This window comes from Setaria viridis, chromosome 4, assembly GCF_005286985.2.
Source record: "Setaria viridis chromosome 4, Setaria_viridis_v4.0, whole genome shotgun sequence".
NCBI lineage: Eukaryota > Viridiplantae > Streptophyta > Magnoliopsida > Poales > Poaceae > Setaria > Setaria viridis.
Window position 1 is genome coordinate 20,067,191 of NC_048266.2, and position 72,089 is coordinate 20,139,279.

At 47.6% G+C, this 72,089-nt stretch overlaps 1 pseudogene; it reads right to left on the reverse strand.

The window, feature by feature from the left end:
* Positions 1 to 8,904: 8,904 nt before the first annotated feature.
* Positions 8,905 to 33,701, reverse strand: LOC140222604 (zinc finger BED domain-containing protein RICESLEEPER 2-like; annotated as a pseudogene).
* Between the last annotated feature and the right edge of the window lie 38,388 nt (positions 33,702 to 72,089).

Consider the following 72,089-nt stretch of genomic DNA (forward strand, 5'->3'; position numbering starts at 1 on the left):
TTGGGTCTTGGAGAGCGATAGAGACATAACGAATGTCGATTCTGTTGTTTTCACAATACTCCCAGAATTCATGGTTGTTGAAATTGGAGCCTAAATCCATGATGATCCGATTTGGGAATCCATAGCGGTGGACGATTTCGTCGAGGAAGTCGAGTACTCCATATGCTTTGGGGCAGGTGACAGGCTTCACTTCAATCCACTTGGTGAATTTGTTGATAGCTACGAGTACTCGGTTGAATCCTCCGGGTGCAGTTGGGAGTGGTACAATCATGTCGAGCCCCAAGCATGCGAAGGGTCATGTTGGAGGTACTTGTAGGTAGGGACATATTATCGCTTTGCAAAGAATTGACAATCTTGGCATTGACGGACTAGTGCCTCTGCAACGGCTAGTGCAGTAGGCCACTAAAATGCTGCTTTGAAGGCCTTGCCAACTATTGTGTGCGAAGATGCGTGGTTGCCACAGATCCCTTTGTGTATTTCCTCCTGTTGGCGCTAAAAATCAGCCGATGACCTTCAGCGTCGGACGCACGACCCGGGAGAATCTGCTTAACTCCTGTTCGGGTGATCGCCCTGGTACGGTTTGCGCGGTGTACCAGTCAATGATTGACAAGGAAAGAGATGTATTAAATTCCAGGGATCTCGATCGGCTAAAATTCCGATCTGTCTCAAAAAGCGTATCATCGAATCGACCAATTTGCTATGAAGACGACCGGCTATAGAACAGTCGACAATCACATAGCGATTGTAGGGAATCTACCGGAGCAGACTAGACAACGCTACAAAGCAACACTTGAAATAGATCTAATCGGCTGTATAATGATAAACAAGAATAGCGATGATAAAGCCGACAGTTCAAATCTCAAGCTGGATAACTGGTGATAAAACTAGAACAATAGATAAAACTTATAATTCTAGTTAATATCAATAACTTGTGAATAAATCTAAACAAAACAACAGCGATGCGCTCGAAGTTAAAGCTTAGATATTACTCGATAAACAGAACTTACAGAATTGGTCGGAGATCGTGTCGATGCAACCCTGCCAACCTGTACGAACTCGTGAAAGAAAAAGATGTATTGGTGAAGTCGTCGACTTGAAAGTAAAGTACGATAAAAAAGTAGATTGTTTGTCTTGATTGATGTGTTGTTTTACAAATATCTAAAGATGGCTATTTATAGCCTGTTACAACTGATTTCCTAACTGACTAGGATCTATCTCTAATTTTAAATGAAAATGAATATTTACAAACACAACTCGTATCGGAGTTGGTTATTATACTCCCACGGGCCAAATTCTCTCTATCTTCTTTCTCTAGCTCACTTTAAGCCCATATTGGCCCAATCGCTCCAGCCTTCCAATCGGCCGACCTCCACCAACTCCATTTGCCAATCGCTCGAAACACTGTAGCGCCAATCGGCCGATTCCCAACTGTAGCACCAATCAGCCGATTCCAAATCGTAGCCTTTAGATCCGCCGCATCGGCCAATTCTTCCTTCTCTTGATGCCGATCTAAACATGTCAAAATCTGGCGTCAACACGTGCCCCCCAGTTTCGGAGTAAAACATGCTTTTACTTCAAAATTCTTTTTTTTAACCTCTCCTCCAAAACAAACGCAGCAAAAATCTCCTTCTGTTTCGCGGTGTTCTACCTGATGATTGCAATCTTTTTGAACTGGGCACCTGAGACAACCGCTTCCCCAAAATTCGTGTAGACGACGCGGTAAAAATTCCTTCTTTACCCCTTCTCTCAGACCATCTTTAAATACTGGTGTGCCCTGCCGCTTCTTCTCCACAAGCTCAGTAACCTCCTTCTTAGCGAATCACCTTCCATCTTATCCCAGCACCCTTTTAGCTTCCAATCGCATTCTTCGACGATCCTTCTTTCATCTGCATTCCGCTTCATCCCCTCAATGGCGGCGCCATCGGCAAATCCACCAGCAACTGAGGCTCCACCAGTAGCTCCATCAGTGGCGGCAGTTCCATCAGCAGCCCCAACGGCAACGATGAGCTTCATTCCAGAGGTAAACATCCGAAACTTCTCCTTTTACTTTTTACCGCCCATGCATCTTTTAGATCTATTCTTAGTTCTTCCCTTTTTACCTTTTTTAGGCGGTCAGACACCAAATCACCATCCGCCTTTCCGAAGCTCCTGGCCTCATCTACTTAGGCCCTATGGGGAACCCAGACCCAACCGATCTAATTAATTTAGAAACCCATAGAATCCCGTTTAAGCAATCACCTATGGATTTGGACCAGTGGTCGGGCACTTTTTGATCTTAGCCGAATGAAACTCCTGGTTGGAAAGAGTGGTACCAAAGAATGGCCAACTCCAAGAGAGTTCTATGGGATGAATTAAAAATCGACCAGTGCATCAACCTATCCTTATCCCAGATGGAGAAGAACGAACCCTTGGTAATAGCAGCTTCTTACTTCTGGTCTGACACGCTCAATGCGTTTCTCTTTGGGTACGGACCCATGACCCCAACTTTGGCCGATGTTCTGATGCTGACCGACCTCGATATTTCCTCCCCCGATACACCCTTTAATTATCTGGTCAAGCTGACCCATCAACTGGAAACAAAAGGAATCGGTGGGTGGAAGGGGTATATCAATAAAAACATGAGGACCGGGACAATCTTAGAGAGAGAATACACAACCTTCTTGATGATGTGGCTAGAGAAACACCTTTTCGGTGGTAGAGCAGTCGGTCCTTCTTCCAACACACAAGCTCTGGCTGAAGCCCTGTCAAGAGGATCCAGCGTCCCTCTAGGGAAACACCTGTTAGGATCGGCCTATCACATGATGCACCAGATTGGCGTCAAACTGTTAAAGGGAGAGCTGATTGGTAACCCCGGTGGCCCCTGGTGGTTCATCACCCTCTAGCTCAACTTGTACATGAGCAAGGTCTCCCAGTAGCAGATAGAGACCAAGACATTCCCCAACATTGAGTCAGAGGAAAATCCCACCGTACGACGTCGGTGCACCTCTTTCGGCGAAGCGGCATCAGCTTTCCCTGGTTGCCAGTTCACCACCACCCAGACAGCTGAGTATTTCAGATGTTTTTACAACGGCTTTAGCAAAGAAACTACCTGTTGGTACCCGTACCAGAGAACAGAGCCACTTTTTGAGCTTCCCTTCTGTTATGACTCGATGTCCAACACCTTTGACAACGATCTTACGGATGCCTTGATCAAGCCAGGGATCTTACCAGTGAACTTCTTCTCTGGGAAGGATTCCCCAACTTATGAGTTTTACAAACCATCAGTTGCAGCATGGAAGTTCGACCTCGGCCAGCTGCTGATTCAAGTTTACTTTGCCGGCCGTGCAAAATTCCGGGACGAGCTCACCAAGGGTCTCGATTACAATCGGCTGTGTAATGTAGTGCCAGACTCCAGTACCATTGATCTAAATAATTGGATAGTGGCTCCTTTTGCTATCCAACAATTCAAACTATGGTGGAAACAATGGAAGCAACACCTCTTTTGTGCATCTCCTGCAACATATTGCAATGATCTGGACCCTGACAACATCGACCCAAATGCAGCGGTACATGCTCCCTTCTCAGCCGATTTCAATATCATTTCCTTTTATGTTACAAATTTTCCGCTAATTCTTATTTTTATTTTGCAGTCTAAAAGTCGACTTCCTCCAACGCGCAGCTGGAGTGGCAGGCCGATAGAGAATCGCCACCCATACACATCATTCCCACTCATCGGCTATCTTGCCCCAACCATCAAAGACATCACCACCGGTCGATCGAAACAAACGCCGAAGAAAGTCTCTTCAAAGAAGACGAGTCGCCGAGTGCACGCTCGTATAGAACCGGCCGATCAATCGGCGGCAGCATCGGCTGAATCTTTAGCTGCGCCGATTCTGCCGACTATTGAGGAAGTCGATCCCCAAGCTGCTACAGAAGCTGGAGCGGCTGCTGCATCACTGCTGGTAGAAGCCGTTCAGGTAACTTTGTATACCTCATATCCCTCTAATTATTCTATCGATATTAACTTCTTATTTCTGTCAGGCTGCGCAAATCGCCCCAGTGCAATCTCCGCAGCAATCGGCTACATTCCAGGCGGAAACCGGAACACAAGCAATTCCTCCCATCAAGGTAGAGAGTCTTTTAACTCAATTTTTGATACGTAACCAAAAGCTAATGCAGGCCACTCTGGGCACATCGATTGTACCTTTCCAACAACCATCGGCCGGGCGACTCACGGAGGTATGGCAGTCATTATATATCATTAGACTTAATCATTTGCATTATACTTATAAAGATTCGCTTCCCGTACCTTTCCAGGAGGCTGGCCCAAGCAGGGTGCCGATAATCATCGAATCTTCTTCCTCTGATGAACCAATCACGCCAGTTCCCGAGATGAGGGTAGCACTCCCGCCGGCGCAAGCAGAAGAAATCCGCTTCAAAGAGGTAAGAAACCTGTTACCCAAATCGGCCGATTTCCCATTATCGTCGGCTAATCTGTAATTTTTTTATTGTTTTTTTATTCTTTCGCAGGAACAGGATACTCCCAACAACAGTCTTTTTTCTGTCGCAGTTGCACTTTCTAACGATGAAGAGGTTGCCTCATGCCAAATCACACTGAGCTCGATCCCTGATGACGTCCGTGCCAAGCTTGAGAGCATACGGACCCTCCTCCAAGATGACATCGGCCGACTGGTGGAAGACACCTCGCCGATTTGGCAACTTCTCAGTGAAATCAGAGGCCGAGTTCCAGAAGAGGCGGAAGAGGCTCTGGCACCTGCTGCATACATCGAATCAATGCGGATTCCAGTGTTGAGGGCCTTGCGCCACATGGCCGATCATGCCAAACTAGCAAAAGCCCGCGAGGAGGAAGACTCCTACAAGCATCGAACTTAAGAGGTGCATCAACAAATCAGCTTCCTTGAAAGCTCCCGCCCAGATATCGTTGGTGCCATAGACCGCCTCAAACGTCGAAGGGCAGAGCTTGCCAAGGAGATGGAGCAGGTGACTAAAGCCATAGCCGTTGAAGAGAAAAGACTCCAAGACCTCCCCTCTGTCATCACCGAGTTGAAGCAAGAGAGGCAGAGTCTGGCCCGTGAAGCAATCAAGCTCCATCGCCATATGCCAGAAGTCCCTGGATCGGCCGATGACGACCAGCGAACTCTAGACTCGGCCGATCGGGTTAGGTAGCGAGCGATTGCGGCTATTAATGCCCTTCTCGGGTAAATTGTAAAAGCACTGAATGCTCTGTAAAAACATTAATGTCCTTTGGCCGTTGACGTGTGGATTCAAACCTGAACCGTCCTTTGTGCAGCCTTTCATTTATTAACCCTTTTACTCCAATGGGACGCGTCTTACCAACCTCTCACCCTATTTCTTTTATAAGTATGAGGCCCCGTATCATTTCCAAAGATATTCACATTGCTCGTCCTCTTTTACTCTAGTAGTTTGATCTCCATACATACCCTCAGACTACTCGCCGAGATGTCTTCTTCCTCTTCTTCCTTTTCCGTCAATCAGGTATGAGATCTTTTTTGTTCTTCCGTCTGATATTTCAATCGATCTGACGCCAGGCAGCTACCTGCTACCCTTTTTCAGCCGAGGCGCCTTAGTCCTGAATTGGAACGAGCGATCGAGGTCATGCATTCTGATGAACCGCTATCACAGGAGGATAGAGATCTGATTAGGGCTCATCACAAAGAACTCAAAGATCATATCCCCACTGACGTTCAGAAGATCCTGAACCATATGGACGCCAACTGCTCCAGGTGGCCGCCAACTGAAAGGAGTCATTTGCTCCCTCACCCGGTCGCTCTCGAGGATGCCGCGACGGGAACATCCCAACCACCTCTTGACAGGAGCCATCCCCTTCCTCATCAAGTTGAGGTTGAAGCCGCCATGGAGGACGTGGAGGAAAAGAGCATCCGCCTCTTGATAGAATTAGGTCGGATTGAGAGGGAGATTAAGAAAAAGCATGGTCAATAAATGTGTTGGTACTTTTTGTTCTAAGGTCGACTTGTACCGTGTCGGCCATGTACCCTGTCGTTTGTACCGAAAAATAAATCGGCAGATTAGTCGAATGTTTCGTCCTTAAGGCGATGTTATATTTACATCGGCTACACCAACAAGAGCCAATAGGAGTTTGCCATGTCATCTTGATGCACCCTATGATCAGTTATGCATCCACCCATATACTAGGATAGTATCTCTTCAGATATCTTCCGTTCAAGGCCCTTGTGAATTCCTCTCCTTCGATCGTTTCTAGTATATATGCATTTCCCAGAGTGCATCGGCCGATTTTATACGGCCCTTCCCAAGTGGGCGACCATTTACCGAATTTGGGATCCTTAGACCCTATCGGCAGCACCAACTTCCATACCAAATCTCCTTGGGAGAATTGTTTGACCTTGACCTTCTTATCGTACCACCTGGCCACCCTTTTCTTGTTTTCTTCAATGCTGATCAGGGCCCTTAATCGCTGACCTGCCAAATCATCGAGCTCTCCCTTCATGAGGAGGGAATAGTCATCAACCATCAACTGATTCTGAAGCGATGTGCGTCTTGACCCCGTCCTTAATTCCCAAGGCAATACTGCCTCATGACCATATACGAATTGATAAGGAGATATTTTAGTGGCCCCGTGGTAGGCCATCCTGTAAGCCCATAAAGACTCAGTCAAACATAGGTGCCACTTCTTAGGTTTTTCTTCTATGTTCCTCTTGATCAACTTGATTATCCCCTTATTGGATGATTCGGCTTGACCGTTAGCTTGAGCATAATACGGAGAAGCATTCAACAACTTAATTCCCATATCGGCGGTGAACTCCTCGAACTCTCCTGAAGTGAACATCATCCCTTGATCAATTGTGATGGTTTGAGGGATACCGAACCGATAAACAATGTGGTCCCTTACGAAATCGACCATAGCGGCCGATGTCACGGCCTTCAATGGGACTGCCTCCACCCATTTAGTAAAATAGTCGGTGGCTACTAATATAAACTTATGTCCTTTGCTTGATGGAGGATAAATCTGTCCGATAAGATCTATTTCCCAACCTTTGAACGGCCATGGCTTGATTATTGGGTTCATAGTCGAGGCTGGTGCACGCTGCACGTTGCCAAACTTCTGACAGTCTTGACACCCTTTATAATATTTAAAGCAATCTTCGAGTATCGTCGGCCAATAATACCCATTATTTCTAATCATCCATTTCATTTTGTGAGCCGATTGGTGAGGTCCGCATACGCCCTCATGAATTTCTCCCATCAGGACCTTTGCTTCTTCCGTTCCCAGCCATTTGAGCAGAACTCCATCAATCGTTCGGTAAAACAAATCATCTTTGAGAAGCACATATTTCGTGGCTTGAAAACGCACTCGCCGATTGACTTTCTTGGAGGGATACTTCAAGTAATCGGCGATCTCCTTTCGCCAATAGTCGGCCACAAGTTCGAGAGTCATGGCTCCTTGAATCGGCCAATACCCGGACGCGTGTTGGGCAAGCCTATTGGCCTCCTCATTGTAGTTTTTGGGAATATGCTCAATAACCGTGGACTTGAATTCTTTTAAAAGTTGGAGGCAATCTTCGTAGTAAATTCTCAAAACGTCATCTTTGCATTCAGATCTCCCCGTCAATTGATCTACGATGAGCATGGAATCCCCAAAAAATTCCATAGCATCGGCTTTGATCTCTCTCAACAATTGGATGCCCTTTAGGACAGCTCGGTATTCCGCTTGATTATTGGTCGCGGATGCTTCTATCGGCAGAGAGAAATCATAACTTGCCCCCTGAGGTGATATAAGGACGATGCCGATTCCTGACCCAGCCCCACACGAAGAACCAGCAAAGTATAGAGTCCATGGAACTGGTTCAATGACAGTGATTTCCGGTCCTCAATGCTGGGCCACGAAATCGGCCATGACTGGTCACTTGACAGCTTTGGCCGATTCGTACCTTAGGTCAAACTCTGACAGAGCTAGGATCCATTTCCCAATCCTTTCTTTCAAAATTGGTAGCGATAGCATGTATTTTACTACATCATCCTTGCACATGACTATGCACTCTGCCGATAACAGATAGTGCCTGAGTTTGGTACATGAGAAATACAGACACAGGCACAGCCGCTGTACCGGGGAATATCTTGTTTCGGCGTCCAGGAGTCTTCTGCTGACATAATATATTACTCGTTCTTTTCTTTCGAACTCCTGTACCAGCGCCGATCCGATAGCCCGTTCATCGGCCAACAAGTATAGTCTGAAAGGCTTGTCAGCATGTGGTGGGACTAATATAGGTGGTGAAACCAGATATTGCTTAATGTCTTCCAACGCTTTTCGCTGTTCTTCCCCCCCACACGAATTCTTGATTGGGTTTCAATTTCAACAAAGGAGTGAAAGCCTAAATACGCCCAGACAAGTTGGATATGAATCTTCTGATAAAGTTGACCTTGCCGATTAGGGACTGCAGCTCAGTTTTATTCTGTGTAGCCCTGGGCGTTCGGTTAATACGGTTAATTCGGTTCAGTTAATTCGGTGAACAATAATTTCAGTTATTGAACTTTGGTCACCGAACTTGCTCCCAGAAAACAAATAACCGGCCTTATTTGTTTTCAATGAAATTGGTTCAGTTAATCGGTTAACAGAAATACAGCGCCATAAAGTATTCCTGACCGGCTGACCCTTTGCCTATCACCAGAAATTCAAACAGGCAAACAACATTACAACACATAATAGGAGTACTTCAACTGTTGAACAGTACAACACATAGTCTGATAGTCTAAAGTCTAAACCAAGTAACCAACATAGTGTCAAATAGCATTACAACACATAATAAGAGTCCTTGAATAGTGAACACCATAACACATAAGCAGACAGTAGCGTCCTTGATTCCTTGTTCGATGCAGGAGAGGGCTTGGTTGACTTGGCGTCAGTAGTAGACTTGGGTGAAATCGTCAGGCTCAAGCCACCAATGTCCTCTTCAACATGAGTAAGGGCTTCAAATAGTCAAAAAAGGTAGTGTGAATACATGAATAAATAATGAGGAACATGAAACAAATAGCTAGAATTTAAATTGATTACCTTCTTCTATTTTAGCCAATTCTTCGGGATCTTCTTCAACACTAAGAGTAGTGGATCGACGAAGCCAATCTTTTGTACAAATCAAGCGCTCGACCATAATTGGTGTGAGAGAGCTTCTAAAGTCATCAAGAACACGTCCACCTGTGCTGAAAGCCGACTCGGATGCCACTGTTGAAATAGGAATGGCCAACAAATCACGAGCCATGTGAGACAATATTGGGAACCTATGAGCATTGTCCTTCCACCATTCAAGAATTTCAAAGTCTTTCTTATCCTCCTCATTCTCTTCAGCAAAGTATTTCTCAAGTTCAGACTTTGCGGTGCCATTTCCACCACCATCAAGCCTCATCTTCTGAGCAATGACAGACCTCATCAATCTCTTGCTCTTTTCTTGACCTTGTTCAGAATCAGTAGTATGCTGTGACTTGTCACTTGGAGCATACAAGTTTTTGTACTCTTCAAACAAAGCATGGAAAGATTTGTTTACTACAGCCTACAATTCTTGTCCTATTTCATGACCAAACATTTCCAAGGTAGCCATTTTTGTGTAATCAGATAGTTTGTACCTTGGATCAATAGCAACACAGAAAAAAATGACCAAGTTTAGCATGTCCTCCTTCTTGTCTCCCCAGTACTTGTAGTACTTTGTTAGCATTCTTTTACCCATGTCCTTGCGTATGCTATCACAACTTTCACACCACTCACGCAACAAAATCAAAACATCAGCAATCTCATGAAAATAAGTGTGAGAAGTAACATGTTGAGTGGCTGAGACACGGAGGGTGAGCTCATAGAAGTGTTCAAGAAACTCAGCCATCTTCTTAGCCTTTTCCCAATCTGATTTTATAGGAACACCTGGCATATTCTGTCCTTCTAGATCAAGTTGGTAGTAGGCATCATCATCCTTATATCTTTCAAATGCTTTCTCATATGGTATTGCATTAGCTAACATAAGGTAAGTGGAGTTCCATCTTGTGCAAACATCTAAAGATAAAAAAGCTTTGCTGTCCACCTTTGCTAATTCAGCACACTTCTTAAATTTAGCTAGCCTAGAGGGAGAACTCTTGACAAACTTAACAGCAGCACGAACACGAGAAATTGAAACATCAATCTCTTTTAGCCCTTTAGTTACTATCAAGTTGATAATGTGTGCAACACATCTCATATGAAGATACTCTCCATTAGCAATGCTGCAGTTTGACTCATTCAAGACCCTCCTCATATACTTGATAGCACCATTATTTGAGCTAGCATTATCAACAGTTATGGTAAAAACTTTATCTATGCCCCATTCAGCCAAGCAACCCTCTAAGGATTTCCCAATGTCATCCCCTCTATGGCCCTTTACCAAGAAAAATCCAATAATCTTCTTGTGTAGGTTCCAATCACTATCAATAAAATGGGCTGTGACACACATGTAGTTTTGCTGAGTGTTTGCAGTCCATGTGTTAGTTGTGAGGCAAACTCTTTCACAGGATTGCTTAAAAAATTCTTTCAGCTTATCTTTCTACACATCATAGATACTAACACAATCTCTAGTGGCTGTTCTTCTAGATGGCACAGTAAAACGGGGGCATGCTTTGGTCATAAACTTCCTAAAGCCAGATCGTTCAGCAAAAACAAAAGGCAACTCATCTTCAATCAGCATTTCAGCAAAGTTGTTTCGAATTTCATTAGGATCAAACTTCCAGGTAGAAACAGTGCCTACACTACTACACCCATGTGATGGTTGCAATTGCAAAGTGCCTTGGTCATCAGGATTTTTATTAGGATTTCTCTTGCATATTCGTAGATGATATTTTAGAGAAGTTGTACCATTTCTTTTGGAGTGACAGTTGACCTCACGGCTGCAATACTTGCACTTTGCCTTCTTCAGTACGCCTCCAACAAGGATCTTGTGGTAGCTGTCCCACACATCTGATCTTGGTGCCATAGCCTTCCTCTTCTTGACTTCCTTCTTCTGGTCGTTCTCCTGCTCCTCATTCTTGTTCTACTCCTCATTCTTCTTTTCACCTTCAGCTTCAGATCTCACAACTTCAACATCCGAATCCTCCATCTACAAATCGAGCAAAGCAAATGGATTCAACAACAACAAATCATATGGGCTCAAATAATCACCGAAACGGACAACAAATCGAGGGGGGAAGGGATCTCGAACTTACATTGGAGGAGTGCTCGGTTGGTGGCACCGTTGTACTACTAGTCCGAGCGCTAATTACTTGCCCCTTCTGGTTCCTCGCGAAGCCTGGTGCCCTGGTTGCTAGAGCCTAGAGGCAGGAGGCGGATGGGGACGCGGCAACGTGCGGACGACGGTCGGCAGTGGCTTTGGTGACTAGCGGACGATGGGCGCCAGGCGGATCTGCCGTCCACGGATGGGGACGCTAGACGCGGGCAGGCGGTGGACGGGAGTCACGAGGCGGCAGCCGGCGGCGGCTCTAGAGTGACGGGTGAAGCACTGAAGTGGACGGGAGTCGGGGAGTCGGACGCTAGGGTCGGGGTCGCTAACTCACTATATTGTTGTGGACTCATGGGCCGACAGTTTATGGGCCGGATGGAGTGGCCTGGGCGCCTAGCCGCGTACCGCCAGTCCATCGGTTAAAGCTCTAGTTCGGTTAACGGAAACCCAAAACCGACCCAATCACTGACACCGAATAGCGCCAGTTTTTTAACTGAACCGAACACCGAAAACCGATTTAACCGACTATTTCGGTTAAATCGGTTCGGTTCGTTTCGGTTAATTTTTGCCCAGGCTGAATTCTGTGGGCTACAACCTTGTTTATGGCAGCTATGATCTTCTGGTTGACTTCTATTCCGCGCTCATGGACCATGAATCCTAGGAATTGTCCGGCCGACACGCCGAATGCACACTTGTTCGGGTTCATTTTCAAACCATGCTTCCTCGTGCACTCCAACACTTCTCGCAAATCAGCTAGATGTTCCTGATGTCCTTTGGACTTGACTACGACATCATCGATGTAGATCTCCACCAATGCACCAATAAGCTTGTGAAAAATATAATTCATAGCTCGTTGATATGTAGTGCCGACGTTGTTTAATGCAAAGGTCATTACTACCCACTCGAATAAACCGAGGTGGCCTGGACACCGGAAAGCCGTTTTTGAAATATTTTCTTCGGCCATCAATGTTTGATTATACCCAGCATTACCGTCCATGAAACTGATGACTTTATGTCCTGTCGCAGCATCTATCAAAACATCAGCTGTCAGCATTGGATACCCGTCCATCGGCGTAGCCTGATTAAGGTTCTTGAAGTTAATGCACACGCGCAACTTTCCGTTTTTCTTGTATACGGGTACGATATTAGAAATCCACTCGGCATAATGGCACTGCCGAATAAATCTTGCTTCAATCAATCTTGTAATTTTGGCCTTTATATCAGGTTGAATTTTAGGGTTGCATCGTCATGCGGGCTGCTGATACGGCCGATATCCTGGTTTTATAGGCAACCAGTGTTCGACAATGGACCGGTCTAGACCAGGCATCTCATTATATTCCCAAGCAAAACAATCTTTAAATTCTTTCAGTAAATTCGTCAATTTACATTTGTACTCGGGATCCAAGTTAGCAGTAATATATGTCGGCCTTGGCTTGCTACCATCCCCTAAATCCACCATCTCCAATGAATCAGCCGATGTAAACCCATGCCCAAGCTTCCCGTCTTCTCGAACAAACTGATCCATCTAATCTGAATCTTCAGAGCCGACTGCTCGGATCGGCTGTAGGCCAAAATCGGACACTTTCAGGAAATCAGTGTCCCAGGTTCTACCGAATATGCACTTGACGTGTTCGCAGCTCCACTAGTACACGTCGGCCGCAACGACACTGTAGGCGGAATCGGCGGTGACTATCTCGATGTTGTCGCCAACCCACTGTACGAGGTATTGGTGCATTGTAGACGGGACACAACAATTCGCGTGTATCCAATTGCGACCGAGCAACATATTGTAGGACCCTTTGCCATTAATAATAAAGAAAGTAGTGGGAAGGGTCTTACTGCCAATGGTAAGGTTGACGCAGAGCGCTCCGTGAGCGGGAGATACATTGCCCTCGAAGTCTTTGAGCATCATGTCCGTCTTGGTCAGATCTTCGTCGCTTTTGCCTAGTTTCCAGAACATGGCATACGGCATGATGTTGACTACAGCGCCTCCATCTACCAGTAGCCTAGTGACAGGTCTTCCATTGATGTGTCCTTTGAGGAATAGAGCCTTGAGATGTTGTCATTTTTCGTCTTCTGGTTTTTCAAAAGTGGTTGTCATTGGCTCCAAAGCAAATTGTGCCATCAGCTCCTCCATCTTTATCATGTCGTCCCGATCGGCGGGAGCCATGAACTCCATTGGTAAGATGAACACCATGCTGATGTCAGCTGCTGATTCCTGATTATCACCTTCCTCATTGTTGTTTCTTTTGGGACGCCAGACTCGAGACCTGTCATCTTTTTTATCCACCATCAGCCTCTGCTCTTCTTCTTGTTGTTCCCACTGGCGCAGACGTTGGATCCTTCATTTTTGGGATTTGGTCAACCTATCAGGGCACCACCTGGGGTTCACCAATTTGGCTGGTGGTTTGGCATGCTCCCAGTCTGGTTCTCGCCCTAGGGGATTTTCATCTGACACCTTAGCGTCGGCCATCTCTTCTAGCCGATCGTGTGCGCTGGCTCTGCCCCCCAGTCGCTTGTGTTGGTCAATCCTGCCCCTTGGCCAATCATACTGTTCAAGTCTACCCCTTGTCCGATCATACCAGTCAACTCTGCCCCCCAGCCGATCATGCACTGAAAGGCGCCCATCCTCTTGCTCACGCCAGTTTTTGCTGATCAGCTCTGATCCTCTGTCTCTGGAGCATGACCTCTTGAACGGGCGATTGTCATGATATGGACCGCTGCACTCAGGGCAATTATCGGCCGATGGTAACCTAAGGTTATTTTCCCAGTAGTGGATGAAGAACGGGCATCGCTAATGATCTTTATGTCGGCGCATCATCTCTTCGTGGTGTCTCGAACTTTCTTGCTGCCGCTGATATTTGTTGAGCAAGAATTGGGAGGTGATAGGTCTACGCGGTCTCTCCGATCCTTCACCCTCATCTTCGACTTGTCTTTTCCCTTTGACATCTTCAACCGTGGCCTGATTTCTAGGGTCCACGGCGCCGCTTCTCTTAGCTGATTCCGAAGTTAGCACCTTGGTTTGAAGCGTGTTTCTTCCCATATCAACCATGTTAGTAGGGAAAGGATGCTGATCAATCTTCATCGGCTTTACTGGCTTTGCCGGGACTTCAAATTTGAGTCTACCTTGCTCAATGGCTGACTGTATCTGCTGACAGATGATTTTGCATTCATTTGTGTCATGAGATCTGGCATTGTGCCACTTGCAGTATTTCATCTTTTTGAGCTGCTCGGCCGATGGAATGGTGTGGTAAGGTGAGTGCTTGATCTGCCCCTCTTGGAGAAGTAAGTTGAAAATTTTGTCAGCCTTTAACGTGTCAAAACCGAATGCTTCTGGCTCTTTCTTCCCGAAAGGACATGATATCGGCTTCTTCCCTTTGACCCATTCTACTAGGCCGATTTCTGCTTCCTCCTCGGATTCAGATCCCTCCAAGTATGCCACCTTTTTCTGAAAATTTCTCCGCTGATCAAAAGGGCGTACTTCTTGATAGGCCAATCGGTGAACGATCTAACTCAAGCTTTCAAACTCCTGGGAAGTGTACTTCTCTTTGATGTGTGGCAGGAGACCTTGGAAGGCGATATCAGCCAGCTGCGCGTCGATCAGGACTAGGGTGTAGCATTTGTTTCTGACCTCTCTGAACATTTGCACATAATTGGTCACTGGCTCGTCGCTCCTCTGCCTGAGGCTGGTCAAATCTGAGAGCTTCATCTCGTGGACTCCCGCATAGAAGTACTTGTGGAATTGTTTCTCCAGATCGGCCCAAGTAACAATGGAATTGGGCGGTAGCGTAGTGAACCACTGGAAAGCCAACCCGGACAGAGATGACGAGAACAGTCGTACCCGCAGAGCATCTTGTGTGGCGGCCTCCCCGCACTAGATGATGAATCTATTTACATGCTCCACAGTTGAGGTGCCATCCAGCCCCAAAAACTTGGTGAAGTCGGGAACCTTATATCGATGGGAAATGACAATAAGTCGTAGGCAGGTGGGTACGGCGTTTTGTACGTATATGTCTGTACCTTTGGCTTCAACCTGAATTAATCTTGAATCACCTCTGCGATCCTTGCTGTCCAATCCACTTGCTGCTGATGAACGACTGGTTGAGGGATCCGCACATGTTGATGGATCGACGGTGGGATGGCTAGGTGATGGATCAAAGCGTGCGATGGATTTTGCGGCCACGTGGCCGGCTGAGCGGTTGATAGTTGGTGGCGCAGCGAATCTGCCATCCCATCGTACAGCATCATCGGCGCCGCACTTCTGAGTGCTTCTACAGCATCTTCCCCCCTACCGATTTCTGACGTGGCTGGCTGATACTGTGGGGTTGTCGGCCGGATAGCCGATTGGAATGGTGCTTGGATCGGAGAGCCTCCATAACCGGCTGATTGGTCCAGAACAGCTGCCGCTGCTGGTGCTTCCCAAGGCACTGAGTTCGAGGGTAGAGATTGCACAGAGGAAAGCTGAGCAGACTGAGATGGCACTTCCGTTTGAAAGCATGGCGCATCGTTGTATCCTCGTGGCATTGAGGTGTTGTATCCTCCATGTTGTGTCGGTATCGACTGAGGAGCCGAGTGAGATATGCCTGGTAAGCTTCTAACTGAAGTTACAATAGGCAGGGCGTACGTTGGCCCCTGATATCCTTGAGCTACTCCGCTGAACAGGGAACAGATGACGGCATTGTATACCGTGTTGGTCATCATTGAGGATTGGTCGATGAAGGCCTGGTAAATGGACTGTTGAATCATATCGGACATCTTGCGGAAGTCCTCAGCGACGGTAATCTGGCGGGGAGTTGGAAGAGGAGCTTTCTTGACGGTCTCCCCGCTTTCTGGTACGACTGAAAGATTGCAAGCATGTCTTCTTGTATTCTTCCATGTGTCTTGCCAATTCTTCTTTCCGGTCATCCTTGAGATCTGCTTCTGTAATCTCGATGACGTTGTCTTCGGAGATTTCGGCGGCTTTTGACATGTTGATCGTTGAAATAGTCCCACCGGGCGTGCCAAAGTGTGTTGGCGCTAAAAATTGGCCGATGACCTTCAGCGTCAGACACATGACCCAGGAGAATCTGCTTAACTCCTGTTCAGGTGATCGCCCTAGTACGGTTCGCGTGGCGTGCCAGTCAATCTGACCTGTTGATTGACAAGGAAAGAAACGTATTAAATTCCAGGGATCTCGATCGGCTAAAATTTTGATCTATCTCGAAAAGCATATCAGCGAATCGGCCGATTTGCTATGAAGACGACCGGCTATAGAACAGACGACAATCACGCAGTGATTGTAGGGAATCTACCGGAGCAGACTAGACAATGCTACGAAGCAACACTTGAAATAGATCTAATCGGCTGTATAATGATAAACAGGAATAGCGATGATAAAGCTGACAGTTCAAATCTCAAGCTGGATAACTGGTGATAAAACTAGAACAATAGATAAAACTTATAATCCTAGTTAATATCGATAACTTGTGAATAAATCTAAACGAAACAACAGCGATGCGCCCGAAGTTAAAGCTTAGATATTACTCGATAAACGGAACTCACAGAATTGGCTGGAGATCGTGTTGATGCAACCCTGCCAACCCGTATGAACTCGTGAAAGAAAAAGATGTATTGGCGAAGTTGTCGACTTGAAAGTAAAGTACGATGAAAAAGTAGATTGTTTGTATTGATTGATGTGTTGTTTTACAAATCTCTAAAGATGGCTATTTATAGCCTGTTACAACTGATTTCCTAACCGACTAGGATCTATCTCTAATTTTAAACGAAAACGAATATTTACAAACACAACTCGTATCGGAGTTGGTTATTATACTCCCACGGGCCAAATTCTCTCTATCTTCTTTCCCTGGCTCACTTAAGCCCATATTGGCCCAATCGCTCCCGCCTTCAAATCGGCCGACCTCCACCAACTCCGTCTGCCAATCGGCCGATTCCCAACTGTAGCGCCAATCAGCCGATTCCAAACTGTAACACCAATCGGCCGATTCCCAATTGTAGCCTTTAGATCCACCGCATCGGCCAATTCTTCCTTCTCTTGACGCCGATCTAAACGTGTCAAAATCTAGCGTCAACACCTCCAATATGTCCTTGCCATCCTCTTTTGTGATGCATTTCATGAGTACTCCTGAAGATGCACCTCTTTTGTATAGCTTGTCTCCAACGAGTATGTAGCTTTTGCTTCACCGTAAGACCTATTCTGCTTGCGTTTTGTCCGAGGGTATTTTGTGCTCTTTGATATAGTCGATAAATGGTGTTCTCCAATCCACATCAATCATCGTAACCTCCCGGTCTAGTTCTTTGGGACCGCAATCGGTGGTTCATATCCACCTTCTCTCATTGAAATAACGGGAATCAACCCCACGGGTTCACATCAGCTACCTCTACAACAAAAGGAATATCATCTATTTGGGCGAACGTATTGGCCTCTACTCCAGACTAAGCGTACTATGACTATGAGGATGAAAAAGGTCATGTTTTAAGAGCCCTCTTGTCTTTTCACCCTGCCAAAGATCAATTTTGAGCCCTCCATACGTGGGGCACCTGGCCAACATAGATTATCTTCCCTTCGATTCTTTAATTGCCCCTCCGCGCCCACCTTCATCGCCTCACAATCCGTGCGGTGCCCTTTGTTTCCTGACATCTTGCCATTGGGTATCCTTAGCCCAAGGATCGATCGTCTTCCTAACCGAACGGACCCAATCAGAAACCGTCCACTGAATTAGTGCATCGTGTTCCCTTACATATTTATGTGAACATTGTTGACAGCTGTTAGCATGCCAATTTGTGAACCACAAGCGTACGTATTAGTTGTAGCTCTTCCCTTAGAGTATTTTCCCTAGATTATCAATCCATAGAACTTATAGCACAAGATCTATTTCAACTAGCATTGTTGGTATGAACTTGGTGTTTATGAGAGATTTAGATCCAATCTATAAGCATGTACAGACAGATAATAGATAGAGTAAAGGTAACCAATCTAGAGCAACCTAGACTATGCATATGTTGTAATTCTGAGCATGGATAGCAAAATAACACATATATGATCTTAGTAAAAAGCATCTTTAAATTTACACCTATGGTTCGGATCCCGAAACCCCCACCTCACACAAGAAAGATCCTATCACAATCACCTCTATCAGCACAAGCAGGTTTAGGGCATGATCATAAGAACATGTCATACTCATCAGGGGATCAGGCATGCAAAACTAGTCACCACGACCACAAGAACACCCTAGGCAATCTATCATCGATTCATAGATTGAAAAGCAAGCAAACTCGATGAAGTATAAAACCATCAAAGGAGATACTTAGATCGCTAAGAACATGAACACATTTATTACTTCATCATGAATGATTGCACATCACAAGATCACCATTGGGATCCTACCTTGACTTGATGACTTCTAGCTCCAAAACTGCAGCATGATCTTCCTCGCAGGATGATCACGCTGGAAGAGGTTCACTTATGCTAGCCCTTGACAATTGCACAGCCCTCGGCTCTATGGAGAGGTGTCCCTCAAGATCCTTCTGCTTCTCTGCTGCTTCACATCGAGTACGTCATCTTGGATATGAGGCTCGGTGGATTTTTTGGGGTATTTATAGTCCAAAGAGCGCGTGGCAAAAATTGGAAGGTGAGGGGGCGAAGCAAACCCCTAGGCCGATCGACATGGGAGGATTCAGGCCAATCGGCCTAGGCCTTCCTTTTAGCCCCTCACGTCCTGTTTCATCTCCAAGTCTCCCCTAGTGCTTTGAAGTCCTATTTTCACTTGCATCTGGGCCTGGCACGTCGGTTGCTTTGGGATGAGATTGATCTTCAATGACTTTCCAAATCTCCGCTTGATCTTGTTTGATTCCTCTTTGATCCCAAAGTGATCCCTGCCATATCTTCACAAACTTAGCCCTTAAGTCATCTTGGAGGATTGCTTTCCATAGATGGGTGTCGGAAGGCTCCAGAAGACCCTAGGCCGATCGGCCTTGGCTCTTCCTGGGCCCATTGGCCTCCGTCTTCATCCGCTTTGATGCTCGTTCAGTACTTTATCCAAAAAAATACTTTTAGATCCAATTCCCTACAAATAGAACATTCTCCAAAATATGTTGCATATGTGAAAATGATCGGTTTATTAGGTGTAATTAATAGTTTAGGTATTAAATTCATGTCATTATTGAAGATAAACACTAATAAGCATCAACAATCCCCCCATGCTTAAACCTTGCTCGTCCTCGAGTAAATATTCAATAGAAATCAGCGTTGCCTTTTGGTGTTCAATCTTGCACTTGATCACACACAAGAAAACATAATGCTCATATAGAATTTTTCAATTAATATTAAAGTTGCAACCAACCTTCTCTAATATGGAGGATAGATATCATTTAAGCACATCCCACAATAAATTAATTCTTTTGCTCTAAATTTGAAACAAACCTCAGAAGATTTTCAATAAAAACTTTTTTGAAAAAGAAACTAAACCAAGATCAACAATTTAGACTTCATTGCAATTGCTCTTATTCTCTCAACTCATCAAGTCTCTCAAACCTATGCTAGAACTTCTCCAACCTGTCATCACTCATAAAATATGTGTAAGGCTTTATCTGGATCTTTGGGAAGGTTAGTCCTAGCAAAATATTATAATTAGGATATTATCAAAACAAGAAAGACTTCTGGTGGATCTTACTGAGACTTGTTGAAAAGGTCATGGAAAATAGTTATTTATGGAGAGGGAGAGAATAAACACACATATTTAGATAGTGGACATGTGCAAGGACAAAGAGTGGTCGCGAGGCACAAATGAAGTCCTCGTAATCAGATTGCACATGGTTGGAATAATGAGTATGGAGTAATCCTTAATCTTGAAAGCACTTGGGATCTTTATGAAGCTCAAAGAACTGAGGAGTATTTTATTTTTTTCTCATCATCATTTTTTTTCTTTTTCCTTTTTCTTTCTTTCTTTCTTTTTCCACAAAAGAATATATATAAATATATTATTTTTACTCCTCAGAACTCTTTGCAGCATATTACTTACTCAGCAGTAGTCAGAGATAATGCGATGACTCTCCCCCCATGCGTAGACGATGCTCATCCTCGAGCATGAAAAGGAAGAGATAAACTGCTGATGTAAAGACCAAGATCTTCAATCTTCTAGAAAAAATTATCTTACTCCACCGGAGGGACGTCCACATCACATTTTAGAGGTAACAAAAGGGGAAACACCCCAGGCCGATTGACCTGAGGGTGGTCAGGCCGATTAGCCTTGCCCCTTCTGGCCTCTGTTTCCTCCACTTTTTATTCCACGCGCTGGCGGTTGCCTCCACGTCTTGATTTTCATGAAAAGGCACTGAACAATCTTCCGTCAAAATATTTTTTATACTCAAATTGGGTTGTTGTCAAGGAGGTAGTCACAAAAATGATATTTGGATTTAAGTTTGGTGCCCAGCGAAGTTTGCGAAATTTCCAGTGTAGAAATTCAAAATGCATGGATAGAAAGGCTAGCAACAAGAGGTTACACAAAAAGGAATGACTAGTTTCTAAGTCTCATACCAGAGAATTAGATCCTAAATCAATTCACCCAAAAATAAATTTTGTAATCTATAGCTCATAAATATTTAGCTTTGGATTGGTGGAGCAATTGCAAAAAGTATTATTGACAAGGTCAGCATGAGTTGTAACAAAAAATAAAAAATATATGGGTAGAGCCTTTGATCCATTTGAAAGAGCGAGCATTAAACAAATATATGGGTCCAAATTATCATAACCTCCACAAAAAGATAAGCTGGTATTTATGTCAATTTCAGTTTGTGTTAGAGAGGGCATTAGTTCAATGGTGCAATAACCAAGCAAAAAAATTTAACAAAGAGGCAACGATCATCATCTTTCAACATGACAAGAACTTAAACCATCACAATTAATCACATATTATTCTGTTCAGGTGATGCATATTTTATTAAGCATGGCATGATGAAACACACAAACTCAAAATAAAGAGAAAATAAAACAAAAAAGTAAAAAAGAAAATACTATGCACACCCTACACACATGCTAAAATAAATAAAAAAAGAAAACTCAAACCACACATCTGTGTTTTTATTCGTCCCCTCCGGTCTCTAATCCAGGTCATCTTGCGGCAGGTCATAATGTGGCTCTCGCTGCGACGCGTCTCATTGCTGTTGGTACTGGTGATACCCCTGCTCGTAGTGCTCCTGCACTCCACCTTGGTACTGATCTAGAGGCACAATCCCTAGCATGTTGAAGTGATAGGCGATGGTTATGTTACTGTCCTCAATTCTATCAGTGGCTTGCCTCATAATACCTACATCTTCTAAAATTCTTTGTATGTACCTATGATGCGCGCACTTCTCTATGGCTATGGCAAGTGGCCGTACTGAGTAGACAATGGAGCATGTGGTGGGGGTCCCTGAAAAAGAGGTGGCATATAACCATGGAAAGCATATGGTGCTGGTGGACGTGGCTACACCGGTTGTTGAAATTCTGATCATTCTAGATATGCCGGTGTCGGTGTTTTAGACTGGCAACCTGCCTAGGGGGTACCCTAGGTGGTCTTTTATGCAGTAAGGATCATCGAGAATCAAGGAATCAATGGTGACGCAAGGAACACGATTTAGACAGGTTCAGGCCGCTAGATCACGTAATACCCTACGTCCTGTGTGTTGGTTTGTATTTGGTGAACTGGAGTTGTTGCTGAGAGGGGTCCCTGCCCGCCCTTATATACACGGGAGGGTAGGGTTACAAGCCGGAGTCCTAGTCCGCTACTATTACAGAGTTCTACTCGGTAAAGACCCGAGTAGTTTTCCATAAACATACTTGACTAGTCCGAGTAGGATGTGTCCATCCTTGTTCTGATCTTGTCCGAGTACGTCCCTTAGTGGGCCGTCCAAGGCCTACTCGTAGGCCTGGGGTGTATGCCCGACAAGCCCCCAAGTACTTTGTAGTCGTGCGCCACAGTCTTGGGCACTGTGAGCACTATCCGAGTACCTAGTCGTAGAAGATGTAGACTGAAGTGCTCGAGTACTGTCGCGTGGCTGGAAGGTACTCTTTTTGTCTCTTCGAGTTGCTTCTGTCCCGAGAAATTTTATATGGCAGTGCGATGTCAGTCGCACTCCATATGGAGTAGCCCCCGAGCCTCAGGTTGAGTCGAAGAGTCAGGCTTAGCGTCAAACCAGCTTTTGTCCATTTTACCCTTGGAAATCCTGGAAAAAGAAAAAACTGACCAACGGATACGGTACCCGCAGCCCCCGAGCACTTTAGGCGATCTCTGTCATTGAAGTGGTTAGCAGCCCATTGAAAAGAGTAGCCGTTTGAGTGTTAAAGGCGATTAATCTGAAATTAATCTGTCCGTTGCGCAACTGATGCATGGAAACCGGAGCTGGCGGAGATAAAACTGGGAAAGCCCCCTTTCGGTTGTTTTTACGCCGCACGGTAATCAGATCCGATTATCTGCCTCCTTCGACCTCCTGCTCCACATTTGCGCCAACTCGAGCGCCGCCGCCGCCATTGCCGCCTCTTGAGAAAGATCTGAGTGAGAGTGCCATTCTCGCTTGAGGTTGAGTCCGTCGAATGCGCACTAAGAGGATGGGCAAGAAACCCGAGAAGATCCAGGGAAAGGCTCCAGCGATGGGCAAGGCGAAATCCAAGAAGGGGAAGGAGCTTGTACTGCCAGCGCCGAAGGTGGGGCCGATGAACCAGACTGCGCCGCCGCCGCCTGGGGCAACGTGGCAACATTCGGTGATGAAGGAGGAAGCCGTGCAAGCACTGGTCGATGCGAAGCTTCTTCAGCTGAAGGAGATTCTGGAGTGGCGCCCCGCATTTCCAAATGCGTGGCAATTTGAGGAGCATCCAGGCGAGACCGTGATGCTCGCGCACTTTGTGGAGAGGGGGTTGGCAGTGCCCACCTCTGACTTTTTCAGAGGTATTCTCGAGTACTATAAGCTTCAACTCGTGCATTTGAACCCCAATGGTGTACTGCATTTGTCCATTTTCGTATACCTCTGTGAAGTTTATTTGGGAGTTCCTCCAAGCCTCGAGCTATTTAGGAAGTTGTTCCGTTGTAAGCCTCAGCCGAGTGCCCAAAGGACAGAAGTCTTTGGAGGCACCGGGTTCCAACTCAGGAACTCGGGCGCATACATTGAGTACAACTTGACTGACTCCCATGGTGAGTGGAAGAAGAGGTGGTTCTATATTGGGAACCACAATCCTCGCCTGCCTGTGGTGACTGGTCACGCGCCCAAGCACGTGGAAAACTGCGTAAGCGAACCCGAAGACACTCCCGAGCTTGATCACCTGATGCAGCAGATTACCGAGTTGAAGGCACTCGGTCTTATTGGAATCAATGTGGCGGTTAGCTTTCTAAAGAGAAGGGTCCAGCCGCTTCAACAACGTGCTCACTCGGGAAGTGAGTACGCAGGTCTTAAGGATCCATCGCGTATGTCCGATGAGGATATATCCGATGATGACGTAGAGGCACTGCTAGCCAAGTTCTTCAGGAACTATCAGGGAGTACCAGTAATCCTTGCGGCCCTTCGTCAGTATGATGCCTGGTATGAGCCAGAAGTGGTATGTCTTTGCACCTGACTTGTACTTTTCTAACTTGTGTGGTATTTGTTTGTTGATATCGACTTGTTTTTTGTAGTCTCGAGTTCTTGCCAGCTACTTGGCGCGGTCGGAAGAAGAGTTAGAGGCTGTTGCTGAGGAGTCAGGGCACAAACCCTCTCCTCTCATCAAGAAACACGGAGTGGTCCGCAAGATGTCTGCGGCTAAGTCTGCTTCAACCCCTGAGAAGTCTCGGGGTGCCAAAGTATGTAGTCGTGAACTTATCTATAGCTACACGGCACTTGGTAGCGATGAGGCTGCTTCTAAAGAAGTAGTCGTAACCGACTCGGGTGTCGGTGATGTATCTGTTGATATGGTGCCAGAGATGGTGCCATCAACAGAAGTTGGAGTAGCCCCCGAGTTGTCCGCACTGGCTCCGTCGGCTGCCGTGATGCCCGTTGCTGACCAAGCGGTCCTGGGGCTGCCTGCCGGAATAGCGGGTGTTGCCAAGGAGGTGTTGCCAGTACTTGCTACTGGTACTTTGCTATCCAATGTGATCGCCAGTGGTAAGCATTGTCCCTTCTAAATGTATTTGTTTGAGTTGTATTGTAGTCTTGACTTTTGCTTCACAGGCCTTGGCGAGGAGATAGCGCCGGCAGCTGTTCCTACGGCGCCTAGTATTCGGCCGCCTGTTGCCGAGAAGCGTATGCGATTGCCGCCACGCTCAACCCGGTGAGCTTTCGGGTCTGTTGAAAGACTTTAGTTTGTCTTGAAATCCTGTAGTGATGTATTTTGGTGCAGAGATGCAGAGGAAACGATCCCTGTAGAAACAGGGGTAGGGCCGGATCCCTCGACTACATTATCTGCTCCTTTCGAGGACTTAATCATTGAGGAGGTACCTGGGGTTGATGCCGGTCATCTTGGAGCTACCATGTCAATGCTTCAAGTCGTCATCCGTTTGGTGGAAGTTCCCGCCGCTGCATCGGGTTCAGGAAGTGTTGCCTTATCAACATCTACTGGCGGATCACTGGTCATAGTGGGTGTTGAAAAAGCCAAAGAGGCGACTGCTCCAGGTATGTTTCTGTAGTCTTGTTATTGTAGTCATGGCGGGTAGCTGACATGATAAATGTTGTAGGTGCCACTCTGGGTACGATTCCTCATCTTGCGGAGAGTACTCAAAGACCGGTGGTCAGCCTGCCATCCAACTTGGAGTTCCAGAAGGCCATCGATGTTTTCCAGAGCTTCCAGGTAAATTTCCCTTCCTTTTTTTTTGAGTTGTCACATGGACCGAGTAGTCGTGAGGCTTTTGAATCACCATAATACCTTGCATACTTGGATCTCTTCAGGAACGAAGTCATCAACTGGAGCAGGAGTGTGCCCGTTTGACAGAAGCTGTGAGGGTTCATGAAGTTGGGGCGAAGTCTTTTGCCGTGGAACGTATGGATCACGCGGTTCTGCAGCAAAAACTGGAGAGCCGCTACAAGTCCCTGAACAAGAAGTATCAAGATAAGTATTTTGCCTACTCTGAGTATGTCCAGCTGTAGTCGGCTGTGACTGAACTTTTTGTCTTGTGGAGCTCAAGAAGTAGGAGGTGGCTGCAAGGAGCCAAGTTCTCGATTGGAGAAATGCACACGACCGAGTGGCGGATGAAGTTGACCATCTTCGGACCGCGCTGATGGAAGCACATGCTGCTTGCAAGCATCAGCGGGACCTAAAGATGCAAAATGGCGTGATGCTTGCCATGGCCATGGTGGCATGCAGAGATCATGCTCAGACCATGGGAAGACTTCGGGGCGAACTCCAAGAGCTAACTGCAGCAGCTGAAGACTTGGTGAACGCCATAGCCCCCATGGAACAAGGCGCAGGGCCGCAGTTACTAGTCGAGTGGTTGAAGGCTGCCCCGAGTAAAGTGGCGGGACTCTGCAAAACTGTTTGTAAACAGGTCCTTGCCGTTGTGAAGTCCTACTACCCAAGGGCAGACTTGGCGGTAGCTGGTGATGGCGTGGCTCACAACTGCACAGAAGAAGCTTATGCGCAGTACCTCGAGGAGGCGGAGCCGATTGCATCGAAGATGTCGGAGTTTTTCTCTCTAGAAGAGCCTTGAGCTTAGTATGTACTCGTGTATTTGTGTCGAGTACTTTGAATGATGCTTTTGATACTTGCCCATTGGTCTTGGTGCTTTGAAGTTTGTTGTCTTGCGAAGAGTAGTTTTACTCTAGCTTGTCCGATCCAAAGCCCCGGGGTCAGCTGAGCCTGACCCTCTGGGGGAAGAGCTCCGCCTCGCCCGACCTTGAGTCCTGGGGTCGGCTAAGCATGACCCCTTCAAGGGTGGAAACTCCGCTTCGCCCAACCCCGAGGCCTGGGGTTGGGTGCGCCCGTTCCCTGAGCAGAGGGTTGGGGTAGTTCAAGCCCCCGAGTTAATGGTGTGAGCGTAGGCCGCGCTTAGCTTGTAGTAGTCCCGAGTGTCGAGTAGTCATAATGCTGTCGAGTACTCTATTTTTGAAGGTCACAAGCGTATTGTACTCCTTTGTCCTTTGTGGATGCATGGGTGTACTGTGCTCTTTTGTCCTTTGTGGCATAAGTACAATCACGTGGGCAGAGTCAGGAGTCGTCAGACTCATTGATCACGGGCGCATAGTAACTCTCGGGCAGGTGGTAGTTGCATCTTTCGGCTATAAATAGGGCCAGTTGGAGAGCGAACCAAACCAACCTGCTGAGTGTCAATGGATTGCCTTCGGTTGCTTTTGTTTGAGTGTAGGGAGCCATCAAAGAGTGCACCGGTGCTAGAAGATTCCTCGTAGATTGAGGCCACCTTCCCTCCACAGACTTCTACGCTCGTAGGGATAGCCGCGATGCTAGAAGAATCCTCGTAGGAGGTTTCGTCGCATGCCTCATCTTGCAGCTCGTGATCCAGTGGAGTACGCGCTGGAACTCACAAGTGATGGGTGATGAGTGCCGCGGTCTTTATCCCGCTCTCTGAGAGGTGGAGGTGCGGCCGTAGAGTAGATTGGCTCCGCAAGGCTAGCAAAAGAGCAGCCTTGGTTCCCTCTAGGCGTGTCGTGCCGGATTCATCGTTGTCGCTGTCAAGGTAGTAGCAATGCTGGAGTTCCTGGCATTGCCTTGGGTAAAGGACCTGGATATGGCTGCATTTTGCGCAGCTTCCTTGCGTGTGGGCCCTTCCCCTTGTGGTCGGCAGACCTGAGTGGCCTTGTGATATAGTAAAAGCCTGAGGCTTAAATGCAGCCCACCAGTAGGCAACTGCTTGTAGTCTTCGTGTATTCCGAGTACTTGTACTCGTATGTAACCTGATGTATCCTTGTTTCAGTAAAGAAATATTGATACGGAGATTTTATACCAGGGCAGGGATCCTTGTTGAGTTGATAACTCTTGTCAAAGCTGAGGTATCTTGAAGTCGGTAGTCGGGCAGTTAGCCCAAGTAGTCATCGTGAGTTATTGCCTTGAAGCAATTACTCAGATGCTGCTATGGGTAATAGTGACAAAGATGTTCTATATTCCAAGAGTTCGGTACTTGTTCTCCTGAAAGCTCTTGGAGTCTGTAAGATCCAGGTCCTGTAACCTTTGATACGATGTAAGGACCTTCCCATGGTGAAATGAGTTTATGCAACCCTGACGTGTCTTGGATACGCTTAAGGACCATATTGCCCGAGTTGAAAGATCTTTCTTTGACGTTACGGTCGTGGTAATGCCTTAAACCGTCAAGGTATCTGGCAGATTGTACTAGTGCTGCGCATCTTGTTCCTTCTAGATTGTCTATATTTGTTCGCCGTGTTTCTATTGCCAGTTCTTCGTTGTATTGTTCAACGGATGATGATTGCCACATGATGTTAGCGGGTAGTATGGCTTCCGAGCCATATACTAGGAAATAGGGTTATAGCCCCGTAGTCTTGCACGGTTGGGTACGTAGGCCCCACAAGGCATTAGGTAACACTTTGAGCCATTTGCCACCTTTGGTGTTACCAACGTCATGTAGTCTTTTCTTCAGGGCGTCGAGTATCATGCCATTGGAATGCTCAACTTGTCCATTGGCTCGCGGGTGAGCGACCGAGACATAGCGGACTTTGATGCCGCTATTCTCGCAATATTCCCAAAAGTCATGATTGTTGAAGTTTGACCCTAGGTCTGTGATAATCCTGTTCGGAAAACCGTAGCGGTGTACGATTTCGTCCAAGAAGTTGAGGACCCGGTCTGCCTTGGGGCAAGTGACTGGTTTGACCTCGATCCACTTGGTGAATTTGTCGATTGCCACGAGTACTCAGTTGAATCCTCCTGGCGCAGTTGGTAATGGCTCTATCATGTCGAGCCCCCAGCAGGCAAACGACCATGTTGGAGGTATTGTGACTAGCTTGTAGGCCGGTACATGCTGTTGTGACTTAGTAGGATTGAGTTTCCATCGGAAAGCGCAGAGACTAGAGAAAGTTTCCTCCAAGTCAGCAATGAGTTCCTCCCGGTTTTTTATTTTGACGACGACGTCGTCGATATAAGCTTCGACATTGCGGTGAAGTTGCTTTTTGAAGCACATCTGTATGGCCCTTTGATAAGTTGCCCCTGCATTTTTTAGTTCAAAGGACATTGTTTTGTAGCAGAAAGCTCCGAAAGGCGTGATGAACGCTGTTTTGGCTTGATCTTCTTCTTTGAGGCTTATCTGGTGATAGCCGGAGTAGCAGTTGAGAAAGCATAGCAAAGCGCACCCAGTGGTGGAGTCAACCACCTGATCGATCCTGGGTAGCCCGAAAGGGTCTTTTGGGCAGTGTTTGTTGAGGTCGGTGTAGTCAACACACATTCTCCACTCGTCGTTTTTCTTACAAACGAGCACAGGATTGGCGAGCCAGTCAGGATGAAAGACTTCTTTGATGAACCCTGCCGCAAGTAGCTTGGCTAACTCTTTTTTGATTGCTTCTCGTCTGTCCTGAGCGAACCGGCGTAGTCATTGCCGTTTTGGAGTAGCTTTGGGATCGACATTGAGAGAATGCTCAATCAGTTCCTTGGGCACACCTGATATGTCAGCCGGTTTCCAAGCGAAGATATCATGGTTAGCCCGAAGGAAGCTGAAGAGCGCGAATTCCTATTTAGGATCTAGCCCTGTTCCGATCAGGGCTGTCTTGGAAGGATCACCCGTCTGGAGGTCAACTGATTTGAAGTCTTGCTCACTGGCGGGTTTCACCATTGTGGACCCCGACTTGTTTTCCGGGATTTCTAGTTTGGTTGGATGGAGCTTCTTTGAAGCTGTGAAGACTTGTTGTATGGGACTAGGTGCTTGAGTAGTCGCAGCAATTTCCACGGCTTCGGTATCACATTCGTAGGATCACCGTAGATCTCCTCGCATCGTGAGTTCTCCCTTGGGGCCTGGCATTTTGAGTACTAGGTAAACATAATGTGGTATGGCCATGAACTTGGTGAGTGCTGGCCGTCCGAGTATAGCATGGTAAGATGTCTCGAAGTCTGCGACTTCAAATCTGATGTACTCGGTACGGTAATGTTCTTTAGTTCCGAAGGTGACTGGAAGGACAACTTGTCCTAGTGGTATAGCCGCGTTTCCAGGCACGATGCCGTAGAAAGGTGAATCCGTTGGAGTAAGCATTTCAGTAACATCGAGGCACATCTTCCTCAATGTCTTGGCAAAAATAACATTGAGTCCCCTTCCGCCATCGATGAGTACTTTGGTTAACTTTGAGCCTGCCACAACTGGATCCAGGACTAGTGGGAAATGGCCTTGTTCTGAGAATTTGGTCCATTGATCTTTTCTTCTGAAAGAAATTGGAACTTCTGACCATTTTAACGGTGTAGGATCCGTTGGTTCGATGGCCATGATCTCCCTGAGTACGAGTTTGTTGGCTCGCTTGGATGCAGTGCCTGGGATTGACGTTCACGATTTTTGAGGCTGTCTGGAAGTCGCCTTCTTCGTCTTCGTCGTTGCGGGCTTTGTTCTTACCCTTATCTCTTTTCTTGGTGTATTCTTCAGGTGGTGGTGGTGCAGGTAAGTCTTGCATGACTCGGCGCATGCTGTAGCATTCTATTGCCGAGTGCTTGCTAGTCGGGTGCCATGGGCACTGCTTTTTGAGTAGTTCAGTGAAAGTTGGCCCTTCATCATTTCTGCGGGGTTCCTTTTTCCCGGAGTTGGTCATGGCGGCAACAGTGTTGTCGGGCTTCCTTTTGCGATTGTGATTACTCGAATAATTGTTCCGAGCATCATTATGCCGAGTTCTATGTTGGTCGTTATTATGGTTGTTGTCGCGTCCACGGTTACGGTGGGAGCTGAACCGTTCTCGCTCTTTGTCTTCCTCATCCGCCCACTGCTGCACCATGACTTTGAGTTCTTTGACATCAGCTGGTCGTCGATGAAGCTCTTGGTATGTTCGTCGATCGTAGAGTCCATTCTGGAAGCACTTGATGATGTCTATTTCGGAGATATCAACTATGGTAGCCTTCTTTTCGAAGATTCATCGCAGATAATCGCGTAGGGTTTCACCATCCTTTTGCTTAATTTTGCTTAAGTTAATCTTGTTGCCTGGTCTAGCCATGGAGCCGGCGAAGTTGTTGGTGAAAGCCCTTGTCAAGTCTGCCCAGGAGTCAATGGACTTGGGCTTGAGCGACTCAAGCCAAGTCAATGGTGCGGATTCCATGCATATGGGAAAGTGAATAACTTTGGTATCGTTATTGCCCCCGACTGCTTGGATGGCTAGCGAGTAGCATCGTAGCCATTGGATTGGGTCTTGTTTGCCATCGTACTTGGTGATTCCGGTTGGCTTGAACTTTTTGGGTAATTTTGTTTTCATTACCCGGTTTGTGAAAGCAGGAAAATGGTTGTAGTTGTCGACTTCTTGTTCGCGCCGACTGTTGAGAATTTCTCGCAGATCGCTGAAGTTGGACATTTCGTGGTTCTTCCGAGTAGGGCGGATGCTTTTAATCGAGTTGGTGCAGCTGACCTCACCAACATCCTTATGTCGAGTAGGGGCCTTATGCTTGCTTGGACCTTGGCTGTGTTGCCGAGGTTTGTTGGCTGCGTTGTCGTTTCTTGGGGCGGTGTTATTGTCTGCAGCTCCCCTGCTACCTTCTTGATGAGCTGTGATGCGAGGAACAGATGGGATTGGCGATTCTTTGTCGAGTAACTTGTAAGCTTGCTCCGCGAGTTGTGCGATCAGTCCCTTGCCGCGCTGCACGAGTTGAGCTGTGGCTGCGTTATCCTTATCCTGAGGCATCAATGTTGTTAAAAGGTTGATGGAGGCGATAGCCGCGAGTGGAGTATTGTGCTCCTGAGCTTGGACTGCGTTGAAAGCCCTTTCAAGATTTGTAATGGGAATGTTTGTAGCCATCGACTGTCGTCGCTCGGCTCGAGTAGCGTTGCGCATCCTTTTTTGGTTGCGCTGCTCGGAGGTTTCATCGTGAGGGGCGTTAGTTGTAGACTCATCTTCGGAGATGTTGTCGAATTGTGCTAATCGCCTGGGGGTTCTGTTCTGGCTAGTACCTGGGTTGTTATTCTGAGTAATAACAAGTATCTCCCTATCCAGGTAGTAGCTCCCGGAGCTTGATGTTGCGATTTCTATGGAACTTTCCTCGCGGTTGGAAGTGAGTGGAACGCCTTCTTGATATGGGAGGTTGTCTATATGGGCGACAAGGCGCGAGTCATAGCCACGGTCAAGGAAAGACGGTCGCAATCCCGGCCAGTGGACGACTATGCCATGTGATGTTGAAGTTATTACCAATCCTTGGGCTAGACCAGATAATGGTGTCTCTAGCGAATAGGACGAGTTGGAGTCGACGTCTTCATCATGCCCGAGTTCGAATCGGGTTCGAGTAAGAAAGCTTTGGTGAACTTTGGTTTTGTTGCGGAGTCCGTGCGGGAACCACTCTGAAGTCGAAACCGACTCGGGCACTGGCTGGAATCGACTAATCCGATGCGAGTCCGACTCCAATTTCCAGGGTCGGTTGAGCCCGACCCTTTGGGGGGTGAACTCCGCCTCACCCGACCCTGAGCCTTGGGGTCGGGTGTGCCTGACCCTTGAGCAGAAGGTTGGAGTAGTCTGAGGTGAAGTGGAGTCCGACGCGTACTCAAACTCGAATTCATCGATTTTGAAATCTTGATTTTTTCTGATCAGATTTTCTGGTTTCTTCTCCTGAGCGTTGACGATCTAGCGTCGGAACAAACTCGAGCCGTCAGCGACGCAAAACCAAGATCCAAAAACGAAGGTGGCGCCGGCTTCGATGAAGAAAACGGGCCTGATGATGATCTTTGCCATTGAGTTCGCGCTGAGAAACTCGATGAGTCCCCGTACCTAGCGCGCCAGCTGTTGGTGTTTTAGATCGGCAACCCGCCTAGGGGGTACCCTAGGTGGTCTTTTATGCGGTAAGGATCGTCGAGAATCAAGGAATCAATGGTGACGCAAGGAACACGATTTAGACAGGTTCGGGCCGCTAGATCGCGTAATACCCTACGTCTTGTGTGTTGGTTTGTATTTGGTGAACTGGAGTTGTTGCTGAGAGGGGTCCTTGCCCGCCCTTATATACACGGGAGGGCAGGGTTACAAGCCGGAGTCCTAGTCGGGTACTATTACAGAGTTCTACTCAGTAAAGACCCGAGTAGTTTTCCATAAACATACTTGACTAGTCCGAGTAGGATGTGTCCATCCTTGTTCTGATCTTGTCCGAGTACGTCCCTGAGTGGGCCTTCCAAGGCCTACTGGTGGGCCTGGGGTGTATGCCCGACAACCGGCTGTTGAAATTGTGATGCATATGGGCCTTGTGCCCATGCCTCTGCTAGCACCTCCGCATAGTGTTCTTGATGCCATCCTTCATGGACTCCCTCGTAGCTTGGTGCACTCTGAAACTCCATCTGCCAGTAGCTTGAGCTAGGTGGTGCCAGTGGTATTTCTAGAACTGCCTGTGATGATATGCCATCTTGTATTCTCTACCCTCTCTTGTCTTTCTTTGCGAGAAATAAAATTCCCTCTTTCCGCCAGTTAGCCTTGCCCACGTGGTAAATCCCCAGTCTTCTATCAAGCAACTTAAAATTAGTGACTCCAACTGTATATCCTTTCTCTTCATCGCTACCAATTAAGTGTGCATTTTTCATTGTCTTGGCGTCAATGCTTCCTCCTTTTATGAACCACTAAGCGGCCCTTTCAATATCTGGCTTCAAAAAGGATGCAATCATGGTCTGGTAGCAATCTGACCCAACAATTCTGGTCCCTATCGTGGCTTCTACAAGCCATCTGTTTATCATCAACAAGGTGGGGTCAGTTACTTTCTTTCCCACTACCGCACAATAAAAGCCAGTTCATCTCGAAGTTAGTAACTTTGGTCTCCTTCATTCTTCCCGAGGCGCGGTGGCCCATCCAAAAATGAAATACTTGCAGTATGGGATTGCAAATATTTTTCTGTTGCTTGTTTTCTTCCTTTGCAATTTTCTTCCAGAATTTCGATAAATCTTCTTCCACTTCTCCATATATTGGGGCTTTTGGATTGAAACCCAGAAGTGTTGTGATTGCTCCATATGCAATAATCTTCACTTCATCATTTATTCTAAAGGATAGGGATGGAATTTCTTCATTTGTCTCCTCGTTCCATTACATGACCTTTTTCATGGTCATGAACATCTCCACGGCCACATCCTTATGTACACTGACAGGGCCATTAAGAGCAAATTGCATCCACCCAATATTTCCCAGGAGCTTGTAAATATCATTATGAAATCCAATATCCTGAAGAAAGTCATTGTCAAAATCATGGTTGGCGACGATTTTCCCTTCAATATTCTTCAACCGCTCTTCCTCTTCCTTGCTTTTTATCATGAAGCCGTATTTCAGCTTCTTTTCAGTGAAGCCCCCACGAGAATGAGTCGCTCTCCTTGAAGTTTCCGGTGTGCCTTCAGGAATTCCACGTGGTTCATCAAACCGCCTGGAGGAGCTTCGTGTGGTCATCCCACCAAGCAACGTATGAGATGATGCTTCGGCCGATGAGCATGACTTCTTCGTCCTCCCAAATAACCTTCTAATACTCCGCATTTCTGCACACGTCAAGGAAAATACTCCATTGGGGTTTCTTGCTGATGAGAAAATGAACAAGAGCAAGAACTAGCAAGAGGTGCTTGCTGAAATTTTTGTTTGCTGGATTTTTTGTGTATGAGTGGAGTTTCAAAATTTGGCACCACGCGGGGGGAGGAGGGGCTTAAAAAGACTCTAGGATGATTGGCCTACAGCACACTAGGGCCATCGGCCTAGCATGTTCTCGACTTCCTTGGTCTCCATCTTCCTCCACATGGCCACTTGATCATCATTCACATGAAGGGCAGCTCCAAATCAATCTCCTCCATTGCTTTGTGTTGGCACTTTGTAGAAAATCATGCACCTATGTGTCATACCCTTGTTGTTTTCTCAATTTCACTCAATGCCTTGTCCTTTGAGCTGCAACAAACAAGTATGGCAAGCCACTCTTTGTTTCTTTATGCATGTGTGGTAGGTGAGAGTGCCTCCATGATTATTCCCGTGATCATAAAATCAACCATTAGTGTAAATGAAGCTCATAAACCCTCCAAATCATGTTTAGATGCTTAATCCTCCTCTAATTTCAAAATTAAAAATTAACTCAGAGCTAGCAATGAGTACAAAAATATTTTAGGGGAGTTTTGTAAGCATCAAAAACATTTGTAAGTCGAAAGAATTTCTGACTACATTAATTTTGGTTGCACCAGTATCATTCGTTCTCATGAATTAAGATGAAGCAATTTCGATTTCAACCTGGGGTAATGGATTTAGGTTCTAATTTTGGCCAAAGGTGAGAGAGGAATTTTGAATGAAATAAATAAATATGGCTTAGGAAAATTCTAATTCTGAGAAAATCGATGAGTTTTTCAATTTTAAGCAAACCAAAATCCTATGGTCACGCGAGTCCTATCATGCCTCAAAAATTTACAAAGTAAGAACAATGCGGGCTCTACTCGTGTGTTTATCATGAAAACAAGTCAAGATAAACATCATGGTCAAGATGAAAAATCTGATAGGATAGGGATATATGGTTCTCTATTCCAAGAAAAATCAAATAAAAATTTGGATGGCTCAATTCATTGGTTTATCAAAAAGAGAGGAATAGAAAATGACTGAGCGAATAAAACTTCAAATATTATTCTAACTGAAGGTTCAACTTATTAAATGTTCACCTAGTATGACGTAGCAAAATCTGTGACTCACTTACTTGACTCTTCAAATGATTCCAGGGTTGTCCTCCCAATAGCTTATTCTTAACTCGATCATCCGGTTGCCTCCCACAAAGCGCTTCATTTATAGTCTATAACTAGACGCTTCAATTCTTCGATTTGGACTAGCGCTCAGTGTCAGCGCTACATTATTCAGCACCCACTTCTTCACCATCTATGGCTTTGCTGTAGGCATAGGCTTGGCTATCTTTTTGGTCTTCATAGGCTGGCGTTCTTCCTTCTTCTGGACGATCACAACTTCTTCTACTGGCTTCTTTTCTTCTGCCTTCTTGTTCTTCTCCTCCTGCTTGACACGACGATGTGGCAGTATATACTTGCTAGAAATCATGTTACAGACCTCAAAGCATGGGCAAAACTTGAACGCGCTCATAGTGCCATTGATGTCGAACTTGATCTCACCCTTCCCAACATCTATGTTTGCTCTTGCAGTTTTCAAGAACGGCCTCTCCAGGATGAATGGGGATTTAGCTCCTTCTCCCATCTTGAGTATCACGAAATCACCAGGAATAAAGTGATTCCTAATCTTCACAGGTATATCTTCAGTAATGCCTTCAGGATAGCGAACAGTGTTGTCCGCCAACTCCAGGCACATAGCAGTTGGTTCTGGCTCTGACAGGCATAGCTTCTCAAACACAGCTTTAGGGATGACGCCTACCCTTACGATGAGATCACATAATGCCCGTTCGAATATCATCGCTCCAATTGAACACGGGATGGTTGAACATCTTGGATCTCTTTTCTTCTCGGGAGCATGAATAGCGATTACAACACTTCTGTCATCTTGATGTGATGTCTCGCTTGTTCGTCAGGATGTCCTTGAAGTAGCAAGTGTAGGTTGGAACTTGTAGAGCATCCAGCATTGGCATATTGATGTTCAACCTGCACATAAACTTCTCAAACTATTCGTCAGTCTTATCTAGATAATGGCGTGGTTTCTCTGGCGATATCTTTATGACATCATGATTGACCGTCTCAAACTCTAGCTCCTCCATTTCAATCTTCAGATCTGGGGTAGGTGTCTTCTCCTTTGAAGTTGTCTCTGCTTCTGCAGCTGGTTTAGGCTTTCGAGCTCCTGCCCGAGGTTCTGGATCTTCTGTTTCCTTGCCTGAGCGAGTTTGAATAGCTTTAGCAGACTCTGGATTTGTCAGTTGTCCTGGCAACTTCCCTTGATTGCATGTAAAATGCCCAGCTAACTATGTAACTTGAGTCTCTAGCATCTTCATCATGTTCATCACTTGGTGGTTCAAACTTGCGACCTCTGTCACTTTGCTGTCAATTTGTTTCCAGAATCTTGTCCATAGCCTTGAACTTAGTGACAGTGTCTTTGTGGATCTTGCCTTGCTCCTCCATGAAGTCCTTCACCTGAATGCATAGAGGCACTATGTTCTGAATACATGAGCTTGCATTGAATTGAGGTCTACCCTGTCCATACTGATAGTTGGATTGTGGAAACCACTCTCCCTTCTTCATGTAGTCTAGCAACTTTGCTTCCTCCAGACAGTTCTTCCCGACATGACCGTAGTCGCCACACTCTTCACATGTTGATCTTGCTTCTGCTGCCTTCATATCCATAGCTTGAGCTTACTTTATCTCCATCTTCTCTAGTCTCCTCTGTCAGATTTATAAGCCTGACAGTCCACCAAGGGGTTACCCAAGTGGTTGATTTGTAGGTGGAGGCAATTGTGAAACCAAGAACTCAAAGGTGATCGTGAGAACGCAAGGAACACGAGGGTTTTAGGTAGGTTCGGGCCTCCGAAGAATAATACCCTACGTCCTGTATGCTTGGTGGCTTGTATTGCTTGAGAGATTCGATGGGATTGTTGGGGACACCCTTAGGGGGTGCCTTTGGCCGCCTTATATAGACTGACAACCTAGGGTTACAAGTCGGTTTGAATCTAATCTAGTCGGTTGTTACATGGAAAGTAATCTGAGTCGGATTACAACAAGTATCCCACAATATCCGGGCTCATTGGAGTCGCCCGGCCTCCTTGACTTGTGCTACAAGTATCTTCATATCATTGGCCCGCACGTTCTGGTTGGGCGGGTCCACTTGTTAGGACCAGCCAATATCCTGGTCGGTGGGGACCCATGGGGTACCCATATCCCTCAAACCACTGGGCGATGTGTAGGCGAACAAGAACTAGAGGTCATCACTGCGAAGCTTGGAATGTGGTTGGCTGAAGCTGTGATAGCGTCATGGCGATGGAGAGGCTGCACCGTGCTCAAAAAAGAAGAAAATCCGAGCGAATGTAGAGCCATACGCACAGAGCGAAGTCGAGTGCCAATTTGATGGATGTCGGGTATCCAGCAGGTTGAAGCAAAGGACATGGAGAGCATCATGAGACGCACTCCATAGGAGTAGCCCCCGAGTATTGAAGAGATTAGTATAATCGATCCAATGGTCAAAGAAGAAAAAAATTAAGCCCAGAAGCAAATCCAAGTGCTTGAGCACAAGGATAGGCGAATCTATAGAGGCATGCCGACCAGAAGTAGGCGTCCAGGCCTCGAGGATGAGGACTGGTAGAGCCACGGAGGCACGCTAACCTGAAGTTGGCGTCCATGTGGCGGAACTGCTCTAATTAACTTAGTTAAAGCACAATTAAGTCGCCTAACACGCAATCACATGCTTTAATCAAGTTAACTCGGCAGTCCGTCGGATTTCATCCGATAAACCACTCCACAGGATCGAGAAAGCATAACTCATACGAAGGTGAGGGGTTCCAGAGAATACAATAGATCATCCAAATTAAACAAGTGCATTAATTTATTACATCATCAGGTTCAAAATTTAAACATAGCTTGTAGAGTTCTTAAGCAACGAAAATAAACAAATAGAAGCTAACGCCGATGCCAGACGTCATGACGAGGCCGATCATGACATCAATGGTCTAGGTCCTCATCGTCCGAAGAGGGATCCCACTCGACCGTCCACCCAGGAGGAAGCTGGGGAGGCCAAGTGCCACTTGCAGCAGACTCAAGGGCGTCAACATCACCTGAAAAGATGTGCCACAACAAGGCTGAGCGACTATGCTCAACAAGACTTAACCGACCGGTGGTTCTAATCCACCAACACCTAGACATGCAAGCTCTTAGGCTCTGGGGTTTGTTTTGCCAAAAGCGACTATAGTAAGTCCTTACTTTCAATATTTTAGCCATAGGTTTTAAGTTCATTTACTTGTCTAAGTTAGCAACTACACTAAACAAGCATAATTTCTCAAATAATTATTGACAAGCATTAATATTAAAATCATCAAGTCCGTTCTTACTCAGTGTAGCATAGCGATCAAGTAGTCCCAATCTGTGAGAGGCAGATGAATCGATTCGAATTTCTTAACCATGCATGGCGAACCTAATCCCGCGACATCCACGCACCACGAAGGGTCGCTTCATTTGTCAGCCGTCCCCATCAATTCCCAGACCCGTGTCGGGCCCACTTCCCTTGGTACAAGGCTCCATAAACCCGGCCTTTGCCGTCCTATGACCGCACTTGTCACCACATGCAGCAACAAGGGAACTTCATTCCAGAGATGATGGATGAACCGCTCACGTCCTGGTTCAATTAGGTACTAGGCTTCCCCATCTCATACTAGGTATGAGATTAGTATTTTCAAACACTTGATCATGAATACTATCACATCTTGACCTTAGTCCAATTTTAAGTAGTTAAAGATAGGAATTTATGCTCCGGGGCTTGCCTTCAAGCGGGGCGATAGCGATCTAGTCTTCGGTGTGCTCGGGCTCGACTTCTGCACGCGGCGGCTCAGCTACAACTCCGTCTTCCAGCATCGGGTGAAGCTCGTAGGTTCCGTCTACGAGGTTCAGCTCTACACAAAAATGCAATGCATCAAGTTAAGTTCTCAACTTTTCATAGAATGCAAACACAATTTAGTGCTGAAGAAGAAGAAGTTATATAGGCCGCATTTACATGAAGAAGGTGGGGTGTGGTATAGATAGGGGGTTGGTTTGATGGCGATTACGTACATATATGTAACATCACTTGGTTAAGCTTTAGATCGGAAAGTTATCCTATTTCTGAATGTTCTTTTGTACCTCTTCCAATATAGCCTTTATTACCTTAAGGTAGCTGGTATTTAGCAATTTGCGAAAAGGTATCGTTTTCTATGCATTTACCCTATTTATTCTTCTCTAAACAAGAAAGGGGTTCACCTATGTAATTCTGGTGGTTTCCACATTTTTTCCATAAATTGAGTTACATCACAGATTTAAAATAGAAGGTTTCACATCTTTCTCAGCTCCAGATTAATTGTTATGCAAAAAGATGAAAACAATCGTAGATACACATGGTAAAACTAAAGTAGGGAGTTGTTCACCTGAGCCAGCTCCAAAACATTTTTCTTAGCTTCTACTGCTTGAAACAAACATGTGAGAGTTCGTTTTGCCTTTTTATCATATTTCTCTAATTTGTTATGATTTAAATGGATTAAACAAGAATTTAAACACACCACATTAATTCCAACAGTGACATATGCTAAAAGTATTTTTATTAAAAACTACTCTTTATTCTGAGCCTAGCAAAATTGGTTTGGCATTTTTCTAAGTTTTCTATGAATTTTGGTGATTTTTTAAAGTTAAACACCATTTCTGCCGATTAAAACATTTAAACTGAGATAAACTTGCGGACTGGCCCCTAGGTCTAGGGTTTAATCGCGTAAAGGTCCTAGGTTTTAACACTAAGGCACCTGGTTCACCTTTCCCAAAAGCAATTGGGTCCTCGAGCGCGCGGGCGACGGCGGCGGGTAAAATCCCGGCAATACGCCGGGGACCTTGGGACGGTGAGTAGCCGGGAGGGCTTACGGGCTCACCTTGGTTCGGTTTGAAGTGGTTGGGGGCGATGGCGAGGCTTGGCTGGGGTGGAACGGTGGAAGGCGGAAAGCTTCGGGTGGCGGCGGTGGTGCTTCTCATGGGCAACAAGCAAGCTCTAGAGCTGCGCGAGGGGTTAGCGAAGCGACTGGTGGTGTTGGCAAGGCGCGGGGTCGGGCGGAAGGGGGAGCTCCACAGTGACCTCAGGCGGCGGAGCGGGGAGTGGAAACAAGGGAGGCGCAGTGAGGTTCGGGCGAGCAAGAAAGGGGGCACCGGCGGCGCTAGGCTCCCCTTTTATAGGGCCAGGGCGAAGCGGCAAACGAGGTGGGGTTGTGGCTCTGGCGGGCGGGACCGAAGGAAAATCTGGGTGCTGCTGCGGCCATTAATGGCGACATCACCATTGGTGGACAGAGGAGAAGGAAGGGGCACGACAGGCGAGGGCGCTGCAGGCGAGGTGGCAGGCGCGGGCGGAGCGGGCGTGCGTGGGAGTGACAGCTTTGTCGGGGCGACAGGTTGGCGAGGCTAGGCCCGAAACGTCATGACCGGGGTGGCAGTTGGCGGAGGCAGCGGCGCACTAGCAGATGAGTGCGGGGGCGCGCGCTCGACAGCGGCGGGGGTCTTGACAGGAGGGTCGGAAGGCGTTGGGGCGTGGCCGGAGATCCGGGTGGGGCGGATGCGCACGGGAGGTGAGGCGGCACCGGTGCGACAGTAGCTGGTCTTCGGTTGCGGAGTGGCCAGTGCGGTGGTGGAGCTGCGGGCAGCATGCGTGGTGCAGTCGGCGAGGCCTCGGGCACGCGAGACGGGACGGAGCGGAGGGGTTGCAGGTCATCGTCGCACGCGACTGGGGAGCGGGGCGTGTCGACCCATCTTGTCACGGCTGGCGACTGGGCGAGGCGACGCTTGCTGGTGAGGCCGTGCCATGCGGCGGCGGCGCTCTGGAGCGCGACGCACATGCGCTCTGGCTGACCGATCCATGGGATCTTTTGTCGGGCCTGACTTCAAGCGCTTTGATCTTCCGATTCTCAAACCGCACCACATTGACTTGCTTTACAAAAGTTGTAGTACACAGATCGAAGTCCAACTTTTGTAATTTGACCGAGTTCAAAATCATGGTGGATTTGGAGATTCAAAACTCCAAAGTTTGGAGGAACGCCGGTTTTCCGGACTTAGGCGAAAAATGGCGGTTTTGACTGGTTTTCAGGGTTCTAGGCTGACTTGAGCTGCAGTATTAGGAACCTTCGGAGGTGAATTGGACCAAGGTCCAATTAACAAAGTTGTTGTAGAAACTTAGTTCTCAAACTCTTATAAAGAGATTTTCTAATGTTCTGTTCAACTTTTAAGAGATAAACCTGCCCTAAAGTACCAGGTTGGGCTGATTTCCAGACTTAGCCAGGATTGCCAAAAGAGGCTAGGTTGACCAAACTAACTGAGTTTGACTAGGATTTCGAAGGCTTTTGGGGTAGATTTCAAACTTGTTCTTTAAAGAAAAGTTGTTAAAGTCCCGAAGCTCTAAAACTTTGGTATAGGGCTCAGCTCAAGTTCATATTAGAAATTTCAAAATATAGAGCCCCAAAGTTTGGACTTTGCCTGATTTAAAACAAAACAACACAAATTGGTATTTTGAGTTTTTGAAGGGCTTCTGCTCAGATTTAAGCAAGGCACCAAATATAAAAGTTGTTAGGAAAGTTGAGTTCTACAACTCTTAGTTGGACAGATTTTTAAGTTCTTAAGCAAAAATTTGAGTTACATTTTTTGGAGCGTTTCAACCTTGTGAGGGGCAAAAGGGTACTTTCACTTGCCTTCTTGTTGCCAAAGTTCTTCTTTAAGCACTAATGACTTGTTTTAAGATTAAAACATAGCTTATTTAATCTAGGTTGTTACAGTCTAGCCCCCAAGGACGAGCACTGGCGAAGTCACAGAGGCATGCCGACCTGAATTATGCGCCCAGCCCCCGAGGATGAGGACTGGCGGAGCCACGGAGGCACGCCGACCTGAATTAGGCGCCCAGCCCCCAAGGACAAGGACTGGTGGAGCCACTGAGGCATGCCAACCTGAATTAGGTGTCCAGCCCCTGAGGACGAGGACTGGCAAAGTGACGGAGGCACATCAACCTAAAGTAGGCGCACAGCCCCCAAGGATGAGGACTGGTGGAGCCACAGAGACACGCTGACCTAAAGTAGACGCCCAGCCCCCAAGGATGAGAAATGGCGGAGCCACGGAGGCATGCCCACCTGAATTAGGCGTCTAGCCCCCGAGGATGAGGACTGGCGGAGCCACGGAGGCACGCCGTTAAAAACGAAATGGAAAACCCGCAGATTCCATCGGTTAGGGTGACACCATCACACCTTTTACAAGCCAAAGGGGCATAGAGCCATTTCATTTCCATCCATAACACCCACAACGCCACCACCATAGTCCACTGAGCGCATCACTACCATGCCTACGAACCATAGGCCGCAACACTGCAAGTCCCAATCTGCTCACACACACGCCGTCGAAGCCCGCGCCGCCGCACCACCACTGCTCGAGCCGTCGCGCTGCCATATGCGCATAAAAAACCCTTCATGAATTAGACAGCCAGACCTCTCTAATCCAAATCGCAAGGCGTAGAGACGGAAGAAATGCCGCAAGCGCAAGCCCCAAATTCGACCATGGTCTGGGTCAAGTCCGTGATGACCTAGGAGCGCGTCTAGGTGCTCGTCGACTGAGGCTAAGATTTTTCGGCGAAGGACAAGACAGAGATGGTGGTCTTTGTGTCATTCTTCAAGATGGTGGTTCAGGATCCCGTGTAGAGATTTCTTTCAGGATCTTTTACACTACTACAAGATTGAGCTGGTACATATGAACCCCAACTCGATTTTGGACATTGCTGTGTATTCGTTTGTATGAGGCATATTTGGGCATCCCTCCACATTTCAATCTCTAGAAGTATCTCTATCAGTGGAAACCCGTGTTGACCAAAGGGAAATAGCCACGGGTAATCGGAGGTTGTGGCTTTTCTCTCCGACCAAAGAAAGTCCAGGAATATTTTGACCTCTAGTTGAAAGATTCCAACAAGTGCTAGCACCAAGAGTGGTTCAGCGTCACCAATCAGCAGCCTGAGATCCCGCCGTGTACTAGATACGAGCTAGTGATCATGCCCGAGTGGTCAAACCAGCCAACCTCGGAAGAACAGGTGCATGTGAACCAGCTGCTAGTGAAGATCGCCGACCTAAAAGCACGAGGACTCACAGCTGGGGCTGTGAGCATCAACTTCTGTCGGAGGTTGACGTAGCCAATTAAGAACTGTGTGCATCCGGTGTACAAGTACACAGGGCCGCAGGACCAGACCCAGGAAGTCCACTGAAAGCTGCCCCAAAGCTTACTCTCTGAAGAGGCCGCCGACCAACCTGATACAATCTTAAACGACATTTGATTTTGGCATTTTTTTTGTGCTGTTGTGTTGTTGTTGACTATGCTTGAGGATTGATCAGGATGACAAATTTGCATTCTTTTGCCCGGCGCTGCTTTCTGGAGGGGCCGAGCAATAGAGGTGTGGTGGAACCACTCGGATTAACTTAGCTAAAGCACAATTAAGTCGCCTGACATGCACTCTTATGCTTTAATCAAGTTAACTCGGCAGTCCGTCGAATTTCATCCGATAAAACCACTCATCAGGACCGAGAAAAGCAGAGCTCACACGAAGGTGAGTGGTTTCAGAGAATACAATAGATCATCCAACTTAAACAAGTACATCAATTCATTACAACACTGGTTCGAAAATCAAAGTTTTACAGAGTTCATAAGCAGCGGAAAGATAAACCAGTCGGAAGCTAGCGCCGAGGTCGGATGTCACTGATGAGACCGATCATGACATCACTGGTCCCTATCCTCGCCGTCCAAGGAGGGATCCTACTCGACCGTCCACCCAGGCGGGAGCTAGGGAGGCTAAGGGCCAACAACAACAAACTCAGGAGTTTTAACACCACCTGAAAGATGTGTCACAAGCAAGACTGAGCAACTAAGCTCAGCAAGACTTAACCGACAATTGGGAGCTACTCCAACCTCTAGACATGCAAGGCGTTTTAGCTGAGGGGTTTGTTTTGCCAAAAGCGACTACAGTAGGTCCTTACTTTCAATATTTTAGTTTCCAGTTCTAGGTTCATTTACCAAACTAAGTCAGCAGCTATACTAAACAAGCAAAGGTTCCCAAGCAATTTATGACAAGCAGCATGTTACATCATCATCAAGTTCCATTCTTACTCAGTGCAGCATAGCGATCAAGCAGTCCCAAACTGTGAGAGGCAGACGAATCGATCCGAATTTCTTAACTATGCATGGCGAACCTAATCTCACGACATCCGCGCACCACGAAGGTCGCTTCCTTTGTCGGCCGTCCCCATCAATTCCCAGGCGTGTGTCAGGTCCAAACTTCCCTTGGCATGCAATGCTCCACAGTCCCGACCTCTTGCCGTACTGTGACCGCACTTGCTCCCACATGATGCACCATGGGAACCTCGTTCCAGGGACACCAGGGGTATAAGCCACGCCCTAGTTCAATCAGGTACTAGGCTTCCCCATCCCATACTAGGTATGAGATTAGTACTTTCAAACACTTGATCATGAACACCAACACTTTCTGACCTTAACCAATTTCATGTAGACAGACGGGGCAATCCACCGACCACCAAAATAGTTCACAGAGCCCTGCCCCATCCATCGTCCTTATAGTTGTGACAAAAGAAGAGCAAGCAACTCCTATAACTCACGAGTGACAGGGAATCACTCGACTTTTACCGAGTCCTATTTAAGCACTGCAACTACTTGGCCTATCATACTAGTGCTCAGATCAAGGGAACTAAGTCATGCATCTATGGTTCCAAACAACTCCTGTAACGTAAATGCACATACATACAAATGAAGGCATGCGCAAGTTTAGAAAGACTGGGTTATGATCTAGGGCTTGCCTTCGAGTGGGGTGGAAGCGAACTGGTCTCCGGCGCTCTCGGCTTCAGCTCCTGCAGGCGGCAGCTCGGCTACAGCTCCGTCTGCTGGCACCGGGTGTAGCTCGTACGTGCCGTCAGCGAGGTTTAGCTCTACACGGAATGCAAATGCAAGGGTCAAACACTTAGACGGTTATTTCAACAACACTTGCAAGATTTAGCCCAGAAACTGTAGCAAAACTACAGGAAAGGTGTGAAACCCATTTTATTGGATTCTACTCAGACAGAGAATTCCAACCCAAGTGATTCCATATTTTCTGATTTCTCCTCGGTTTAAGATGAATTTCCCAAGCTTCTATTGATTTAGAACAAGATAAAAGAGTCGGATCGGGAAAAACATACGATCTGACCCTTAGACCTAAGGAATAACTGTACCGGGGTCCTCAGACTTAACACAGAGAAGTCCCTAAAATTTTACACAGATACCCTCGGTCAAAATAAAAAGATACATCCGAGCCCTCAGGCGAGGCAGACAAGGGTCAGGCGAAACGGACAGGGGTCGAGCGAAACAGACAGGGGCCGGGTGAGCTGAAAGGGGTCGGCAGCTTACCTTTGGTCCTAATGTCGAAGTCTTGGGGGTCGGGAAGAAGCAAGCTCAGGCGAAATGTCGAAGGGTGTTTAAGGTTCGGCGGCGGCGGTGAGGTCTGGCGGTGCTCCTGCGGTGGTGGTGCTTCTTGTGGACAACAAGCAAGCTCTAGCGCAGCATGAAGGAAGGCAAAACAGATGGCTGGGTTGGCAAGGCACGACGTTGAGCGGGAGGGGAGCTCCACAGAGTGCTCAGACGGCAGCACTTGCGCGTGAAGTAGAGGAGTGTGCGGCGACGAGTGCGCTGGAGAAGAATAAGCAAGCGAGGGCGGCAAGGGCGGTGGTGGCGAAGGGAACTCCGGTAAGAGGCTCTGGTACCCTTTTTATAGCTGCGCGGAAGTGAAAGAGCTCGAGCGGCGCGAGGATAAGATCAAGGGAGAAAGGATTGCTCTGCCGCGGCGGCGATTGGTCGGTGTCTCCATTGGCCTGAGAAGCGGAGCTTCGGGGACAGGATTCTGCGGCATTGGGCAAGGAAGATAGCGCTAGGCAAGCGCGGTTTTGCTGGACGGAAGGATTGGCGAGGTCGAGTGCGTGCCTTGTTGCATCAAGCGCCGGATTGGGTGCGGCGGCACGGTATTGGCGGACAAGAGGGAGAGAGGTGCATTGCAGGTGAGGGCGCTACAGGTGAGGTGACAGGGCGAGTGACGCGACACGAGCATGCGCGGACTAGCAGCTCTGTCGTGGCACACGACTGGCGAGACGGGAGAAAAGAAGTTGTCACTGCCTGCGCAGTGGTTGGTGAAGGTGGTATCGTCGCAGGGCGCGCGCGTGGGCAGCGTGACTGAGGTGTGACTGGAGGGCCGGAAGGTGTTGGGGTGCGCGGCCGGGATCCGAGTGAGGCGATGCGTGTGGGAGGCGAGGCGGTACTGGCACGGCAGCGGCCAATCTTTAGTCCCTGCGGTGGCAGGGCGCCTGGCACGGCCGGCGAGGCTCGGGCGAGACGAGACGGGACGGGGGGGTTTACCGGGCGCTTCTGCGCGATTGGGAAAAAGGCGTGCTGATCCATCTTGTTGCGGCCGGCGACTGGGCGAGGCGGTGCTCATCGGTGCGGTCACGCCACACGGCGGCGGGGCTCTGAGACGGGCGCACGCGCGCTCTGGCGCTCTTTGTCCAATAGATCCGCGGATCCTTTTCTGGGTCCATCTTCCAGCCTCTTGATCTAGAAAATTTCTGAACTGCACCACTTTGACTCCCTTAACAAGAGTTGTAGTACTCAGGCCAAGGCCCAACTCTTGTAATTGGACCGAGTCCAAAAACATAGTGGATGCGGAGATCCAGGGCTCCAAAGTTCAGAAGATCACTGGTTTCGGGACTTAGAGAAAAACGGCGGTTTGCTGGGTTTCAGTGGTCGGGGATGATTTGAACTGCAAATTTGGGAATCTTCGGAGGCGAATTGGATTAAGGTCCAATTAACAAAGTTAAAGCAGGGACTTCGTTCTCCAACTTCTAAAAAGATTTTCTTAGCGTCCTGCTCAACTTTCCAAAGATAAACCCTCCCTAAGGCGCTAGGTTGGGCTGAAAACCAGACTTAGCCGGTATAGCTCACGAAAGGTTGAGTCAACCGGATTAGGGGATTTGTCTTAAGATTAAACTCGGCTGAGTTAACCTAGGTCGTTACACAAGGTCCACCTGGACGATGAGCCCAACGAGCCGCCTGCCAGCCTGGAGTGGGAGTCTAACTCCTACTTTGGGTTGGATGAGAGCGTGCCAGATGAGGTTGGCAAGGCACAAGGCTCCAAGCCAGTGGGCCGTCGAACACGGCAGGCCATGTAGCCCGCCTCCAAGTTGCAGAAGTTGGGTGACAAACAGAAGAAGATGGTCAGCAAGAAGAAGGAGAAAGCTGCCCCGAGCACAGCCTTCGCGGCGAGGTTGGCTAGCGAGGCAGACGAGGAGTCTGACATGCCAAGCCTGTCGAAGATGCAGAAGGCCGAGCTCCTTGATACGACCACAGTCGATGTAGAGCGTGTCAAGGAGGCACTGAAAGTGAAGATTCGCGGGTGATCATATGCGTCGGTGTTGCCAGCGCCCTTGCGCCCGAAGTTCTGGGTGAGGAAGAAGAGCACCATGTAAGTGTTGTCTGCTTATACTGTCTATCTTATGGTTATTCTTGCTGCCTGTTTTGCTTAAATGATAACTTGCATCGACAATGCAGGACTGCTGTGCTAAATGACGAATCTGGCGTGCAGCTAACTAGGTGCTCAGTCCAAACTGAGGGGATGAGCGGCCGCACCGTGGAACAGCCGCCACCTTCGGAGACCGGAGTTGATAAAGAAGGTCACACCAAAGAAGCTGTACCAACTCTAACAGTGCAACAAGGCGCAGCTAGCACCGGGTCCGTGGATGCTGCTATAGCTGATCGTTGGATTGGGTAGGTGTCTGATGAGGGGCCCAGAACCGAGCCTCACCTAGAGGAGTTGCCCAAGGGTGACGTGCCACCGTAGAGGTCCACCGAGGACGCTGACACCGGCATGCAAGAGGGAGATGATGCTGAAAGCTTAAACCTCTCCAGGTCGGACCTGGCTAGGGACGCAGCGCAAGGCAAGAAGGATATCGCCAGGCTGCGGTAGTCATCCTTGAAGGTTTTCGAGTTATTAATTGTAAGTGTGCCAACCACCCTAGAGGGCTTATTTCTGAAATGCAGTTTCTTTGCCAAGCTTTTGACTATTAAGTTGTATGGAGGGTCTGGCCGAGTGTGCACAGAGGAGGGCGGACATGATCCAACAAGCCGAGCACTATCGCCTGAAGGCGGAGCAGCTCAAGGCTGACCTAAAGAAGGCCAGAGGGGATGCCACAAAACACACCGACCAACTCCTGTAGAAAGACATAGACCATGCCCTGGAGAAAGATGTTCCTACTGCACACTTGAGAGGTATGCTATGCCGACCTGTTGATTTGGCTTTGTCCTTGTAGTCTCGATGCTGATGTATGCTTGTTTGAATGAGAAGATGCCAAGGTTAGCGAATAATGGCTCAAGCGGCACCTCAAGGAGTACGAGGATTCGAATGCTCAGCTCCAGCAATTGCATGATGTGGCAGTTCATCAGGAGTATACCATATTGCAAAAGCTAATTTATGAAGCCAACGCACGCAAAGATACTAAATGCTGCTTAGAAGCTGCACTACGCTGTCTTCAACATGACCAACATGTGATTGCAGGGATAGAAGTGGAGCTGGAGGATCTCCACAAGGCAGCCGGCTATGTGATGGACATGGTCCAACCAGAGGCCGACCCAACCGCGCTAACGCCACTGCTAGATCATCTGAAAGCCGTACCTCATCAGCTGAAGGTGCTGCTGAAGGACACCATGGTGGAATGCGTCAAGAACGCCTTCGCACTGTTGGCGACACACTTCCTGCGACTGCCCTTGGAGCGTGCTACAACACGAGTCGCGGCCGACTTCAATGTGGTTGTGGTTCCAGAACTAGCCGACCAGAATCATGATGTAGCAAAAAACATTGTCAATGATCTGGACCTGTAAGATAAAACTTTGTGGTGTATCAACCTGTATGGTAAAACATGTGATGTAATTAACTTGACGTATGCAAGAAGGAAGGGACTCCATCCCTCTCTTGGTGTATACAACGGGACAGCGTGTGGCTGAGACCTGTAGCCGCTACGTGCCTAGCCTTGCCTAACTAGCGTCGTGCCAAGATCGGATCTCGAGCTTGTAGGAGGGGTGAACGCAAGGTTGTCTAAGTTTCACGAGCTAGGACACCAACCATACAAGTTAGTCGTATTTCCTTGAGAGGGGGAGGAGCAGGATGAGAGACCCAGAGGTTGGCGACTGGGGGATGAGGTAACTGAGCTCTCTCTTGATGACTACGCTGTCCCGGAGACTATGACGTGCGTCCTTATGGAAGGGGCACAGAGCTTTCATGGTGTCATTAAACTCTTCCTAGAGGAAGGTAGTTGTTCTGGTATGATCACCTTCGGTAGTGAGGAGCTCGGATTCACGGACGGGCTCCAGCCGACTTATCGCGCAGTTACCGTGGTTGCCTTGGTGGAGACCGGCTCTACTATGAGCGGATCGGCTTTAGGGTGGCGGGTAGATGTGGACTTGGAGTGTGTTGACGGGCTCTGGGACCATTCTTTGATCTGCGCATTAGCTAAGCGGATACGTGTCTGGACTCGTCGAATTAGCTGTGGAAAGTGTTCCAGATTGGCGAAGGCAGCCCCCAGGTTAGCCTAGGGTGTGGTGAAGGTGTGTGGCCAGCCTCTTCAAGATCAGCTTGTAGATTGTGGCCGCGCATAGGATGCCAGCGTCTACCCCGAGCACTGTCCTAGACAGTGTTGTCACCATCGTTGGCATGTAGTAGGTCGGCGTCGTAGCGGGCGGTGGTCGGAGCTGGTCACTTGCTACCTTGGCTCTTATGTTAAAATCAGGTTGATCTCCATCTATGGGTGGATCATCGGTGGAGGCCATGAAGGCTTCCCTATCTAGCATGGTGGAGTTGATGTTGTTTCCATAAAGATTTGAGGTCAGGACGATATGGGGGATCTAGAACTCACCACAGTCCAGAATCTGGGTGGGTTCGGGTGGGCCTTCAAATTGGATCTGAAAGGATTGCGCGAGTTTCAAGGAAAATACAGCAGCTGAGTTCCTTAGACCAAAGGGGATGAGGGAGGGAACCTACACCAACTTGGTTGAGCATAGCGCTGCCTCAGAGAGATCTATGCACTCAGCAATTGTGTTGCTAATGCGATCTAGCCCCGCGATCAGGTCGGAGGGCGTGGGTGGATAGGAAGTAGCTAGGATGCTTGGAATCCTCTCAGAGAGAGAGAGAGAGAGAGAGTGAGAGAGAGATCCCTGACCTGCTGGACAAGTGGCATGATGATCCTTGGATGGAGAAATTGTCCCATCAAAGCAGATCCGATGGAAGCTGGGTTAACGGTGAACGCCGCATCGATAGAAGGCCTGAGTCGACAAAAGAAGTAGCGGGATTGGAATCCACCGGCATGGTCCCGAAACGAAGCTGGATCAAGTTGGTGAGGTAGTCCTTCATGCTCTTAGGGAAGATGACACCGGGGCGGGATGCCAACGAGCTCACTAGGGAGGATCTCACAATCACCTCTACCTCACGAGCCAACTGTCAAATTTATAAGCCCGACAGTCCACCAGGGGCTTACCCAAGTGGTTGATTTGTAGGTGGAGGCAATTGTGAAATCAAGAACTCGAAGGTGATCACAAGAACACAAGGAACATGAGAGTTTTAGATAGGTTCGGACCTCTGGAGAGTAATACCCTACGTCCCGTATGCTTGGTGGCTTGTGTTGCTTGAGAGATTCGATGGGATTGTTGGGGACACCCTCAGGGGGTGCCTTTGGCCGCCTTATATAGACTGACAACCTAGGGTTACAAGTCGATTTAAATCTAATCTAGTCGGTTGTTACATGGAAAGTTATCTGAGCCAGATTACAACAAGTATCCCACAATATCTGGGTTGATTAGAGTCGCCCAACCTCCTTGACTTGTGCTACAAGTATCTTTATGTCCTTGGCCTGCACGTTCTAGTTGGGTGGGTCCACTTGTCAGGATCGGCCAGTATCCTAGTCGGTGGGGACCCATGGGGTACCCATATCCCTCATCCTCATTAGTGAGTCAATCTTTCCTTTGAGTAATTGATCACGCTCCACCTGCAATACTCCTTTTGTATTTCCAGTAGGTTGAGCTCGGAATAGGCGCTCAGATGATTCCCATGCATCGTTTTCTGCAACCTTCTTGAATAACTTGAAAGCTTGAGTTAGGGTAAGGTCTATAATTGATCATCCAGCTGATGCATCGATAATTGCCCTTGATGCTAGTGTCAGCCCTTAATAGAACTTCTGGACTAGGTCCTCCTTCGGGTACTTATGGTGTAGAACTGCACAGACGTAGTCATTTGAAGCACTCATGAGCTTCAACAATTATCTCGGAAGCATATTGAGCAAAAGTAGCTATCCTACTTCTCAGATTCCGAGTCTTGGCTGGCGAATAATGTTCAGTTAAGAACACCTTCATCAACTCATCCCAATTCTGAATTGTTGCCACCGGTAGAGAGTAAAACCATTGAAGCGCTCTTCCAAGTAGAGAGTAAGGGAACAACCTTGCCCTTAGTTGATTCTCAGTAACTCCATCCACGTCGAAGCTATTGCATAGCTATGTAAACGCTTGTAGATGAGGATTAGAATCCTCCTTGCCAGTGAAAGGTGTGTCGGTGTTTGGACCCGGCAACCTACCGAGGGGGTACCCGAGGTAGTGTTTTGTGCGTGGGGCTCGCTGAAGATTAGAAACTCGAAGACACGATTTAGACAGGTTCGGGCCGTTATGTTGCAAAATACCCTACGTCGTGTGTGCTAGTTGGTTTGTATTGATTGATCTCTCTAGTCGGATTAGACTAGAGAGACTCTAATCGCTACAAGTAGTTTTCTAATCCTCGACTAATCCTTGTCCGCCACATAGACCATGCCGTCCAGCACCGTAGTCTCCATGCCTGACACATCCTGGCATATAGCCCCATATTGTAGGACTGTCCAAGCCTCCCGATGGGCCCATAGATATATAGCCGACAAGCCCCTAAGTACTTTTTAGTCGAATGCAGCAGTCTCGAGTATTTCTGTAGACATCTCTGACTACCTTTTGGTGCTCCTTTGAGTACTCCATTGGATTGAGTCTTTGAATGTGCTCGAGTACTACCATGCGGCTAGAAGGTGCTCAAGCCTCATTTAACTCAGTCTTGAATCTTGATCTTTATATGGAAGTGCGATTTGAAAAAATTACATTCCATATGGAGTAGCCCCCGAGCCTTAGGTTGAATCGAAGAATCAGGCTAAGGGTAAATCTAGTAATTTCACATCTGTTGCCCCTTAAAACTCGGAGAAAAAAACTTTTTATCCGACGGGCACGTGGCACACAGCCCCCGAGCTGTTACACGACTAGTTTGGGTATAAGGGTCAACCACTGGTTCAATGTGACCATTTGTCTTCCGAAATCTTATCTCTTCGACAAAATCGGTATTCGTTCTGACGATAACTGATGGCTTAGAAAATGGAATATTCCCTATAATCCTCGCTACTCAATTACCTGTGCTGCGGTTATAAATAACGGAGGAATCTTATCCCTTCCATTTACCTGAGCTAGTGTGCACGAGCCATTCATCTTCTCATTGTTTCCCTAGTTCTGCCACTTGCCATACCCGAGCACCGCCACCTCCCACTGTGTAGCCATCCAGCTGATGCGCCAGAAGACCATCAGAGCAATGGCGCACAAGAAAGCATCCTCGAGCAAGGCGGCGGAGTCCATGAAACACAAGGCCACCAAGAAGGAGAAGGAGATCTCACTGCCAGCGCCCAAGTACTGGAAGACTGACCAGACGGCACTGCCGAATCAAGCTAGCGCCTGGAAGCCATCCACCTTGAAAGAGGCGGACATCCAAGTACTGGTGGGTGTGAATCTGCTCCAGGAGAAGGAATTCGTGGATTGGAGGGAAGCAGCTGGAAATCCGTGGCCTTTTGAGAGCTACACGGATGAGACAGTCATCTTCGTGCACTTCATTGAGCGTGGGCTGGCTCTGCCATTGTCCGACTTCCTCCATGGGTTACCGAGGTACTATAATCTGGAGCTAGTCCACCTCAACCCCAACTCTATTTTGCATGTTGCCATCATTCGTGCACCTCTATGAGGCCTTCCTGGGCATTTAGCCCCACTTCCAGCAGTTTAGGAAGTTCTTCTGAGTGAAGCTGTAACCCTGGATGGACTACACTAGTAGTCGGAGGGGCAAGGATCTAGCTTCGGGAGTAGTACAAGAGCTAGTATATCGATTACAAACCGAACTCATAGACTCCCACTCTGGTTGGAAGCAACGGTGGTTCTACATTGCAAATCATGAGCCCCATCTTCCCAAGGTCACCGGCCACCGTCTAGTGTGGAATAACCACTAGCTGGACGAGCCGAGTAGTTCCGACGACTTTCAACTACTGAACTTGATTAAGAAGATTGCTCGCCTCAAGAAGGATGGTCTAACTGGCATCAGCGTTGCCTTTAGCTTCATGAGGAGGTGTGTCCAGCCCCTGTAGTTGCGTTGCATAGCAGGGTACGACCCATCGTGGATGACGTCGGAGGAGCTATCCCCTGACGAGGTGATGGCACAACTGAAGCATTTCTTCAAGCGCGTCAAGGGTATCCTGGCGATCTTGCGAGAGCACTACGCCGCGAACCCACTAAATCCTATAAGTATCCGTGGCCTGCAGCCCCCGAGTACTGGTGTTGGTATATGTCAATGTTACTGACTAGTCTTCTATTATGCAAGATGAATTGAACTTGTATTCTCCAACCCTCCTCTGCCTGGAGCTGATGTATCGCCTTGTATGCAATCCAGGAGGAGGAGCTAATGTTACAAGCATTGCACAGGGCACTCGAGGAGGAGGTGGAGAAGGAAGGAGAAAGGGAGGAGTCACCAGACTGGTCCTCCTTCAGCAGCTCTAATTCAGAGTCTGCTGAAAAGTTTGTTGTCAAGCCCCGTCTTTCTGACAACACGGGGTCATTGTCTTGGACATCCAAACATGTGGCGAAGGACATTTTAGAAGTCGAAGTGGCGCTACCCATGAAGAAGGCGTGCACTATTGCCATCAAACAAGCGGTGAGGAAGGTGTTGGCTGATGAAGTCCTACCTCTGGTAAGTGTGTATGACAAGATCCTGAGGATCAAGTACTTCTAACATGTTTATTGTGTTCTCAACTTTGACTCTAATAAGGCTGACTGGCAGGTAGTCGAGGCGGAGATAGAGGCGGAAGAACCAACTACTTTAGTCATGCGGCAGAGGATGCTGCCGACTATTGAAGAAATCCCAACGCCGAGTGCTCAACGAGAGGAGACGGCGGCTAAGGCTGGTGAGGATCCGACTGTGACAAGCCACGCCAAAGAAGTCGTCGCCCACCGTTAAGGCACTGCATCTGGGAACAAGCATTTCCATCAAGATAAGGAGGTCCACCTAGTAAGTATCCGTGTACTGATGTCAACTTGATGTCGCCGAGTAGTATCGTCGAGTAATATGTTGCAACACTTGTCTTGTTGTAGGAGATTCGCTGGCGTAAGAGCTGAGGACCCGAGTACAAAGTTTGGCATTGATGGCAGTAGCCGCTCAGCCCCCGAGCTTGCCTTAAAGCCAGCAGTTCCACCACCGAAGGACCAGCCCGTACCTGAAGTCACTCCAGGTGCGGTGTCTCTTGTAGCAGCACTTATGCATGATGTCTTGTCATCACTTGACATATCTATAGTGCCAGCCCCCAAGCTGCCGGAGGCTGAACCCGTCACAGAGAGTACATGCGCAGTGGTGACGAAGTTGGTGACCATGATGCTGAATCCGGATCCTGAGTCAGAGCCGGAGGCCGAGGTGGAGCCAGAGGCCGGGGTGGAGGTGGAAGCCGCTGGTGAAGTCAAGGCTGCACGTGTAGCCCCCGAGCCAGAAGTCGATGTCATGGCTGCTGGGGCACTACAAGTGTTGGCCATTGTCCTGTCATCTGAGGTGGGGCTGTCGACTAGTCAAGTGGTGGTCCCTTTCAGTGTACCGGGTGCGGAGGAGCACGGTGACACTCTGCTCCCTCCTGCGGTGAACCTAGAGAAAATCGCGCTGATAGTCGACCCTCTAGCAACCGTGGAGTTTGAGGCCACGCTGATGGACATGTATCGCGAAGTAGGAGAGTATACATAGGTAAGATTTTCCTCTGTTCTTGATTTTCATCTTGAAATTGGTACTTGATGCTTATACGAGTACTTTGCTCTGTGTTGCAGATACTGATCCAGCGCTCCCGCGAGACATCGAAAATTCTCGAAGTAATTGGAGACACCATCCAGCGGGCCGAGGTGCTGGAGCAGAAACTAGTCGAGGAGAGGCAGTACTCCTCCTGGCTTCTTATGAAGTGTGATGGTCAGGCCACCGAGTACCGAAACCTTGTGCAACAAGCTTGATAAGAAAAGGATCAACTTCGGAAACTCAACAGAGGCCTGAGGAAAAGAAATGAGGGTAGGCTGTTGTCCTCCATTGTCTTTGAGTACTTGTTTGGCCTTGGTGGTACTGACTTGTTCTGTGTCTTTGTGCTTGCAGAGCTCACTAAGGAGAATAACGATCTCTAGTTTGTGCCATAGACTGGCAGAACGTGTGCTACCGAGTCACTGATGAGTTTGACAAGGTGACTGCGAAGTACGAAACCCTGGAGCACAAATTTAATAAGTAGAAGGAATTACACAAGGACGAGGAGGTACAACTTGTAGATCTGATGGAGGAACTCCAAGCGCAGCAGGTTGAGTTGGAGGCGAAGGATCTTGCTCTCAAAGAGCTAACAGAAGCCGCTCAGCCCATTGCTGACATGGTGGAGCCCCCGGAGAAAGGCATGAAGTCCTGACCCTTAGTGGAGAGGCTCAAGGATGTACCCGAGAAGATCATCAGCTACGTGAAGAAGACTGCGGAGTCCATCTCCAAGCAGCCACTGGCGATCGTGAAGTCATTCTACCCACAAGCCAGCTTAGCTCCTGTGGTAGAAGGCATTGCTGAGGACTGCTCTGATGAGCAGTACCAGTAGTACTTGGAGGAGATGGCTCCTATTGCTCAAGAAGTAGCCGGTCAGATAGACCTTGAGTGCTCTGCAAAAACAATTGTTTGTAATATAAACAAGTTATGTTAATGCAAATTACTTGAAGTCTTGTCGCAATTCTTGTTTGCTTGTCGACTTGTTTGGATTCCTTTGGTTTAGTGCATCTCACGGACTACCTTGATGTTTGCTCGTGTGGCAGTCGTGAGTGTCTGCGCACAAGGCTACTCCTATGAGCCTCTTCAAATACACTATGTAGAGTACCTTTAGGAAGTGACTCCTTTTTGCCGAGCTCCAGCACTCGTGTATCTGGGTAGTCAAACTCTTTAGGTGAGTAGACTCTTCATGACTTCACGATCTTGAGCCTACCTTGGCAACCTCTCTAGATTGTTTGGGTGTTGTGCTCTGAAGACCTAGAACTTGCCAACTTGTTATTACAAGCCGCGACTAGACAGGTTTGTCTAGGTAAGGATTTGGGTAGTACAGATAACTCCCAAGTTGTTTGACAATTTTTGTTTGCAAAGACCGTCCATGGACAGATTTGTTCAAGGAGCTAAGTAGCTCGAGATTGTATGCGCAGGCTTGCTTCTGTGCATGCTGCTGCGATCCAACAAGTTAAATAACCCGAAACATATGTGAGTGCACTTGTGAATGCAAGCCGTGAGTGGGTAGACACTAGTCTTTTGTGATAAGAAATAACTCTACTTTATTACATTGTAACTATACAACTAAGGCCGATGGCCAATTTACATGAGTATGTAAACTATGGGTAGAATCAACATAAGTGTTCAATGTTCAACAAATTGTCAACTTCTTCGCCGATGAGAGCTTGGAGCCTATACGACCCAGGTCTAGTGACCTTGGGGATGATGTAAGGACCCTCCCAAACCAAATTTAGCTTATCCAGCCCATTGTGTCTTGAATATGCTTGAGGACCATGTCACCAGTGTTGAACAAATGCTCCTTGACATTGCGATCATGATAGCGACGAATTCCTTCAAGGTATCTTGCTAACTGGACGAGTGCTGCACATCGAGCTTCTTCGAGGTTGTCTAAGTCTAGATGCCTTGTTTCTTTATCCACACCTTCCTCGTACTGCTTGACTATTGGAGATTTCCACATGACATCAGCGGGTATTACCAATGTCGTGTAGTCTCTTCTTGAGAGCTTCCAGTACCATCCCATTGGTGCACTCAACCTGGCCGTTGGCCCGCGGGTGAGAGAGAGAGAGACGTATCGGATGTCGATCCCGTTGTTCTTGCAGTACTCCCAGAACTCATGATTGTTTAAATTTGAGCCTAGGTCTGTGATGATGCGATTGGGGAAGCTCGATGGACCATCTCGTCGAGGAAGTCAAGTACTCTATCTGCCTTGGGATAGGTTACTGGTTTCACCTCGATCCACTTGGTGAACTTGTCGATCACCATGACTACTCAGTTGAAGCCCCTGGGCACCGTCGGCAGAGGGCCAATCATGTCTAGCCCCCAGCATGCGAACGGCCAAGAGGGCAGTATGGTGATCAGCTTGTAGGTAGAGACGTGTTGCTGCTTGATGAAGAATTGACAACCTTGGCACCGACAGACTAGTTCTTCGGCGTCCTTGAGAGTTGTAGGCCAATGAAAGCCTGCTCTAAAAGCTTTGCCCACAATCATTTTGGATGATGCGTGGTTGCCGTAGATGCCCCTCCAGTATGTCCTTGGCATCATCACGTGAGACACACTTCATGAGTACTCCTGGTGATGTGTCTCGTCTATAGAGCTTATCCCCGACTAGGACATAGTTCTTGCCGTGCCATGAGACTTTCTCTACTTCTATCTTGTCGGGAGGCAACTTGTGCTCTTTAATGTAGTCAATGAAGGGTACTCGCTAGTCTATAACGATCATCATAACCTCCCAGTCTGGCTCATTATTGCCTTGATCGGTGGTTTTTGAAGGTGCCAACTCCACAATGGATGGCTTGTGTAGTTCATGGACGAAGACCCCGGCTGGAACTTGAGCACAAGTAGATTCGAGCTTGGACAAGACGTCTGTGGCTACATTGTTGTCATGAGCCACGTAGTGGAACTACAGACTAGAGAACTTATTGTCCACCTTGTGCACTTCAAGGCAGTACGTATCCACGTTGTCTTTGTGGCAATCCCACTCGTCATTGACTTAGTCGATGACTACTAGCAAGTCGTCGTAGACCAACAACCATTTGATTCTTAGTGAGACTGCCAGGCGGAGCCCATGCAGTAGTCCTTCGTATTCTGCTTCATTGCTGGAGACCTTTCAGAAGATTTGTAACACATATTTGAGTTGTTCGCCTTTGGAAGAGATTAAGAGTACTCCTGCGCTAGTGCCCTCAATCTTGAGTAATCCATTGAAGTACATGACCCAATGCTCTGGTCGTTCTGCTAGTGTGGGTACTTGATTTTCCTGCCATTCTACCATGAAATTGACTAGTGCTTGCAACTTGATGGCAGTCCTTGGTTTGAATTCCAGGGATATGGTTTCGAGTTCTACTGCCCACTTGGAGATCCTTCCTATTGCATCTCTGTTGTGGAGGATATCCCCAAGTGGAAGTCTGTGATGACGGAGATGTTGTGTTCCTAGAAGTAGTGTCGTAGCTTTCGCAAGGTGAGCAGTATTGCGTATAACAACACCTCGTTGACGAAGTAGATGGGCCTCTATACCTTGTATACATGGTCTGGTTCTGGTCTATTGACCACGATCACTGTGCTGATGACATTAGTAGTCACGATGATGTAGAGCAGCAAGTCTTCATTGGGAGTAGGCGTCATGAGGACCGGTGGCTTTGATAAGAAATCCTTCAGTTGTTGAAGGGCTTGTTCTACCTCCTCGATCCACTAGAATTTGTCTTGCCGCTTGAGTAGTTTGAAGAAGGGTAGTCCCCTTTCTCCAAGTCTTGAGAACAATCTGTTGAGGACCGCCATGCATCCAGTCAGCTTCTGGACATCTTTGATGCACGACGGGGCGTGCAAGTTGGTGATGGCAGCAATCTTCTCAGGATTAGCCTTGATTTCTCAATGACTGATGATGAACCCAAGTAATTTTCCGGAGGGTACACAGAATATGCACTTTGTTGGGTTCAGTTTCCACCGGTATGCTTGCAAGCTTGCAAAGGTTTCTTCCAAGTCTGCAATGAAATCGTCGGGATTTCTAGTCTTTATGACCACGTCGTCCACATACGCCTCTACATTATGGTGTAACTGATTCTTGAAACACTCCTGGATGGCTCGTTGATATGTAGTGCCTGTGTTTTTCAACCCGAAGGACATTGTAGTGTAGTAGAAAGCTCCGTACGGGGTGATAAACGCGGTCTTGATCTAGTCTTCTTCCTTGAGTGCTATCTGGTGATACCCCAAGTAGCAGTCGAGGAAATAGAGTAGAGCGCACCCAGCCATCGAGTCGATGACTTGATCAATCCTAGGTAGCCCGAAGGGAACCTTTCGACACTGCTTGTTGAGGTCCGTGTAGCCAACACACATCCTCCACTTGTTGTTGTTCTTCTTCCGTACCAAGATGGGGTTAGCCAACCACTCTAGATGAATGACTTCTTTTATGAAGCCGGCTGTAAGTAGTTTGGCTAACTCTTTTTTGATGGCTTCTCTTCTATCTTGGGTGAATCGGTGTAGTCATTGTCACTTGGGTATAGCTTTGGGATCCACATTCAGTGAGTGCTCGATCAACTCCCTAGCACCCTCGGCATATCACATGGCTTCTATGTGAAAAATATCTCGGTTGGCTTGGAGGAAGTTGACGAGCGCGTCTTCCTATTTGGGATCCAGCCCTGAGCCAATCAGGACTTTCTTGGAGCTATCGCCGATCTCAAGGTTGATAACTTTGAGATCAACCTCTCCTGCCAGCTTGACCTTGGTTGCCCCCCACTTCTTCTCTAAGATTTCGAGTTCTATTGGGGACAATTTCTTGGAGGCAGCGAAAATTTGCATCATTGAGTTTGGCACCTGAGTAGTTGTTGCCAGCTCCATCGCTTCTGTGTCACAGTCGTATTATCTCTTTAAGTCTCCACGAAGGGAGAATACTCTCTTGGATCCCAACATTTTGAGTACTAGGTACACGTAATATAGGATGGCCATGAACCTGGCCATTGCTAGTCTTCTAAGGATGGCATGATATGAAGTCTCAAAGTCAGCCACCTCGAACCAGATGTACTCGATCTAGTAATGATCCTTGGTCCCGAAAGTAATTGGCAAAAATACCTTACCAAGGGGTACAGCCGTGTTACCCGGGACAATCCCGTAGAATGGAGAGTTTGTCAGGGTCAGCATATCTATTCCATCTTCCTCAAAGTCTTGGCGAAGAGCACGTTGAGGCCACTACCACCGTCGATGAGTACTTTTGTGACGCGAGAATCTACGACAACTGGGTTTGGGATGAGAGGGTAGCGTCCTGGGTCAGAGAAACTAGTCCACTGATCCTTTCTTAAAAAGGTCATTGGCACCTCGGACCACTTAAGGAACGTAGGCATTGCTGGCTCAATGGACATGATTTCCTAGAGGGTTAATTTCTAGGACCGCTTGGTAGCAGTACCCGGAGTGCCACCGAATATGACATTGACGGTGTTGGACGGGTTTTGAAATTTCCCATTGTCATCCTCGTCTCCGTCTTCTTTGGCCTTGCCCTTGTCTTTAGCTCCAGAAGATTCTGGTAGATCTTTCATAACTCTACGAAGGCTCATGCAATCCATCACAGAGTGTTTGGAGTGTGGGTGCCACGGGCACTGCTTCTTAAGGAGCTCCCTTAACAGAGTCCTCTCTTGATTTGCGTCGCTTTTCTTGGAGGACTAGGACATTGCCGTGACAATGTTGTCTAGCTTCCACTTGTAGTTTTGACCACCTGGGTAGTTGCCTCAGTTGTCATTGGGGCAATCGTTGCAGTTCTTGCTGTTACTTTGACCGTTGCTCTGGTTATTGTTGTTCTGGCCTTTGTTATGACTACATTCAAACCACTCAATCTCCTTGTCTTCTTCATCTGCCCAGGCTTGGATCATGGTCTTAAGAGACTTGATATCCTTCGGGCATCTTCTGCCAAAGTCTTGGAACATTCGGCGATCATAGAGACCGTTCTGGAAGCACTCTATGGCATCCTTCTCAGTGATGTCCACGACAATGGCCTTCTTGTCAAAGAAACGGCGTAAGTAACTACGCAGGATTTCACCTTGTTGCTGTTTGATTTTCGACAAGTCAATCCTGTTACCAGGACATTGCATTGCTCCTGCGAAGTTATTTGTGAATGCTGCCTTAAACTGACTCCATGTGTCGATGGAGTTCCTTTCCAGAGATTCGAGCCAAGTGAGTGGTCCTACCTTCATACAGATGGGGAAGTAGATGACCTTGGTGTCATTGTTTCGTCCCGCCGCTTGGACCGCTAGCGAGTAGCACCACAGCCACTGGACTGGGTCCTACTTGTCGAGCATATATCCATGGGCCCACCAGAAGGTTTGTACATATCCATACAAGGAGAAGTACATCAAGACATACTAGGACATGGAGACTATGATACAGGGTGGCGTAGTCTACATGGACTACCAGTTAGAGTAGAACTCTATAGTCGTATCCGACTAGTACTCATGTAAAACAACTACCCTGTAACCCTGCTCCCCCAGTATATAAGGGTGGGCAGGGAATCCCTCAAAACAAGTTTCATCCAATACAAACAAAAAACACACAGGACGTATGGTATCACGCGATCCAGTGGCCGGAACCTGTCTAAATCACGTGCCTACGTACACCATCAAGCTCCTGATTTCAGCGACACCCACCAACCAAAACTCTATCTCGGGTACTCCCTTGGTAGGTTGCCGGGTTCAAACACTAATAGCTGGCGCGCCAGGTAGGGGAGGTCGCCGAAATTCTCCAAGCGAGTTTGATGGCTCAAGTCATCATCAAGCCTGCGATTGCGTTCGAAGAGAGTGCGACGCCCATCTTTGGCTCCCGGGTCTGCATTGCTGACAGCACTGGAGGTTTCCACCGCTACATCGCAGAGGCCCCGGAGAAGAAGTAACTCGACGTCACTCTTCGTTGACAAGCTACGAACGATTTCGTCGAGAAATTTAGCAAAATTTTCTATCTAACAAACAGTGAGCTTGAGTACAACTCGAACTCTACAGCAACTCGGACTAGTCCCCACCAGCAGGCAAACAAGCCATCGTGTGGACCGAATCAAATCCTGAGTCAATTCCTGTTTGGACTCCAAAATGCAGCTTTGGTTTATCAAGCAGCTTTACCCAAGCCACAATCCGGATTGGAGGCGATTGAGGACCACAACCTCGACTTCTACTCAGATTCTTTTGAAGAAATTCCTTTATCAGGTCTACATCAAGGCCTGGTAATCACCTCAACTCCTCAAAGCAGATTTGTCTACTGGCCAAGCATGAAGCCATCCTTCCATGACTAGGATGACGAGTCACGACTCATCGCTAACCTTGAGATCCTACCATACCAAGAGGGAACACCCCTATCACCAATCTATGAAGAAGATGGCTCTACAGAAGTCATCACCTCAAGTTCTGGCAACTATTCTCCAGAAAGAGAAATCTTTGCTTTAATCACAAATAGGGAAGAAGGTGAACAACATCACCCAAGAACCCCCCGATGAGAGCGTCACCTAGATGATGTCTCACAAGATGAATTATCCACCAACGTCGTTGAGGAAACTGAAAGTCAAAGGACTCAGCGGAGGGCAAGAAATGCGTAGAGAGGAAAACAACATCTTCAACTAGCCGCCCAGCTCCCAATTATGAACCTCGATAGAGCATTCGAAGTAGTTCAAATGCGGCAACACAATACGCCACTCGCCACTATTGCCACCGTCGACCTCATCACTCGTGCTATGCCTCAAGACAAGTACAGTACTCTGATAGCACATATGGCGGAACACACCTATGAACTACTCGACACAGCGACTCCAATTCCATCGGTATCTCACACCCCATCAGGGCGTAGTCAACATGGCAGCAGTAGAGACCACACAAGACCTTCAGCTCGACCACGCGAAGACGCCAGACAACAAGGAGGCGCAATTGGGGCTTTGAGGCAAAACAGAGAGGTACTTGAAAGCCCACGACAACACAGACGAGCGCCTGAGGGTAGTCGAACAGCTTCTAGGGGAGGCGCTCGCCACCATAGAGCCGACCCCGAACCCTCGCTCATCAATAGTGATCTTAGGAATAAAATCAACAGCAACCGTAATGCACGCAACATCATCAACAACCGGCATCGAGAGCATGAACTCAAAGAAGACTACAGGGGTGATGACAATGATCACTTTCCCGCCTTTACAAGACAGGTTAGGAGCACAATCTTACTAGAGAAATTCAAACCTTTGGGTACTCGAAGTACAATGGCAAGCAATATCTAGTTCAGTGGCTCCGCTGCTACTCGTTGGCAGTCCAAGCTGCAGGGAGGACCGACGACACAAAGTTCATCTACTCCTGTATGCATGGAAACTGCGCCACTAACCTCGCTCAAATCCTTGAAGCCCAATTCCATCAACTCTTGGATAGAATTGAAGAAAGCCTTCACCAGCAACTATGCAGGGGCAATGCAGTGCCCCGGTAACAGAATAGACTTGGCACAAGTCAAACAGCAATGAGATGAATCCCTACGCAGCTATCTATGATGTTTTTTTGACAAAAAGGCCACAATTGTGAACATCTCAGAACCAGACGTGATAGAATACTTCCAAAACGGCCTCTATGATCGCCGCATGTTCCAAGACTTCGGTAGGCGTCGTCCCGCGGATGTCAAGGCACTCAAGATCATGGCTTAGTCATGGGCAGACGAGGAGGATAAAGAACATGAGAGGTTTGACTCAAATCGCAATCGCGGTCGTGACAACAACAATAATCATGGCAACAACCAAGAGCAAGACAGAAACCGCAACGGCGACCACCGAAATAACTACTCGGGCAACCAAAAACGCAAGCGCAAGCCTGATAATACCATCGTAGCAATGACGAACTCAAGTAAGAAAGGGTCTAACAAGAACAAAGATAGGCCCGCATTCAGCGAGCTGCTAAAGAAGCAGTACCCATGGCACCCACACAGCAAGCAGACCGTGATAGATTGCTACAGCCTGCGCAGGGTAATGAAAGATTTGCTAGAACCCCCGAACAATAACAATGACAAGGGAAAAGCCAAGGTAGCCGAAGGCGAAGACGGCGAAAATAAGTTCTAGACCCCGTCCAAGACCGTCAACGTCATTTTTGGCAGGATCCCAGGCACTTCCTCTAAACGGTCCAAGAAACTATTACTCAGAGAGATCATGTCTATTGAGCCCGCTACTCCCACGCCCCTCAAGTGGTCTGAGGTACAGATTGCCTTCTCCAGGAAGGACCAGTGGATAAGTTTCTTAGAACCAGGATGGTTCCCCCTCGTCCTCAACCTGGTTGTTGCTGGCTCAAGACTCACCAAAGTACTCGTCGATGGCAGCAATGGTATCAATGTCATTTTTGCCAGAACTCTAAAAAATATGGGCCTCAACATCACTGATATGCTTACCTCTACGAACTCTCTATTCTACGGGATCGTCCCAGGAAACGTAGCTATACCGCTTGGACAAGTAGTCCTACTGGTTACCTTCGGAACCAAAGAACATTACCGGATAGAATACATCTGATTGGAGGTGGCGGACTTTGAGACTTCTTATCACGCTATCCTCAAAAGACCAGCACTGGCCAAATTCATGGCAATCCCACACTATGTTTACCTGCTCCTGAATATGCTAGGACCCAAGGGAGTACTCTTCCTCCGTGGAGACTTGCGAAGGTCATACGAATGTGACACAGAAGCTATTGAGTTAGCGGCAACTACTCAAGTACCCAGCTCAATGCAACAAATCTTCACCGCTTCAAAAAAGCTCTCCTCGGCAAAACTCGAAATCCTGGAGAACAAGTCGGGAGCTACTAAAGTCAAGCTGGCAAGTGATGTGGACTTCAAAGCTACTGACCTTGAGACCAGCGACTCCTCCAAGATAGCTCTGATTGGCACAGGGCTGGATGCCAAATAGGAAGGCACACTCGTCATCTTCCTTTGAGCAAACCAAGATATTTTCGCATGGAAACCAAAAGATATGCCACGTGTGCCTAAGGAGTTAATCGAGCACTCACTCAACGTAGATCCTAAAGCTACTCCAAATAGACAACAACTACGCAGATTCACTCAGGATAGAAGAGAAGCCATCAAGAAAGAGCTAGCAAAACTACTCATGGCAGGCTTCATAAAAGAAGTTTTCCATCCTGAGTGGCTCGCCAACCCAGTCTTGTTCCGCAAGAAGAACAACAATGAATGGAGGATGTGTGTGAACTACACAGACCTCAACAAGCATTGTCATAGGGATCCCTTCGGGCTCCCAAGGATTGGTCAAGTTGTCGATTCTACAGCTAGATGCGTATTACTTTGTTTCCTGGATTGCTAGTCGGGGTATCACCAGATAGCTCTCAAGGAAGAAGATCAAGCCAAGACTGCATTCATCACCCCTTATGGAGCTTTCTACTACAAAACAATATCCTTCGGGTTGAAGAACGCAGGAGCAACGTATCAACACGCCATCCAGATGTTCTTTGAGAAACAACTCCACCACAATGTGGAAGCATACGTGGATGACGTGGTAGTCAAGATCAGAAATCCAGATGATCTCATCGTAGACTTGGAAGAGACCTTCACCAACCTATGAGCGTTCCGGTGGAAACTCAACCCTACAAAGTGCGTCTTTCGCGTACTGTTAGGGAAACTACTCAGGTTCATCATCAGCCACAGAGGCATTGAAACAAACCTCGAGAAAATCATCGCCATCACCAATATGCAAGCTCCGTCCGATATTAAGGACGTCCAGAAGCTGACAGGATGTATGGCGGCCCTCAACAGATTCATTTCAAAGCTTGGAGAACGGGGCCTCCCCTTCTTCAAACTTCTCAACCGTGCAAGCCTATGGGGCAGTCACCCTACTTTCTAGTCTATGGATCAGAAGCCATACTCCCTGCTGATGTCATGTTGAAATCTCCCACAGTCGAACAATACGATGAAGATGCGGCAGAAGAAATAAGGCGTTTAGACATAGACAACCTAGAATAATCTCGCTGTACGGCACTCGTCCAATCAGCAAGGTACCTTGAAGGACTCCGCCATTACCACGATCGCAACGTCAAAGAATGTTCTTTCAAAATCGGTGACATAGTCCTCAAGCGTATCCAAGACACCAAGGGGCTAGACAAGCTCAATCTCCTGCCAGTCCCACCCCCACCGGCTCCGCCTCCTCCCACCCCCACCCCCGCCGCCATCCCCCGCAAGCTCTTCCTCCCCCGCCCCGCCGCCATCCGCCACTCCTCCTTCGCCTCTGCCCACCCCTCCGTCCACCGCTCTTCCTTGTCCTGCTGCCCCATCCCTCCACCTCCGCTCGCCGCTCCAACCCTGCCGCGGCTCTGGCCTATCGCTCCCACCGTCATGCCCCTCCTGTGGAAGAAAGGAAGAAGGATGAGTACTGGACGCGAAGGAAGCAGATAGAGGGACGAAAGAGGAAGAAATATAGAGGAGAGAGAGAGAGAAAGCAATGTGGTAGCAGCGGTAACAGATAAGTAGCATGCGGTAGTAGTGGTAGAAGTGCAAAAATTCTAAGTTTTTGGGTGGCGCGGACGGAGGAGCCTCTAGTATCGGTTGGGGGTTCCCCGCGTTACTAGAGGTGACCCTATAGATTTTGGATTAGCTCTTGGGATTTTTGGTTGTTTTACTCTCTTTCAAACAATAGACTTTTCAACCATTTTTGCTTAGTAACGGGTGGAGGCTCCACCTGGGTGGAGGCTCCACCTGTCGGGCATACATCCCAGGCCCACGAGTAGGTCCTGTGAGGCCCACTAAGGCGATCAAGACTAGGGGGCTACGCGGCAAAAAGCGTATCCCACTCGGACTAGTTAGGTGTGCATATAAAAACTATTCGGTCTACACCGAATAGAACTCTGTAATTGTACCCAACTAGGATTCAAACTTGTAACCCTGCCCTCTCGAGTATATAAGGGCGGGCAGGGACCCCCTCAATGACAACTCCTTCAACTCATCCAAGATCAATACAACCAACTCACAGGACATAGGGTATTACGTGATCTAGCGGCCTGAACCTGTCTAAATCGTCTTCCTTGCGTCACCATTGACTCCTTGATTCTCGACGACCCTTACCGCACAAAAGACCACCTGCGGCACCCCCTAGGCAGGTTGCGGTCTAAAACAATGATAGCTGGCGCGCCAGGTAGGGGAAGTCGTCGAGTTTCTCTGCGTGAGTTCGATGGCACCTGTCGTTATCAAGCCTATTTTCACCTTCGAGGCAGGTGCAACTTTCATTTTTGGATCTTGGCTCTGTATCACTGACGACGCTGGATCATTTCAGTGCCAAATCATCAACATCCAGGAGAAGAAATCTCTCGACAAAAGCCTTTCTCAGCTGAAAACAGACGATTCGGTCAGGAAAAACCAAAACTTCAAAATCAACAACACCGAGTTTGACTACACTGCGAACTCAACCCCAGTTCGGACTAGTCGCTCCGAGTCATTTCACAAATCAACTTCGACTCCAAAAACGATTCCCATATGGACTCCACAATACAGCCGAGGTTTACCAAGGTCTCCTCACTTGAACTCAACTCAAACATGGGGAAGACAAAGACGACGACTCCGACTCGGACTATGTCCCAGAGATCCCGCTGTCAGGACCAGCCCAAGGTCTGGTAATAACTTCAATATCACAAGGCATATTCGTTCACTGGCCAGGAATGAGACCATCTCTCCTCGCCCGCGACTACGAGTCACGCCTCGTCGCTCATATAGACAACCTCCCATACCAGGAGGGCATCCCACTCACTTCAAGCCGCGAGGAAAGTTCCACAGAAATCAAAACATCAAGCTATAGAAGCTACTACCCAGATAGAGAAGTCTTTGTCATTACTCAAAATAACAACGCAGGTACTAGCCAACAGAGAACCCCTTGACGGATAGCACAACTCGACAACGTCTCAGAGAACGAGTCATCAGCTAACGCCCCACAAGATGAAACTTCCAATCAAAGAAACCAAAGAAGGATGTGCAATATTACTCGGGCTGAACGCTGATAAATGCTGGCTACAAACGTTCCCATCACAAACCTTGAAAGAGCATTTGACGTAGTACAGGCTCAAGAGCACAACACTCCACTCGCAACAATTGCCTCAATCAACCTTATATCAACTCTCATACCTCGAGACAGAGACAACGAAATAACAGGTCAACTTGCGCAGCGAGGCAACGGACTAATTGCACAACTCGCAGAACAAGCTTACAAGCTACTCGATAAGGAATCACCAATCCCATCTGTTCCTCGCATTACAGCTCATCAAGAGGGCAGTAGAGGTGCTGCAGTCAACAATGGCTTCCATGAAGCACAAAGAAATAACAACGAAGTAGTCAACCAACCAAGGCAACATAGCCAAGTACTGAGCAAACACGAAGCTCCAGTGCGACAAAAAGATGTTGGAAAGGTTAGCTGCACCAATTCCACAAAAAGTCCTTGCCATGTCCGGAAAAATCATGAACTATCGAATTTCAGCGATCTACGGGAAATAATCAATAGTCGACGCGAACGAGAAGTCGACAATTACAACCACTTTCCTACCTTCTTAACTCGGGTAATGAGGACAAGAATACCCGAAAAATTCAAGCCAACAGGAATCATTAAGTATGATGGCAAGCAAGACCCAATTCAATGGCTCCGATGTTACTCATTAGTAGTCCACGCAGCCGGAGGCAATAACGACACCAAAGTCATCCATTTTCCCATATGCATGGAACCCGCGCCTCTAACATGGCTTGAGTCACTCAAGCCTCTTGGGAAGACTTGATAAAAGCTTTCACCAACAACTATGCTGGCTCCATGACTAGACTAGGCAACAAGATCGACCTAAGTCAAGTAAAACAGAAAGAAGGCGAAACACTACGGGACTACTTACAACAATTCTTCGAAAAGAAGGCCACTATAGTCGACATTTTAGAAATAGACATCATCGAGTGTTTCCAAAATGGCCTCTATGATCGACGAACATACCAAGACTTCAACAGACGATGACCAATCACTGTCAAAGATCTCAAAGTCATGGTGCAACAATGGGCAGACAAAGAAGATAAAGAACAAGAACGGTTCGGCTCTCATCGCAACCGCGGGCGCGACAATGACAACCATGACCTGGATAGAAACCAACACAGCGATACTCGAAATAACTTTTCGAGTAATCAAAATCGCAAACGAAAACCTGACAACACCATTGCTTCCATAACTAACTCAGGGAATAAGGGATCCCGCAAAAACGATGATGGGCCAAGCTTCACCGAACTACTCAAAAAATAGTACCCATGGCACTCGACTAGCAAACACTCAGCAATAGACTGCTACAGCATGCGTCGAGTAATGCAAGATTTGCGTGCACCACCACCTCCCGAGGAGTACAACAAGAAAAAAGATAAAGGCAAAAACAAGGTCCACAATGACGAAGAAGGAGAAGGCGACTTTCAGACCGCCTCCAAAAGAGTCAACGTCATTTTTGGCGGAATCCCAGGCACCGCATCCAAGCGGTCCAGTAAACTGGTACTTAGGGAAACCATGGCCATCAAACCAACACCGCTAAAATGGTCAGAGGTACCCATAACCTTCAGCAGAAGGGACCAATGGACAAAATTCTCAGAACAAGGTCGATTTCCCCTAGTACTCGATCCTGTTGTTGCAGGCTCAAAACTGACAAAAGTACTCATCGATGGCGGAAGCGGACTCAATGTCATTTTCGCCAAAACACTAAGGAAAATGTGTCTTGATGTCACGGACATGCTCACTCCAACAGACTCACCCTTCTACAGAATCGTACCAGGAAACGCAGCTATACCACTAGGACAAGTCGTCTTGCCAGTCACTTTCGGAACTAAGGAACACTACCGAATCGAGTACATTAGATTTGAAGTCGCTGACTTCGAGACATCTTACCACACCATACTCAGGAGACCAGCTCTAGCTAAGTTTGTGGCCATACCACACTACGTTTACTTGGTACTCAAAATGCCAGGGCCCAAGGGAGAACTAACTCTACGAGGAGATTTATAGCGATCCTACGAGTGCGACACCAAAGCAGTGCAGATTGCCGCAACCTCTCAAGCACCCAGCCCTATGCAACAAGTTTTCACAGCTTCAAAGAAACTTCACCCAACAGAACTCGAAATACCAGAAAACAAGTCGGGGTCAGCAAAGGTGAAGCCAACAAATGAGAAAGACTTCAAAATAGTTGATCTCCAAACTGGCAAGTCTTCTAAAACAGCTCTAATTGGAACAGGGCTAGACCCTAAATAGGAAACCGTGCTCATTAGTTTTGTTCGAGCAAACCACGATATCTTCGCCTGGAAACCAGTTGACATGCCTGGTGTGCCCAAGGAACTGATTGAGCACTCTCTAAACATTGATCCCAAAGCTACCCCAAAGCGACAGCGCCTCCACAGGTTCGCCCAAGATAGATGAGAAGCAATCAAAAAGGAGGTAGCCAAATTACTCACAGCAGGGTTCATCAAAGAAGTCTTTCACCCTGACTGGCTAGCCAATCCTGTACTTGTTTGCAAGAAAAACAATGAATGGAGAATGTGCGTCGATTACACGGACCTCAACAAACATTATCCAAAGGACCCCTTTGGACTACCCAGGATCGACCAAGTAATCGACTCTACTGCTGGGTGCGATTTGCTATGCTTTCTCGACTGTTACTTGGGTTACCATCAGATAAGCCTCAAAGAAGAAGATCAAGCTAAGACAACCTTTATCACTCCATTTGGGACCTTTTGCTACAAAACAATGTCATTTGGATTAAAAAACGCAGGGGCAACTTACCAACGAGCTATACAGATGTGCTTCGAAAAGCAATTGCATCGTAACATAGAAGCTTATGTGGATGACGTAGTCGTCAAAACAAGAAATCAGGAGGATCTAATCATCAATTTGGAGGAAACCTTCTCAAGCCTACGAGCTTTCCGATGGAAGCTTAACCCTACCAAATGCGTTTTTGGAGTACCTTCCGTCAAACTACTCGGGTTCATCATTAGCCATCGCGGCATTGAGGCCAACCCAGAGAAAATATCTGCCATCACAAACATGCACGCACCGGCTAGCATCAAGGATGTGCAGAAACTCACGGGCTGCATGGCAACCCTTAATCGATTCATTTCGAGACTCGGAGAAAGAGGACTACCCTTCTTCAAGCTTCTCAAACGACAGGACAAGTTTAAATGGACAGAAAAGGCAGACAAAGCATTGACGCAACTCAAAGATTTTCTGTCAAAACCACCAATCCTCACTGCTCCATATCCAAATGAAGACTTTCTCCTATACATAGCGGCTACTACTCACGTCATCAGCACCGCAGTAGTAGTCGAACGGTCTGAACCAGACCATGTTTATAAAGTCCAGAGACCCATATACTTTGTCAGCGAAGTACTCTCCGACTCCAAAACCCGGTACCCGCCAATACAGAAGCTGCTCTACGCAATCTTGCTTACTTCACGGAAACTACGACATTATTTTCAAGAGCACACCATTATAGTCATCACTGACTTCCCCCTCGGCAAAATCCTCCACAATAGAGATGCCACGGGCAGAATTTCCAAATGGGCAGTAGAGCTCGGAGCCTTATCCTTAGACTGCTAGATCCGCGAGTTGCAACAGGCGAGCGCGTGGGAGGCGCGGCAGGTGTGTTTCGCCAAAAAGGTGTCAACCCTAGGGCACCCCCACCCCTCTATTTATAGAGGTTCCTAACGGGCCTCTAGGCCTGAGGCCCATTAGTACTTCTAAACCTAATCCAACTCGGATCAGATCCGAATTGGGCTTCCAGCCCCTTAAGTGTGTGACCCTATGGGTTCGGATACGTATAGACATGGCCCGAGTACTCCTACTCGGCCCAATAGTCGGTAGCGGCCTCTAGCAAGACGTGCCAACTCCTATACGCACACGAAGATCATATCAGACGAACCATCACAACATAATATACATGCTATTCCCTTTGCCTCACGATATTTGGTCTAGCTTCAAGCCGACCGCTCTTTCTCGATCCTATGATTCGGAATCCCTTTGTAGGTCAA